General features: G+C 46.0%; 3 protein-coding genes across 4 annotated transcripts; 1 reads left to right on the forward strand and 2 right to left on the reverse strand.

Moving 5' to 3' along the window:
* Positions 1 to 22,814: 22,814 nt before the first annotated feature.
* LOC112888833 (enhancer of mRNA-decapping protein 4-like) lies at positions 22,815 to 31,591 on the forward strand. 2 transcript variants are annotated; one of them, XM_025955176.1, is made up of 14 exons: positions 22,816 to 23,666; positions 24,208 to 24,257; positions 24,518 to 24,674; positions 24,761 to 24,979; positions 25,486 to 25,614; positions 26,468 to 27,038; positions 27,128 to 27,271; positions 27,356 to 27,888; positions 28,903 to 29,262; positions 29,342 to 29,461; positions 30,020 to 30,190; positions 30,343 to 30,501; positions 30,644 to 30,769; positions 31,019 to 31,591. In XM_025955176.1, exons 1-14 carry the CDS (start codon positions 22,938 to 22,940, stop codon positions 31,325 to 31,327), a joined length of 3,777 nt encoding a protein of 1,258 aa, XP_025810961.1. In that variant the 5' UTR covers positions 22,816 to 22,937; the 3' UTR covers positions 31,328 to 31,591. The 2 variants fall into 2 exon arrangements, with proteins under 2 accessions (XP_025810960.1, XP_025810961.1); XM_025955175.1 differs by having other exon boundaries at positions 22,815 to 23,666; positions 27,128 to 27,888.
* A 932-nt stretch (positions 31,592 to 32,523) lies between these two features.
* On the reverse strand, positions 32,524 to 32,847 carry LOC112890481 (chaperone protein dnaJ 11, chloroplastic). The gene has a single exon (XM_025957364.1). It carries the CDS (start codon positions 32,845 to 32,847, stop codon positions 32,524 to 32,526), a length of 324 nt encoding a protein of 107 aa, XP_025813149.1.
* Positions 32,848 to 64,772: 31,925 nt separating this feature from the next.
* On the reverse strand, positions 64,773 to 65,309 carry LOC112890482. Its single transcript, XM_025957366.1, has one exon. The coding sequence runs from the start codon at positions 65,307 to 65,309 to the stop codon at positions 64,773 to 64,775; it is 537 nt and encodes a 178-aa protein (XP_025813151.1).
* Positions 65,310 to 72,089: the final 6,780 nt, after the last annotated feature.

Consider the following 72,089-nt stretch of genomic DNA (forward strand, 5'->3'; position numbering starts at 1 on the left):
CCTCCACGTTGCCGGGCACTGAGCAGCAGTCGAAGATATCCGAAATAGAACAGAAGAGTAGAGAGGCAAGTGTGAGTACAAACTCGTACTCAACAAGTATAACACGAGCATGAGGCTCTAAGGTTAGCTGACTCAACTGCATTAGCTTTTAGTCTTGGAAAATTTTATTAAAGCTAATTACTACAGGTGGATGAATTACCATAACCCAAATTGCATAAGAATTAACCAATATTAATTAAGAACTACTGAGATCCACCCAAACCAACCACCCGAGGAATCGCCCTCGTCAAAGGTTGATAACCCCACTAATCAAAAGGAGGATCTGGGCCGCTCATGACTGTGAGCACAGCTGATATATCAGTTTTACACTCTCGAGAGGTTGCACAACTTTACCCACAAGTCGTGAGCTACGCTAGTTGTTCATCACACTTCCTTAGGTGAGATGGCTAGCAAGCACACTACGAGACCGTTACAAAGAATCACGTTGGTAAGGTGTAACCGCTAAGGATTCTGGATCAGCGACGATGGGGCCCACCTCCGGGGGTACAAGACACACAGCACAGACCAAGCCGGAGGAGCAGGGACCATTGAAGCTTACCACCCCTCTTGCCCACGCAGGTAAGTTACTCCCGAACCAAAATGACCTAATTAGTAAGTCAAGACCGTCCCATTCCAGTCTTGTGGTTGCGCGGTTGTCCCAGGTTGTCGCTCTATGAACCGGTCCTTATGGAGAGTGGCCAACCAAGCACTAAGCACCGTGCTGGCCCCCTAAACCATGTTTCTAACAAAACATCTTTTAAGGACGCACAAACCACTCAAGCACACAGCACAGAGGGTCGGCTCCAGAATTAAGTTGCATATAACCATTAACAAATTAATTAAAAAGGACCAAGTGTGTTATAGCGCAGAAACCTAGCACAACTAACCACAATGCAACCCAAAGGATATATATATATAGGATATAAAGTGGCTAGGAAATCCTTATAGGCATACAGAATTTAAATGCAGTATGAAATTGTATTTAAAAGTGATAGGAGGTTCATGCTATACTTGCCTTCCTCGTACTCTCCCGGCTGCTGCTCGAACTGCTCGGAAGACGGCTGCTCCTGGTACTGGTCCAAAGGCTCCGCGTCTACTCACGATCATCAAGCATAGTCCACACATACACACATGCACAAACAATAGCAACTATAAGAAAACAGTACACCAATACAATAGAACAGCACATGAAACTAGCCTAGAACTACTCTACGCGTTACAACGATCGCGTGGATATAAAGAACACCTAAAACGGAGCTAAAACGTGAAAACTACGCTTAAAACAAGTTCTAGGGACCTATTTGCGAGAAAAACAGGAAAACCAGGGCTTCTGGACAAAAACTGGGGACTTAAACGTAAATAAACCCTAGACTCGGGGGCTAGCGCGAGAGAACACTGGATATGGACTGCGGGTTCAAAAAAATACAGGAAGCTCAGGGGTCTAAACGAGAAGAAAAGGACCTAACCGTAATTATTTTTGAACCACGGGTGGACTGCGGGTTGATTCCCAGGAAACTCAGGGGCTCTTTAACAAAACTGCCACGGCTGAAGGGGTACGCGACTTCTAATAAGGGCGGTTGGATCTAAATCGAACGGTTCGGACGCCTTCCGGTTCGGACGGTCCGATCTGAACAGCGGAGTTCGGACGGTCCGATCTGGATCGGACTGGTCCGATCCGATGGGCTCGCGGGGACGGCGGGTTGATTTCAGACAAACACAAGGACTCTTTAGCAAACAATGCCACGGCCGAAGGGGTAAGATCTGTTCTGGCTCTTAGATCCAGATCGGGCGGCTCAGATCGCGGCTCGGTCCACGGCTCGGTTCACGGCTCGGTTCAACGGCTCTGGAACGGCGGGGGGGTCGCCGGAGACGCGCTCCCCGCAGCGGCGCTTCGCCGGAGATGACCAATCTCGGTCATCTGGGCCTCATTTGGGACGAGGCCAAGCCCTGGAGGACGGTGACGGCACGGTTAATCCACCTGAGCTATCAGCGTGGCGGATCGGGGCTCGGGTCGACGCTCCCCACGGAGAGAGCGGCTCGGGATCGCCGGCGTGCCGTGGATGGGTGGCTGGGGTGGTTTACAGGCTACCAAATCTAGCGCAAACGACTACCCGAGATGACGTATTGCTCACCGAGGCGGGGATTGGCCGGAGGCGGCGTGCGGAGGCGTCGCTGGTGACGGCCGGCGGCGGAGGGGGTCGGGTTCCCGTGGAGGACGATGCCGGGGTGGCCGGGCCCTCTGGATGGCGGAAATTGCTCCGGGAGGTTCCTGCGAAGGTGATGGGGGTGTCAGCACGGCACAAGGGGTACAGGTGGCCGGCAATTTCACAGACGAAGCTCACCGGCGTCGACGGCTCGGGTTCCAGCAGAGGCAAGGCGGCGGCCGCGGTTAGGGTTCTGGGTCCAAATGGTTGGGGGCTGCTCTTTGTAGGGCGGCGGCGGTCCCACTGACGTGCGGGCCCGAGGCGAGGGAGCTCGCCGGAGATCTCGGGGGAAGTTGAGCGCCGGGGAAGAAGAAGGAGAGGGGGAAGGGCCGACAGGTGGGGTCAGGCTGAGGGAATGACTGAGAAAGGCCAGGAACGACTGAGAAAGGAAAGGAATGACTGGGAAAGGAAAGGAATTACTGAGAAAATAAGGAATGACTGAGAATAGAAAAGGAATTACTGAGAAAGGAAGGAATGACAGAGAAAAGAAAGACTGCGGGAGTGACTGAGAAAAGAGAGAACGACTGACTCACTTTCCTGTTTCCACTCAAATCTATTGGAATTCAATTCGAATTTGAATTCAACTTGTATGCACTCAACCAAACAAGACTTATGCACCAGCATGAATGCACAAACATGTTGACCTTATAATAAATTTTATTTTCCCGTGTTATAAATTTCTTTTAAATGCAGGATAAATTAGAAAAACCTTGAAAATTTTATTTGAGCCAAAATAAATTCCTTAAAATTTGGGAAAATTACATTAGGGTGTTACAAACCTACCCCCCTTACAGGAATCTCGTCCCGAGATTCGGATAGGCTAGCTAGCAAAGAGATCGGGATATGTCTTCCTCAGCTCATCTTCTTGCTCCCAAGTAGCCTCGTCCTCCGTGTGATGACTCCACTGCACACGGCACATCTTGATCTTCTTGTTTCTAGTAACTCTCTCGGATGTCTCCAGAATCTTTACTGGATGCTCGATATAGGTCAGATGTTCCTGCACATCCAACCCTTCTATCGGTGCTTGCTCTTCTGGCACCCTCAAGCACTTCTTCAGCTGGGACACGTGGAACACATCGTGCACTCCCGAGAGATTGAGTGGCAACTCCAAACGATAGGCCACCTCACCTTTCCGTTCCAACACCTTGAACGGACCAATGTATCGAGGAGCTAGCTTCCCTCGTACATTAAACCTGCGGATTCCCCTCATCGGCGAGACCTTCAGGTATACATGATCACCCACTGCAAAGGTCAGATCTCGACGACGCACATCCGCATAGCTCTTCTGACGAGTCTGAGCGACCCTCAGATTTTCTCGCACCTGCTGTACCAGCTGTTCGGCCTCCTCAACAATATCCGGACCAAACACCTGCCTCTCACCAATCTGACCCCAATACAGCGGAGTCCTGCACTTTCGACCATACAGGGCCTCAAACGGGGACTTCTTCAGACTGGCCTGATAACTGTTGTTATAAGAAAACTCTGCATACGGCAGGCATTTATCCCAGCTGGTACCATACTGAATAGCACAGGCTCGAAGCATATCCTCCAACACTTGGTTGGTTCTCTCTGTCTGCCCATCTGTCTGAGGATGATAAGCAGTACTGAAGCGCAGCTTCGTATCCAACGAATCATGCAACTGCTCCCAGAACCGTGAAGTGAACTGAGATCCTCGATCAGATATAATCTTCTTAGGAACACCATGCAGACAGACAATCCTGGAGATGTACAACTCTGCGAGTCTAGCGCCGGAGTAAGTAGTGTTCACCGGAATGAAGTGAGCAACCTTCGTCAAGCGATCCACTACTACCCATATGGAGTTGTACCCTTTCTGAGTACGAGGCAAGCCAACAATGAAATCCATAGTGATTTCCTCCCATTTCCACTCTGGAATCTTCAACGGCTGCAATAACCCTGCTGGCCTCTGATGCTCTGCCTTGACACGCTGACAAGTGTCACAGATAGCCACGTACTCCGCAACGGAACGCTTCATCCCATACCACCAGAATCGTTCCTTCAGGTCGTAATACATCTTCGTGCTGCCCGGATGGATAGAATATGCTGTATCATGAGCCTCACTCAGAATCAACTTCCTGAGGTCACTCACATCCGGCACACATATACGACCCTTGTACCACAAGGTACCCTGATCATCCTCCCTGAAATGAGGTGCCTTGCCAATCTTGATCATGTCACGGATCTCCTGCAGCTTCTTATCGTCTTTCTGATGCTGCCTGATCTCTGCCTCAAGAGTGGGTTCTGCCTCGAATGTTGCACTCGAGGTATGATGCAAGAAACCCAGACTCAGCTGTTCAAACTCCTCACATAACTCCTGAGGCATCTGAAAAGCCATGGCCATGTTAACATAGCTCTTCCTGCTCAGAGCATCTGCTACAACATTGGCCTTGCCCGGATGATAGTGAATCTCCAGGTCATAATCCTTGACCAACTCTAGCCATCTTCTCTGCCGCATGTTCAGCTCACTCTGGGTGAAAATATACTTGAGGCTCTTGTGATCGATGTAAATATCACACCTCTGCCCAAACAAGTAATGCCTCCATATCTTCAGAGCATGCACAACTGCGGCTAACTCCAGATCATGAGTGGGATAATTTAGCTCGTGCCGGCGCAACTGCCGCGAAGCATAAGCTATCACTCTGCCTTCCTGCATCAAAACGCAACCAAGACCATCCCTCGAAGCATCACAATACACTGTGAACCTCTTGCTCTGGTCTGGCAGAGTAAGGACTGGTGCCGTAGTCAACCTCTTCTTCAGTTCCTCGAAGGCACTCTGACGCTCATCAGTCCAAGAGAAATCCACACCCTTCTCTAGCAAGGAAGTCAAAGGCTTCGCAATCTTGGAGAAATTCTCAATGAACCTCCGATAATAACCTGCTAAGCCCAGAAAAGAGCGGACTTCCTTCACCATCTGCGGTACAACCCAGTCAAGCACATCCTTCACCTTCCCGGGGTCCACAGCAATACCTCCCTTGGAGATAACATGACCGAGCAACGGAACCTCATCAATCCAGAACTCGCACTTGCTAAGCTTGGCATACAGCTTGTGCTCTCTGAGCCTCTGCAACACAAGCCTCAGATGTTTCTCATGCTCTGCTTCTGACTTGGAATATATCAGGATATCGTCAATGAATATCACCACAAAGGTGTCCAGATAATCCATGAATACCTTGTTCATCAGATGCATGAAGAAAGCTGGAGCATTAGTCAAGCCAAAGGACATGACCGTATACTCGTATAGCCCATACTTGCAAGTGAATGCCGTCTTCGGAATATCCTCAGAACGAATCCTCAGCTGATGATAACCCGAACGCAAATCAATCTTCGAGAATACACAAGCACCCTGAAACTGATCAAAGAGATCCTCAATACGGGGCAATGGATGCTTGTTCTTGATGGTGACTGCATTCAGATCCCGATAATCGACGCACATTCTCTTCGCGCCATCCTTCTTCTCTACGAGCAAAACAGGAAAAGCCCAAGGAGAGAAACTGCGACGGATATAACCCTTAGCTAGCAACTCATCGACAGTCTTCTTAACCTCCTCATGCTCGACGGGAGCCATACGATAGGGCCGCTTAGCAATAGGAGCTGTGCCAGGCAAGAGATCAATAGAAAACTCAATGTCGCGATCAGGCGGCATACCTGGCAAATCATCCGGAAAGACATCCGGAAATTCAGACACCACGCGAATACCATCCGTGGGTCTAACCTCCATCTGATGAAGAAATCCAGAAGGCTCTGTGGCACTAACAGTGACCTCCTGACCATCCGGTGCTGACAGAAGAACAGTCCTCTGAGCACAATCTATCCGGACTCCCCACTTAGCAAGAGTCTCCATCCCGAGGATCACATCAATGCCTTTGGTGTCTAGCACCATCAGATTCGCACTGAAATCTACCCCCCTTATGGCCACACTGACTCTGGGACAGAAGACATGAGACCTCAACTGCCCTCCCGGTGAAGATACTAACATGCACCTCTTTAACGTGCTAGTAGGAATGCCATGATGCTCAACAAAAGACCGGGTGATGAAAGAATGTGTAGCACCAGTATCAAAAAGCACTGTAGCAGGATGGGTGTTGACCATGAACGTACCAATAACCACGTTAGGAGCTTCGGCCGCTGACTCGGCCGTCACGTGGTTCACCCTGCCCTGAGCTGGGGCCTTGGGCTGAGCTGCACGGCCCTGCTGTCCTGCCTGTGCCTTCCGAGGGCAGACGTTGGCGTAGTGCCCCGGCTCGCCGCAGTGGAAGCACACTCGAGGAAATGCAGCGGCCTGCTGCCCGGCAGGAGGAGTGGGCGCTCCCTGCCTCTGAGCTGGTGGAGCCGGAGGCGCTGGAAGCCTCTGACCCTGTCCCGCCTGCTGTTGCTGCTGAGGACGAGGCGGAAGCTGCTGCCGCTGCTGGTACTGCTGGGGCGGCCTCTGCTGCTGCTGCTGTGGAGGGTACTGGTAGCGGGGACGGGTGTTGCTGCCCGAAGAGGATGGAGCCATCTTCCTCTTCTTCTCCTCAATCTCCCGGCGCTTGCGCTCGGTGTTGAGGGCCGCGTCAACCAGCTGGTTGAAGTTGTCGAAGCGGTGGTTCAGCAGCGCATACTGGATGTGATCATCCAGTCCCTCCTTGAAGTACTCCTGCTTATCGCTATCACGAGCGACGTCGGCAGGGGCATAGCGGGCAAGCTGAAGGAAACGGTCACGATACTCCGTCACCGTCATCGATCCCTGAAATGACAACCACAGATAACAAGGATAGAAGTCGCTCGATATGGTCAGGTTTACGAAAGAGATCAAGGATAGATCAAGTTCAAAGAGATTGCGGAGAATTCCATTCAAATTTACCTGCTTAAGGGCACGGAACTCCTTCTGCTTCATCTTCATTATGCCCTCAGGAATGTGATGGTTCCTGAAACGCTCACGGAACTGGTCCCACGTGAGAGCCTCACGATCCCGAGCTGGGTAGGACTCCCACCAGTCAAGAGCGGAGCCTCGCAGCTGCCCGGCTGCGTAAAGGACTCGCTCACGGTCGTCGCACTGCGCAACAACCAACTGGCGCTCCACCGAGCGAAGCCAGTCGTCTGCCTGGAGTGGGTCCGTGGCGTGAGAGAAGGTCGGAGGGTGACCTCTCAGAAAATCCGCACGCCTGTCACGGGGCTGAGGCGGCGGAGGAGGCGGTGGCTGAGCATGGATCTGCTGCAGAGCCTGAACGGTGTTGTTCAGGGTAGCCATCATCTGCATCTGGAGCTGGAAGAACTGCTCCGGGGTCAGTGGTGGCGGCATCGGCAGTGGCTGACCGGTACTCTGGTTGTTCTGCTCCTGCTGGTCAGAACCGGAACCGGTGCGCCTTGTGTTCACCATCTGATTGCAACCAACAAAATTTATGAGAATAAGATATCGCGCAGCTGCGGAAATGAAACTTCGGAAAGATATATCAGAGAGAAAGGAATATAGGTTTTACCCCCAACGATCTAACTCAAATTTTTATTATTTAGTTCAAGTTGGGTTAGGGTCGATTTGCATGAATAAATTTAACTACTAAACTATGCAATCAACCAAAGATCCAAATCAAACATTTGCACAATAACAAACATTCAATATTCACAACTTAGTCGAGTTTATCACACTACTCGACTAACACACTCGTTCTAGCGTATTTTTATCGGGACAACCTAGGCTTATAACTTATAAGATGAGGCGACCCAGGCCAACGTCTACGGAGAGCTCAAGCTACTTCTCAGAAAAGGCGGGGAAAACAGCAAATCGAGCGATTAAGACTCAAGGAATAGAAGCAGAAACATGATGGTTGAGGATTTGCGGAGGCAAGCAAGAGAAAAGAAGTCCTAAACTCGACCAATTCTATCTAGGCTTCGTCCTACAGTCGACACGGCTCTGATACCAATCTGTCACACCCGATTTATAAGAACATAAATCGAGCAATCATATATGCGCCAGGATCAAGTCACGCATATATACAACAGATTATCAAGATATCACAACACATGTCACGAATAACATTAATATAAATCGTAAATAAATCATGAATAAATTATTTATTTATAACCGAATCAAGAATCGGTTCAAGAGTTGCGGAAGCGTAAAAGAAATACATGAAGAGCGGGGCGCCACAGGGACGTCGACTGGGAGACAAACGCCTAGAAGTCGTCGAAGCCGCTGACGTAGTCCTCCACGTTGCCGGGCACTGAGCAGCAGTCGAAGATATCCGAAATAGAACAGAAGAGTAGAGAGGCAAGTGTGAGTACAAACTCGTACTCAACAAGTATAACACGAGCATGAGGCTCTAAGGTTAGCTGACTCAACTGCATTAGCTTTTAGTCTTGGCAAATTTTATTAAAGCTAATTACTACAAGTGGATGAATTACCATAACCCAAATTGCATAAGAATTAACCAATATTAATTAAGAACTACTGAGATCCACCCAAACCAACCACCCGGGGAATCGCCCTCGTCAAAGGTTGATAACCCCACTAATCAAAAGGAGGATCTGGGCCGCTCATGACTGTGAGCACAGCTGATATATCAGTTTTACACTCTCGAAAGGTTGCACAACTTTACCCACAAGTCGTGAGCTACGCTAGTTGTTCATCACACTTCCTTAGGTGAGATGGCTAGCAAGCACACTACGAGACCGTTACAAAGGATCACGTTGGTAAGGTGTAACCGCTAAGAATTCTGGATCAGCGACGATGGGGCCCACCTCCGGGGGTACAAGACACACAGCACAGACCAAGCCGGAGGAGCAGGGACCATTGAAGCCTACCACCCCTCTTGCCCACGCAGGTAAGTTACTCCCGAACCAAAATGACCTAATTAGTAAGTCAAGACCGTCCCATTCCAGTCTTGTGGTTGCGCGGTTGTCCCAGGTTGTCGCTCTATGAACCGGTCCTTATGGAGAGTGGCCAACCAAGCACTAAGCACCGTGCTGGCCCCCTAAACCATGTTTCTAACAAAACATCTTTTAAGGACGCACAAACCACTCAAGCACACAGCACAGAGGGTCGGCTCCAGAATTAAGTTGCATATAACCATTAACAAATTAATTAAAAAGGACCAAGTGTGTTATAGCGCAGCAACCTAGCACAACTAACCACAATGCAACCCAAAGGATATATATATATAGGATATAAAGTGGCTAGGAAATCCTTATAGGCATACAGAATTTAAATGCAGTATGAAATTGTATTTAAAAGTGATAGGAGGTTCATGCTATACTTGCCTTCCTCGTACTCTCCCGGCTGCTGCTCGAACTGCTCGGAAGACGGCTGCTCCTGGTACTGGTCCAAAGGCTCCGCGTCTACTCACGATCATCAAGCATAGTCCACACATACACACATGCACAAACAATAGCAACTATAAAAAAACAGTACACCAATACAATAGAACAGCACATAAAACTAGCCTAGAACTACTCTACGTGTTACAACGATCGCGTGGATATAAAGAACACCTAAAACGGAGCTAAAACGTGAAAACTACGCTTAAAACAAGTTCTAGGGACCTATTTGCGAGAAAAACAGGAAAACCAGGGCTTCTGGACAAAAACTGGGGACTTAAACGTAAATAAACCCTAGACTCGGGGCTAGCGCGAGAGAACACTGGATATGGACTGCGGGTTCAAAAAAAATACAGGAAGCTCAGGGGTCTAAACGAGAAGAAAAGGACCTAACCGTAATTATTTTTGAACCACGGGTGGACTGCGGGTTGATTCCCAGGAAACTCAGGGGCTCTTTAACAAAACTGCCACGGCTGAAGGGGTACGCGACTTCTAATAAGGGCGGTTGGATCTAAATCGAACGGTTCGGACGCCTTCCGGTTCGGACGGTCCGATCTGAACAGCGGAGTTCGGACGGTCCGATCCGATGGGCTCGCGGGGACGGCGGGTTGATTTCAGACAAACACAAGGACTCTTTAGCAAACAATGCCACGGCCGAAGGGGTAAGATCTGTTCTGGCTCTTAGATCCAGATCGGGCGGCTCAGATCGCGGCTCGGTCCACGGCTCGGTTCACGGCTCGGTTCAACAGCTCTGGAACGGCGGGGGGTCGCCGGAGACGCGCTCCCCGCGGCGGCGCTTCGCCGGAGATGACCAATCTCGGTCATCTGGGCCTCATTTGGGACGAGGCCAAGCCCTGGAGGACGGTGACGGCACGGTTAATCCACCTGAGCTATCAGCGTGGCGGATCGGGGCTCGGGTCGACGCTCCCCACGGAGAGAGCGGCTCGGGATCGCCGGCGTGCCGTGGATGGGTGGCTGGGGTGGTTTACAGGCTACCAAATCTAGCGCAAACGACTACCCGAGATGACGTATTGCTCACCGAGGCGGGGATTGGCCGGAGGCGGCGTGCGGAGGCGTCGCTGGTGACGGCCGGCGGCGGAGGGGGTCGGGTTCCCGTGGAGGACGATGCCGGGGTGGCCGGGCCCTCTGGATGGCGGAAATTGCTCCGGGAGGTTCCTGCGAAGGTGATGGGGGTGTCAGCACGGCACAAGGGGTACAGGTGGCCGGCAATTTCACAGACGAAGCTCACCGGCGTCGACGGCTCGGGTTCCAGCAGAGGCAAGGCGGCGGCCGCGGTTAGGGTTCTGGGTCCAAATGGTTGGGGGCTGCTCTTTGTAGGGCGGCGGCGGTCCCACTGACGTGCGGGCCCGAGGCGAGGGAGCTCGCCGGAGATCTCGGGGGAAGTTGAGCGCCGGGGAAGAAGAAGGAGAGGGGGAAGGGCCGACAGGTGGGGTCAGGCTGAGGGAATGACTGAGAAAGGCCAGGAACGACTGAGAAAGGAAAGGAATGACTGGGAAAGGAAAGGAATTACTGAGAAAATAAGGAATGACTGAGAATAGAAAAGGAATTACTGAGAAAGGAAGGAATGACAGAGAAAAGAAAGACTGCGGGAGTGACTAAGAAAAGAGAGAACGACTGACTCACTTTCCTGTTTCCACTCAAATCTATTGGAATTCAATTCGAATTTGAATTCAACTTGTATGCACTCAACCAAACAAGACTTATGCACCAGCATGAATGCACAAACATGTTGACCTTATAATAAATTTTATTTTCCCGTGTTATAAATTTCTTTTAAATGCAGGATAAATTAGAAAAACCTTGAAAATTTTATTTGAGCCAAAATAAATTCCTTAAAATTTGGGAAAATTACATTAGGGTGTTACAGTGCACATTGGCATAGCCGATTTGTGTTTTTAGCAAATTAGTCAATCTGTGAACATCAGCAGGTTAGCCGATCAGGGTATGTAACTATTTGATTGTGCATTGGTAAACTAGTTGAGAGTGTGAACATCGGCCGAGCTAATAGGTGCGCATGCGTTAGATTTGTGAATCGGCACAAGTAGCCGATTCCCTATGCTGTACTGGTTGTGCTTAGCCGATAAATACGTTCTCTATTGGATGTGCCTATCTGACTCTTGACGAGAGTGTTAACCGAAGTAATCAGTGTTTAAGTGGTTCGATGATATTAACAAATAACTGATTAACGCATAGCTGGTATGGTGGTCTAGATCGGACCAGGTCGGTCAGGGCACTAACATCGAATCGGACCGATAGGGTGGTTAACATCGGGCCGATGGGCTTTTGCCGATAGGGAAGAAGTCAAAAGGCTCATGGTTGATAGGGTTACGCCTATCGAAAATCGGCTGAACTAGTAGCCGATTGCTAAGCCTAGTTACAAAAGTGTATCAACTAAGTAGTCGACACACGAGGTAGACTAGAACCTTTACATAGGAAGGGCTCTGACAAAATTGTAATCAAGTCCAAAGCAAAGGTATGAGCATCCATATGAATAAGGGTTAATTAATCATCACAAAAAGTCTGCCATAGGGCAGCAAGTACATCAGGCATGGTGCACAATTTATCTTTAGTCAATCTATGGCAAGGACTTTGGTTACCAATAGCTAATTAAGTTTAGCGTCACACAAATAGTAGGCTAAATATAAATCAAACATTTCACGTTTGAATTAGACCCCTCTTATGCTTTAAAGTTGCACAACAAGTCTATTTAAGATTCAAATAAGCGGCACAAGAAACATATTGCAATAACAAGCACACATGACTAAATATAACTTTAAATGGATATGCTTAGCTATTTCTTCTATAAAACAAATTGAATTGATTAATTTAAAAGAATTTAAGTTACAAAGCAAAATTAGGTTTGAAAATTCCACATCAATTCACACTTAATCTATAAAAATTGTATACCAAAAATCATGATCTACAAAGTTAACATGTAGGAGCTATGAATATTACACTCTCTTATCTTAGATTTAACATAGATTCTAAACTATTTGGTTTCATATCAAACTCACTTAATAGAAGTTGTAGAGCTCAAAATCTAGTTTCTAACAAAACTGGTTTTGCAATTTTTAGAATTTCCTACTATTTTCTATTGATTTTACAAGTCAGCAGCATCACTTCACATGAAATAATAAGTACCCTTACATAGAGGTCCTCAAACTCTACTGTTCCTATGGGTCTAGACTTTGCAGAAAACACCCTGACCTTATCTCAATTGTTGCACAGGGTCCTTCTCATGAACAGGAAGCAGAGGAGGTGCTCGGTGAGGCTCGGTTCCGGTGGGAGGAGGTCATGCCAGGGGTCGGGAAGGTCGAGCAGCACACCGGGAACTCCTTTTGGTGATCAGGAAGCGAGGAGAAGGGCCACAAGGGAGACATCGGCGTGTGGGGGAAAACTCAGAGGAGCAGGCCGCTCCGGCCGTGCGCTCCGCCGCCTGCACCTGGCCGAACCGCTCGCGCCTGAGCCGCTCTTTGCCTGCGCTGGCTGCCAGCTGTACTCGCGCTGCTTGCCTGCTCGTCTGCTCGCGCCGCGCGGCGCCCACGCCAGCGCGCTGAGCCGCCCCGCGCCAGCCGCACGCTCAGCTCTTGCGGCCGCCACTCGGGCCCCCGATGGCGTCTCCAGCCGCGCGCCTCCGGCTCCTGTGCGCGCTCCCGCCTAGACCGTGCCTCCGCCCCGACCCGGCCTGCCTGCGCGGTGCCCGCTCGCGCACGCCCGGCCCTCGCGCCAGCCGCCGCCGGCACCTGCTGCCGCGCGCGCGCCAGCTCACGCACCGGCCGAGCCGCGGCCGCCTGCCGCTGCTGGGCCCGCTCGCCCGCGCGCTCAACCCGAGCCGCCGCGGCTCGCTCCGCCTGGGCCCGCCCGCACCGCCTGTACGCCTGCGCGCTAGCGCCCGCTAGTGTCGCGCGCGCTCGACCTGCTGCTCGGTCCCTGGGCTGCTGGATCCCACGCCAGTGAGTGGAGGAGGGGTTCAACGGAAGGAAGAACAGAGGGAGGAGATAAGGTTGGAGGAGGGGAAAAGAGGATTTCCTAGTGCTGCTGCCGTGAGCTGCTATTGCCTGCTGAGGGGACGCGCGGATTTCTTTGCAGCAGGAGGTGGCGGGGGCGGTGGAACAGCGGTGGCTGCAGAGCAGAGAACAGAGCGGCGCCAGAGGAGGAAGAGAAAGGAAATTTCCCGAGGACTTGTTTGTAATTTTAGAAAATTACAGGGACCTCTTGGTAAAAAGTAACCACTGTTCTAGGGCTCAAACATAAATGTGACCAAAATGAAAGTTGTACAACTTTTCAAGCTCTACAACTTTGTTTTAGGGTTTGATCTCCAAAACTCAAAATATGAAGTTTTATTTTAAGACTTGGACTAAATTTGAATTTTATAACATCTTTGTCATTGTTAGTATAAATTATATATAACCTTGGGCCTATTCGCAAATTGCTAAGTAAGTCATGATTACTTACATTATTACCTTTTGGCCTTTAGTAATTTTGGAAAGTTACTTTTGTAAATCACCTATTTCGCAATAAAAGACTTGTACTTTTAATAAATTACACAAATACCCCTGTTTCCACAACTTTACTCAAATTTTTACACAATTTAACTCCTACATTTCCAATGCAACTGTTGGGTAAATATATATTTTTACAAGACATAGAGTAAAAAAATATATTTGCAAAACTACCCTTTACTTAATTTGAAGTTACCTCTTATCAAATTACATTTTGCAAAAACAACCCTAATTTTTCCATAATTACAAAAATACCCTTTTTACTTACACTTAAGATTTTCAAGAACTTCACACAAACACACAAAAGTTTTACACTAACAAACATACACTTTACACTATCAAAATATAGGTCTAGCATTACAAATACACGAACTGTCACACCTGCGGAGGTGTACAAGGGGTCAGCACGGCCAAAGGCCCGACAACGGCGAGAAATCAACGCGGCGGAGCAGCTCACCGGCGGCAACACCTCGGTGAAATCTCGGCAATGCAGAGGCGTAGGGCCCAATTGCTGGGCTCGGGAAGCTTCTGGGTGGCGAGGGGAGGCGGATGCGGGGGTTGTCGGGGTCGGGGGCACGGCGGAGCGTCCGGACCACGGTGAGGCCAAGGAGGTTGGCGCGGCGGAGGAAAGGGGTGGCGGCGCTAGGGGTCTCCGGTTGCGGCTAGGGTTAGGGCACGGGTAGGCGAGGGTGCCGGGCTTCGGTTTAAAGGGATAGCCGGTGATCTCGGCATGCGGGCCCGAGGCGAGGGAGTCGCCGGAGATCACGCGGACGGGTGGATCTCGGGAAGGAAAGAAATAGAGGGAGGAGGAGAAACTGATGGGTGGGCCTCGGTTGCTAGAGAGAGAAGGAGAAAGGAGAGCGCGCGGGCGGGGAGAAGAGAAAGGCGCTGACAGGTGGGACCCGCGCATCGGACTGAGAGAGAGGAGGAGGCTGGCGCTCGGGCTGAGGGGAAACTAGGCCGGGGCGCGGCCCACGCGGGGAGGAAAGGGAGCTGGGCTCCGAGGCGGTTTGGGCCGGGGAAAAAGGGAGGGAGAGAGAGAGCCCGCGGGGGGGGGGGGGGGAAGAGAAGGGAGAGAGCCTGTTGGGCTGGTCTGGCTGATGGGCTGCTTCTTCTTTTCCTTTTTCCTCTTCTTTTTCTTTTCCCAACTTAAACTAAATCAAACAAATCTATTTGAATTCAAATAAATTTGAATTCAAACCCTATACACTCAACACATTTAAAACAATGCTCCAGCATGAATGCACAAACAAGTTGATCTTATATTAAATTTTATTTTCTTGTGTTATAAAATTACTTTAAATGCCACAAAAATTAGAGAAAACCCTGGAAATTTTATTTGAGCCAAAATAAATTCATTAAAATTAGGGAAAATTACATTGGGGTGTTACAGGAGAGTACCTCGCTGACAAAGTATACGGGCCTCTGCACTCCAAATGCATGGCCCTCCTTGCTGCGCTCGACTATGATGGCACTGCTGATGACATAAGTTGTCGCCGCAATATAGAGTGGTAGATTTTCTCCCGGCAGTGGTGCTGTGAGGATCGGGGGTGACTGTAGGTATTGTTTCAGATCCTGCAGGGCCCGCTCAGCCTCTTCCATCCACTGGAACTTGTCTTGGCGCTTCAGGAGTTTGAAGAAGGGTAGTCCTCTCTCCCCGAGTCGGGAGATGAACCTGTTCAGGGCTGCCATACATCCTGTTAGTTTCTGCATATCCTTGATTATGGCCGGAGCCTCCATGTCAGTGATGGCTATGATTTTTTCAGGATTGGTTTCAATTCCCCGGTTGCTGACGATAAACCCGAGCAATTTCCCTAATGGTACTCCGAATACGCACTTTGTTGGGTTGAGCTTCCATTGAAACTTTCGTAAGCTGTTGAACGTTTCTTCCAAGTCTGTGATAAAGTCCTCGGGATTTCTGGTCTTGATGACCATGTCATCCACGTAGGCCTCAACATTCCGATGTAGCTGATCGGCGAAGCATATTTGAATTGCGCGTTGATAGGTTGCACCTGCGTTTTTCAACCCGAAAGATATGGTTTTGTAGGCATATGTCCCGAATGGGGTGATAAACGCGGTCTTTATTTGATCTTCTTCCTTGAGCGCGATCTGGTGGTACCCCGAATAGCAGTCAAGGAAACAGAGGAGTACACAACCCGCCATCGAGTCGACGACTTGATCGATGTGCGGTAGCCCGAAGTGGTCCTTTGGGCAATGCTTATTGAGGTCGGTGTAGTCAACGCACATTCTTCATTCATTGTTCATTCATTATTCTTTTTCTTTACAAGGATAGGATTAGCTACCCACTCTGGATGCATTACTTCTTTAATGAAGTCAACCGCGAGGAGTTTAGCTATTTCCCTTTTGATTGCCTCTCATTTGTCTTGAGCAAACCTGCGAAGGCATTGCTTTTTGGGCACAGCTTGTGCGTATACATTTAGTCTATGCTCGATCAGTTCCTTGGGCACCCCTAGAAGATCCGCTGGTTTCCACACGAATATATCTCAGTTAGCCCGAAGGAAACTGACGAGCGCGATTTTCTATTTCTCACCTAAGCCTGCACTGATGATAGCGGTCTTAGATGAGTCGCCCTCCTAGAGCTGGATCATCTTGAGGGCCACGTCACCGGTCGACTGGATGCTCGACTGGCTTGCCTTTCTTGTTGGGATTTCCAGCCCAGCTTGGGAGAGTTGTTGCGCGGCCGCGAGTACTTCTCCTGAAGCATCTGGCACACGCATAGTCGAAGCGTACTGGATGGCCTCCTGGTTGCAGTCATACGACTTCTTCAAGTCGCCTCGGAGAGTGAGTACCCCACTTTGTCCTGGCATCTTGAGAAGTAGATAAATATAGTGCGGCACTGTCATGAATTTGGCCAGTGCCGGCCTGCCCAGTATGGCATGATATGAAGATTCGAAGTTGGCAACTTCGAATTTGATGAACTCGGTACGGTAGTTCTCCCTCGTGCCGAAGGTGACTGGAAAGACCACCGTGCCAAGTGCGTATGCTGCATTGCCTGGGACAATGTCGTAGAAGGGACACTTGCTTGGAATGAGCATGTCCGTTAAGTCTAAGCCCATCTTTCTCAACGTGTTGGCGAAGATGAGGTTGAGACCGCTTCCGCTGTCGATGAGTACTCTGGTGAGCTTAACCTCTGCCACCACCGGATCCAGGACCAGGGGAAATTTGCTAGGCTCCGAGAAGCTGGTCCATTGATCGTCTCGTGAGAACGAGATGGGGACCTCCAACCATCGGAGTGGTCGTGGTACCACCGGCTCGACGGATATGATTTCTCAGAGTAATAGTTTCTGTTCCCTCCTGGAACTAAACTCTTTGTCACCTCCGAAGATGATGTTGATGGTTTTCGAGGCATCTTGGAACTTCGCGTTGTGCGATTTGTCCCCTTGGTCGTCCTCTTCGGGCTCTTTATCCGTCGACTTGTTCTTCTTGTCATTGCTGGGATTGCTGAATGCCCTCCGGAGGTTGTAGAAATCAACTGCTGCATGAGTCGGTCTTCACCTTCGAGTAGATCAGAGAGTTTCATGCTCTTCCAATGCACGAAACGGCCTTCTGGGGTGGAGGTGATCATCAGACCATCGTCACCAAGGCGACCCGCAGCCCCTCGACGTGCCGTGGCTTCAGGTTTCCCGAGTTAGAGTAAAAACTCCAAGTCCTTTTCCAATGCGGAGAGGGACTCGAAATTGTTGGCCTCCTGAGGTTCAGTGGCCGAATTGCGTAGACCGAGTTGTGATCGGCTACGCAAGTCCTCAGATTGGAGCGAGTCCGATCCGAGCGTGGTCGTTGCAGCACGGGGTGGAGTCGCGTTGAAAATGGACTCCTCCTCGATCTTCCTAGCGGAGTCATGGGTCAACAAGTCGTCGAGATTGTCGACAAACTCGTCGAGCTCGCAAAACTTGCTGCAAGAGTTTTCAGCTTCATGACGTCGATGGTGAGTCGATGGAAATCGCTCTCACCGTCTGCGACGCATACCCATGAGCCGAAAATGAGCGTTGTGCCCTCGGGGAGCATGGCACTAGTGAACTTGAATGATGCCATCGAGTTCGCCGGTGGATCTTCGACGCGGTCCCCTACCTGGCGCGCCAGCTGTCGGTGCTTTACTGCCTGCCCACCGAGAGGTATACCCGAGGTGGTGAGTTTTAGGTAGGGTGTCACCGAGATCAGGAACTTGAAGGTGTAAGCAACACAAGGTTTAGACAGGTTCGGACCGCGATGTGTGTAATACATACGTCCTGTTTGGTGGTTTGTATTGCCTTGGGTGTTGATGTGTTTTGAGGGGGTCCCTGCCCGCCCTTATATATCCGGGAGGATAGAGTTATATGAATCCTAGTTCGGCACTAGCTTAGGAATCTTACTCGAGTACAACTCGAGTAGCTTCCTTCTGTATCGACTAGTTCTAATTCGCATGCGAGTAGAGTACAACACAGATAAGCTATAGGACATGTCCTATCCCCTGTTCCTGTATGAACTACGTTATGTACACAGTCCTGTAGTCCCAGATCTGACACTACTGATTTGGAGTTCAAAGATGCTTTTAAAAATTGTAGAGAGGGAAGAACGTGGAAAAAATTTCTACTGCGTGAAGGCCTTCTCTACATTGCTAACAAGCTGTGTGTTCCAGCTAGCTCCGTTCGTCTTTTGCTGTTGCAGGAAGCGCATGGCGGTGGTTTGATGGGACATTTTGGTGTTAAAAAGACGGAGGACGTGCTGGCCGCTCACTTCTTTTGGCCACAGATGCGGCATGATGTGGAGCTCTACGTCTCGCGTTGCACCACATGCAACAAAGCTAAATCTCGACTTAATCCACATGGTCTTTATATGCCTCTTCCTGTTCCTCATGCACCACCTTGGGAGGATATTTCTATAGACTTTATTTTAGGATTTCCTAGAACAAAAAGGGGGAGGGATAATATCTTTGTGGTTGTTGATCGTTTCTCTAAAATGGCATATTTTATACCTTGTCACAAGACCGACAATGCTTCACATGTTGCTGATTTGTTCTTTAACGAGGTTGTGCGTTTGCATGGTGTACCAAATACTATTGTTTCTGATAGGGATGCTAAGTTTTTGAGCCATTTTTGGAGAATTTTATGGTATAAATTGGGAACAAAGTTGTTGTTTTCTACTACTTGTCATCCACAAACTGATGGGCAAATGGAGGTAGTTAATTGTACCTTGTCTACTATGTTGCGGGCTGTTTTGAAAGATAATTTGAGGTTGTGAGAGGAGTGTTTGCCACATATTGAGTTTGCTTATAACAGATCTGTTCACTCCACAACTAAATTAAGTCCGTTTATGGTAGTATATGGTTTCAATTCTCGTGCTTCAATTGATTAGCTACCTTTGCCATCTTCTGAAATTGTGAACTTAGATCTTACACAACGTTCTGAATTTATTCTTAAGTTGCATGAAACTACTAAGTTGCAAATTGAAAAAATGAATGAAAGGTATCGAATTGCTGCTAGTAAAGGTAGGAAGGAGGTAAAATTGGAACCCGGTGATTTGGTGTGGGTTCATTTGAGAAAAGATAGATTTCCGGATTTGAGAAAGTTTAAGCTTGGACCTTTTAAAGTTCTTGAGAAGATGAATGACAATGTATATAAACTTGAGTTGCCTCCCGAGTTTGGGGTTAGTCCCACATTTAACATTTCAAATTTGAAGTTATACTTGGGTGAGGAAGATGAGCTTGAGTCGAGAACGACTCCAATTCAAGAGGGGGAGGATGATGAGGACATCTCTCCTTTGCATACAATGCAAGGACCGATCACTAGAGCACGTGCGTGACAGTTGGATCTCCAAGTACGTTCTAACCTTGTCAATTATTTTTCAGAACTTACGCTTGGTTCCATGCATGTTTTATTGATTAGGAATAATGGAGAGAACCAGCAAGGACTTGGAGAAGGCCAAGGAGTCAAGAAGGAGGAGCTAGGACGTCCACACCAAGGATGAGTCTAAGTCCAACTCGACTTCGACTCCACCTCGGATTTCAGAACCTGACTTCACCAAAATTGACATCCTGGCCACATACGGAGTCGGATTTGGATGTTCTATATATATGGTTGGAACCAGAATTTCATAGAGCTTCCAATGGCACCAGTTTCACCTCAAAATTCCTTCTGAGTCGATGGGAATCGTCGAAACAAGTGGGCATCCAGAATCTATCAGGTTGCTGTGTCACCGTCTGTTGGGCCTTTAGGCTGTGTACCGTGTTGAAACCCATTAGGGTTGTGTCCAAGGGACTTGCACGCCCCTAACTCCTTTTTATTCAGTAGCCGTCGCCATATTAGGGTTTGGATTTTGCTTAGATTCAATCTGTCATCGAACAGTGTCGCCGTTCATCGGTTTGTGAGACTCCATCTTGTAACCAAGTTTGTTTGATTGCATCTCCTGTTCTTACTTGTGTTCTTGATTGCGCTTGTAGGGATAAGCCTTTGTGGCGAGATCATCCGTGTGACACGGGTGATAACCAATGGAACAGTGGTGTAGTGATTGCGAGGTTCTGTTCGTTCGGAGTCTTGGTTCATCAACATCGAGTTCTCCACCAATCAAGTTTACCCTACCTCTCGAAAGATCGGGACTCATCCTTCTATTACCCAGCAAATACTCCAATATCTATCTTACTTTTTTTTTTCCTATGTGGAGTTTAGTTGCCAAAGAGCCAAAATTCCACGAGTCATGTGAGTGTGTAAATGTAACGACTAAAAAATAAACCATGTGAGGTTGGAAGAAAATTCTTTCAAACTACATATGTGACTAGATGCGGACCTAGGTTGTGCTGGTTAGGGCTAGGTTACCACTTAAATTTGGAAAATAGTGGTGTTTTGCCTTTTCCCACCATATGTGCTCCTGCTTAAACATTTTAAAAACCTCTCCTGAACAGCAAATACATGCCAGTTTCTTTTCACTCTTGACATATATGTTTGGGGTACCACCTATCAAATTTTATTTTAGGTCCGCAGTGAAAGTAGGTTATGCACACTTGAATTTCCATACGGTGTCAGAGACCAATTCATTACAGTGTAAAATATTGTTATCGAAATCATGGATTGTTATTGGTCCACCTATATAATGAAAAGTGTAAATTCGTATTGTGAGATGTGATTTCTTTACAAGAGAACATAATTGTCATCCAATTTAACGGCCACTATTTAGCTTTTACAAAATAGTATGTGTTCTTTGAAGAGGTTGAAATGATGCAGGATGCGGCATGCAACACTACCTAATCAATCTATTGAGAACTAATAGAAGTTCAAAATAGGTAAGAAGGGAAATTGGAGATAAATACCATTATTTACCCACACTTTTAAACCGTATATCATTAGTGTACTCGCTTCTGCCTTTTTTTAGTGGATGTGGCTGCAACTGCATCTGCATCGTAGCTAATCGGCTATAGGTCCAAGCACACGTGAATTCTCGTTCCCATCTAAGCCTGACTGCAGGTTCTATTGTCTCATCCAAGCCTGACTACAGGTTCTATTGTCTGGCTTCGACTATCTGTGTTTTTGCTACAGCTGGGTGGCTGGTATAGCTGCAATACAGCCGCAACCATCTCTACCGAACAAGATAGGAATGCAAAAGTTTGCCGGACGAGACGAGTTCTCATGTATTTGGTTCCGAGATCAAGTGGGTTGGGTTAGATCCATCTCTATTTTCTGGATTAGGTCCAACCCATTTCGTGTTTGGTTGTGGAGGTTGAGTGATGTGAGATGGAGCCCACTATCATTCTTGGGTCCCACCTATCAGCCTCTGAATATTTATTTTTTCTCCTTATATTATATTCTTCCTCCTCCCTCCGGCCCGCTTTGCGCCGGCTACGCTGTCACCGCCGGACCGCCCTGCCTACACGCCCACGCTCGCCAACTGACGGAGGAGACGACGGGCGGACTGGAACGAAGTGGGTTCGTTTGGTCCGCTCGATTTCGAGGGACCAAACCAACCCACAGATCGCATCTGAAGGGTATATTCTTCTTTGGGATGAATCCAATCTAGATGACCTTCAAACCACCCATTCGATCCCGTTGGACCCGTCAACCAAACACATACTAAGAGTTCTTAAGTTTTCATAGGTGTTATATGAGATGATGCGTAATTGCCATCTCCTTCAACCTTTTATATTTTTTGGACCTATGGCTCTTATCCACTGAAAATATACCAATTTATCTCTTTCTTACTACTAAAACGTGCCATAAATTTGGATGAGAACGCAAAAGTTTGCCGGACGATTCAACGTTCCTCCAACTTTCCTTTTGCAAATAAATAAATAAAAATAAATTAATACCTTCGTGCTTTGCAAAAACGGCTGCAATCTGCTCCCAGGATCCTCATCAATTGAGGTCCTGTTTAGTTTCCAGGCCGTAAACGCAAAAAAGCCGTAAACACAAAATTTTTGAAAGAATCTTACTAATTTGAAGTACTAAATGAAGTCTATTTACAAAACTTTTTGCATGGATAGGCTGTAAATCGCGAGACGAATCTAATAAACCTACTTAATCCATATTTTGCAACAGTGATGCTACAGTAACCATCCGCTAATTATTGCTTAATCATGGATTAATTAGCATCATTAGATTCGTCTCGCGATTTACAACCCATCTGTGTAAAAAGTTTTATAAATAGATTTCATTTAGTACTTCAAATTGGCAAGATTCTTTTACAAAAAGTTTTTCTGCGTTTACACCCAACCAACTAAACAGGCCCTGAAACCACAAAAGTACGGGAGTTAAATTGCAAAATCACACTCTCCTCGTCTTCCTCCTCTCCCCCTCTGGCACACTTCTCTTCCGGTGCTCCTCCGCCATTTCCCTTCATCCCCACCGCAGATCCACACCACCACCCCTCACCGCCTCAGATGGCTTCTCCGTCGGGGAATCCTAACCCCGCTCCCAGCGCCCCCTTCGAGCTCAGCAAGCTCTTCCGGCCGCCGGCAAACCCTAACCACCCCACCACCGCCCCGACCCCCACCGGCGTCTTCCCGGGCTCGCCTGTCCCCGCTACCGGGCCATCGCCCACAGGGCCCTACTACCACCCGCCGGCCACCCCGCCCTTCCACCGTGGCAGTTACCTCCACTATCCCAACGACCCCCACAGCTTCCACCACCCCGCCGCGGCCGCCTTCGCCAACGCTAACTCCACCGCAAACCCTATCCCGAACCCAGGCCCGGGCCCGAACCCGGGGGCGCGGCTCATGCAGCTTCTCGGTAACACCGCGCCCACCCACCTGGAGTCGGCGTCGTCCATGCCGCCCTCGTCAGAGTTCTCCGCGGTCCCTGCGGGGGCGCTCCCGGCATCGTCGTCCGCGCCACCGGCGAGGATGCCCAGCAGCAAGATGCCGCGCGGGAGGCTGCTGGGTCTCGGGGACCGAGCAGTGCACGACGTGGACTCGCGGCTGCCAGGGGAGGCAGAGCCGCCACAGCTGGAGGTGACGCCCATAACCAAGTACACCTCGGACCCCGGGCTGGTCCTCGGCAGGCAGATCGCCGTGAACAGGACGTACATCGTGTATGGGCTTAAGCTAGGCAACATCCGTGTGCTCAACATTAACACCGCGCTCCGCTCCCTCCTTCGGGGGCACACACAGGTATCATTGAATGTTTGAGGGTGTGACTGCTGTAGTTGTGCTGTACTGCCTCCTGAGTAGCATCGGTAGTAATTTAGTTTATGGTGCATGCATGAACCAGTGTTGATACTTGATAGTGGCTCTGAAGTGAACTATCGCTTTTGTCTTAGCGCATGGCCATCTCAGGCATTGTGCAGTAAATGCACAATGTGTTTGGTATAATCGCCTTTGTGCTGTCTTATTCCATGCTGTGAAATTAGGTTTTGACTATGTTGAAATATGTGTTATAAATTAATTGCTATGGCTGCTAGCATGCTGCATGTGCATGTAGCAGAAATCAAATAGCTACTTATTTTATGGTCCTTGAAACTAGCTTTCCTTTTTCATTTATGCCAGTCAAGTGCACAGTAACTGACAATTTAGCTATTGTAAATATTTTTAATTTTTAAGGTAGTATTTATTCGGTAATTTGGCGCTTCCCTATTCCTTGTGATATTTTTTATCAGCATGAAGTAGCTTTTCTTATTTGTGTTTTGCATGGTCTTATTTGTGTTTGGCGCAGAGGGTGACGGACATGGCCTTTTTTGCAGAAGATGTCCATCGTCTAGCAAGGTACTTTGTACTCATGTATATGACGTTTCAGACTTGTTTTTCTTCTTCGTGTAGTGCATTAGGACACATGTATCTGTTTTCTTCTCCTTGCCTTTGTGGAGCGGACAACTGGGTGGGTCTAACTCTTGTCTCCAGTCATTGGTGCAATATAAACTGACTCTTTTCGCTACTCCAAAACTATCCATAATATTTAAGATTGCCACTGTATAAAACCTTTTCTCTGTCTCATAAACTTACCAGCTTATTTTGTTCTTCTGTAGTGCAAGTGTAGATGGGCGGGTATACGTTTGGAAGATTGATGAGGGACCTGATGAGGAAAATAAATCTCAAATCTCAGGAAAGATTGAAATCGCCATCCAGATTATAGGAGACGCTGAAACCTATCATCCGAGAATATGTTGGCACTCTCATAAGCAAGTAAATCCTCATCTACATGACCTCTACCACCTTAAATGTCATGATTCTATCCCTGCAAACTGATCCATGTAGTTTCTATATTTTAGGAGATTCTGTATGTTGGAATTGGAAATTTCATCCTAAGAATAGACATAACAAAAGTGGGAAGAGGAAGAGACTTCAATACGGAAGAGCCTTTAAGATGCCCACTTGACAAGCTCATTGATGGTGTGAGCGTAGTTGGTAAACATGGTGGAGACATTACTGATATCTCCATATCTCAATGGATGACTACACGTCTGGCTTCAGCATCAAAAGATGGCACGGTTTGTACTCTTTACAGGATATCCTCTTTTTGGTTAGGAAAACTATGTCATGATATACTAGAGCACAATATTTGAAGCTTCCTGGAAAACTACACATCTAAAACTTTCTTCATGAACTTCTGTTTCTTTGTGCACATTTGTGTTCAAATTTATCTTGATTTCTTGCTAAGAGCGCCAAGAACATTCTGGAATGCAAAATGCTATTGCTTATGCCAGCTGTTACTCAATAGTTGATATTCTCCTTGCTTTCTAGTTCCAGTGCAAATTAGCATGCAACCAACAGACAGAATGGATGCTATGATTGTTGAACTTAATTTCATCAATCATATCGTTAATGCTGCTGCACTTGGACAAAATCTGCTGTTCTGTTAAGAGAATCGTTATTCCTTCTCTGCTCGATGGGGCATACATTACCGCTTATTAGTTTTGGTACCATATTAGATGTACAGAACATGATTCAGTATTGTTGAATGCAGTTTGTAATGTTTTCCATTTGTTTGTGACAGGTAAAGGTCTGGGATGATCGAAGGGTAGCCCCTCTGTCTGTGCTGAAACCACATGATGGTCAAGCTGTTTACTCGGTTTCTTTCCTTACAGCACCTGAACGACCAAATCATATAAATCTTGTTACAGCAGTATGTGTTCTTGTGTCCTTCCACTTTGTTGTTTTGTTATTTTAGCCTAATTCTTGATTTGATATATTCTTATTGGAGCCTGGTATTCTTATTATCGTTTTTAGAGGAAGATCTTCAGTAATTTACAAGTTTTACTTGCTCACCAACCAATGAAAAGCTTATTTTGTCCTGCATATTAGACAGCTATTATCTCAATGGTTATTCAATGCATGCATGCAAGCAGTATGAGGTAGAAACTGGATATCAATTAGGGATATGTGGGGATCAACACATTGCATTGGTATATGAAGTCAGATACGGTTTACATTTATGGACAATTCTATTCTAGAGATACATGTTGCGCCATTCTAAAAAGCATTTTTATGCTGGAATGAATAGCCACAGCATTGAAATAATTATAATTCTGAATTTCTTTTTGATGACCACATATGTACTTCATAACGCAGCAGCCATGTTCCCGGAACAATGGGATCGGGAATGTGGAACGAGGAATGTGGTACGGCACTTATACACTACGGGAACGTAATTGTTCCGGAACGAGGAATGTAATCCCAGAACGACGTTCCCGAGATGAGGAACTTGGCCACGTTCAGAGTTGAATAATCTGAAAAGAATCATTGTTTCATAATCATAAGTTGGTTATTTCACTGTAAATCTTTGGAATGATGTCATGCCTCTTGTGTTAGTATTTGCTTTTTGCTCCTTGGGAGGGGGTATATATTTCTGAGGATAATATTCCCCACTATTCACCCTTGTTTAGCACGGAAGCTTAACAAAGAAAGTTCATATGGTACTTCTTGTTTAGCATCATTCTTGAATAGGGTTAGTAAATATTAGCCTTTTTATGTTGCAGGGCCCGCTCAACCGAGAAGTAAAAATTTGGGCCTCCACTAATGAAGAAGGCTGGTTGTTGCCAAGTGACTTGGAGACATGGAAATGCACTCAAACGTTGGAACTTGTTAGTTCTCTGGAACATAGGTCTGAGGAGGCATTTTTCAACCAAGTTGCAGTGTTGCCACAGGCTAGCCTTATATTGCTTGCAAATGCCAAAAAGAATGCTATTTATGCTGTGCATGTTGAGTATGGTCAAGATCCTGCCTCAACTCGGTTGGACTACATAGCAGATTTTACTGTTACAATGCCCATTTTGAGTCTCACGGGAACACATGAAACCCATCCTGATGGTGAACAAATTGTTCAAGTTTATTGTGTCCAGACAATGGCTATCCAGCAGTATGGGTTGGAGTTATCACTCTGTCTTCCTCCTACAGCTGATAACACTGGATCTGGAAGAGACCCTGCTCTTCCTCATTTAAACGAGAGGCTTCCAGAAATGGCAGCACTGGAGCCTTCCACAGGAACTACTCCCGTTGAATCTTCTATTGCTGTTTCAACTAAGCCATCAAATGACAGTCAGGGCACAGGTAATGTATAGTAGCTTCATTTATATAAGTATAAACTTCACCTTTTCGTTATGCAGAAGCTGATTCTTCTCCTCATGTTCCATCTGTAGCTTTTACATCAAAGATGAATCAGGCTGGATCTCCAGTTGTCTTAAGTAGACATCCTTCAGTGGGTGATCGTGATGCGGACCAATCATCTTTTGGTAGAAAGGATAGCTTCGGAAAGGAAGAGCCAAGAGGCGTCCAGAGTGATGGTATAACAATTTCTGATCCTCGTCCTGTGTTTCAGGGGGGAGGCCATGCTACGCACTTGATAACTCCATCTGAAATTATTTCAGGTGTGGTCACTTCTGCAGAAACGGTTGCAAGTGGCACCTCGCAGAATGTGGAAGCAGAGGCAAAACATGTAGATGTGAGAAAATCAAATCAAACTGTTGAACTTGAGGCTGGTAAGGAGACCCAAATTCTTCCTGAAAAAAAAGAGAGATCTGTCATGCCTTCAGAGCAAACTGTAGATGCGGTCAGTGAACGCACAATAACTGACAAGTACAGTGTAGATGATTCACAGTCTCTGCCTGATAGATCAGTACCGACTCTTTTGAAACAGTCTTCTGGGGCTGGAGATGAAAGTGTTGTGAAGAGAGCAACTGAAGCTTCTGAGGAAACTGAACACCCTTGCGCCTCAAGGGATTTACCATTACCCTCAGCTATCAAAGAGGGGAAAATCATACATCCTCAAGTGTCTGGGCAGTTATCTCCTTCTACAAGCACATTCAACTCTGCTGATTCCTCGCAAGAACCTCGAATCAATGAGAACCCTCCTATTGATCCCTCCCTGCAAGCTGCAGCTATTCAAGGATCGCTGCAACAGGTGATTGTGCATTAAATATTTTTGCCCTTCTGTGCCAACCTTGTGTGATGTAATAGATGCTCTCAGTGACTTTAAAAATATGCCAGGGAATGTGAATTGAGCTCTGCTACGTCTCTTTTTGACCTGCAATGACTGCGCCTCCATATTTTTTATGGCAAAAATCATCTTTAGATAATTGAGTCATGGTTCAACACTTCATAGTTTATACAGGATAGTGTGCATTAGTGTTCTTATGCAGTATTGCATAGATGCATGAAAGTAATCAGTTAGTATGTTCAAACTAACTGCTTTAATTTTTTGAAGCACCACGATATTTTCTGATTCAGAAGACATCAGTGTCTTTGTCAGATAAGTTTCATGTTCCTGTTCCAAAATAAGAAATGGCAGATTATTTATATATGTGTATATGGTTCATAATTTTCATAATGTTGAAGTTGAAAGGTTAGTTTGTGTATTCATTGCATAATTTTCGCAAGCTGCATCATAAGCATTATCTGATCTAGTTTCAAGGAATGAACCTCTTTAATTGCTCCCAGAAATCAGACAGTTTTGACATGGACATCATGCTCACACCTATTCAGTTAATTGTGTAGTAAAAATCCTAGTCCATCTACTCTTTTAACATCATGAGTCTGGTATTACTTTGACCAGGATTTTTTTAACTATTTTCATTATGTCAAAATAGGAATATATCCTTTTTCAGGATACTAGTCACTGCACCATCTCAAGTTCTAGCCTGTAATTGTATGTTTTATAGTTTGTGATATTTTCTTTCCAAAAAAAAAAGGTCAAAGGCCTGTATTGACAATTGTGAGCTCGAACATGGCAGTTAACTGTCAGGTGTCACCAACATTCAGCTTTCCTGTCAAGTTACCGTATTTGTCTGTTGTTTTTTGTTGATGCTGTGTAAAGAAAACATATTGAATTGATTATCCTCATATGAAGATGATGACCTTCAGCTTGTATGCTGGGCATTACGATTTTCATTCACATACTACGCATGTCATTTTGCAGCTTATGGCCACATATAGTAACCTGCAAAAACAGTTGAGTATGCTTGTGTCTGCTCCAATTGCAAAGGAAGGCAAAAGAATTGAGGCATCACTTGGTCGAAACATGGAAAAGTCCATCAAGGCTAACATTGATGCCATGTGGGCCCGTTTCCAGGAGGAAAATGCAAGGCATGAAAAATCTGAAAGAGAGCGAATGCAGCAGATGGCTACTCTAATCGCGAGTTCTGTAAACAAGGATATTCCTGTTATGCTGGAGAAGTCATTAAAGAAAGAAATATCTTCACTGGGGCCTGCTGTTGCTCGAACAACCGCACCTATCATTGAGAAGCTCTTGTCTTCTGCTGTGTCTGATTCACTTCAGGTTGTGGCTATTTTTTCGCTTGAAATTCTTTTTTTTTTCTAGTCATCTCTCTCATTCAACATTTCAACTCCCTCTTCAGAAAGTGCTGGGTGACAAGGTTGTTAATCAGCTAGATAAGTCTATAAGCACAAAACTTGAAGCTAGTGTTGCTAGGCAGATCCAAACACAGTTCCAGACATCCGCCAAGCAGACACTTCAGGTAATACCTTTGGTACTTGTGTTCCTTCCAGATGATCATTGTTAGTGGAACCATGTCCTGAGTATCATTTTCTGCCTGATCTAACACATCAGCGCACAGGACGGAGTTGATTTCAGGAATTTGATTGAGAACATATGGATGGATCCTTTTATAAGAATACATTAATTTTGTGTAAACATATTATGCTGCATCATCTTGTGTAGCAATATTGGTCATTAATTGATGAAGCATGGTTCTCTTATGGACATACATCTATCACTCCAAATACTATGCTTTTGAATTTAGTCACCTAAAAAACTGCTTGCTGGTATACTAATCCAAAGTTTGAAACACCACATCCGTTACTAGTTTTGTCAAGTCAAGTAAATAGTATTAACATCTTCTCGCAAATACCAAAACCTATACACCATAAAGAATGCCAGATTATAGCACCAAGCACCTTCCATTTACATATCCGGGATCTGTCTATATCATGTTAAACTGAACAACCATGATGTCTTGTGTCTTTTAGTATGTATTGTACTAAGCAGCTGAATCCTTTTGATTTTATCCCTGCAGGATGCGTTCCGCTCTAGCTTTGAGTCGTCAGTTATTCCAGCGTTTGAACAATCATGCAAGAAAATATTTGAGCAAGTAGATGGTTCATTTCAGAAAGGCATGTCTGAGCACAGTGCTGCTATCCAGCAGCAGGTCCTGACAGCACATACTCCATTAGCACAAACTCTAAGGGTAAGTTTGCAAGATCTTTTGTTATAAACAATACATAGGCAACAGAAAGATGAAACACTAAAACAAATATGTTCTTTTTTATCTATGTACATTTTCTGTTTTCACCCCTTACGATTAGTGACATGTCTTCTGTCTCATTTTGATTCTATCAGGAAGCAATCAATTCAGCGTCATCCATGAACCAGGGTGCTACATCAGAGTTACTTGATGGCCAGCGCAAGCTTTTGTCACTATTTGCATCAGCAAGCCCAACATCACAGAGCACAGGTGCTTTGCAGCCCAGTAACGGACCTGTGATGAATCTCCCTGAGGTGGGATATACTTTGAATTTTCCGCCTTCTGTTGTTTGATATGATGATGATGAGACAACGTCATCTTTGATTATCTGCATAAATGAATATAGTGTTCCCCAGAACATACTGAATGGTTTATTCGGTGTATTTGCGCTTTCAGGTTGATGCTCCATTGGATCCTATGAAAGAACTAGGCCGACTGATTGCTGAGCGGAAATTCGATGAGGCATTTACAATGGCTCTTCAAAGAAGCGATGTCTCTATAGTTTCTTGGTTGTGTTCTCAGGTAAACCTAATGCCAAATTTGCCATTTTAAAATCATTTTTACGAACATATGACTTACCACACATGCATGGCCCTGGATCTTTTGCTAAATGAATAAAAAAGATGTGTATCATCATGCAAACCTCCAATAATGGTTAATGGAACATGCTTCGCACATTACATAAAGCAGTCATTTTTTCAGGTTGTTTATGCATTTTATTGTTCTATAAATACTACCGTGTGTATATTTTGTCTTAAACATTTATTTCAGGTTGATTTGCAAGCATTGTGTGGGACAGTTCCCATCCCTCTGAACCAAGGGGTTCTCCTAGCCCTTTTCCAGCAGCTAGCGTGTGACATTGCCAACGACACGTCCCGGAAGCTTCAATGGATGACAAATGTTGCTGTGGCAATACAACCAACAGATCCGATAATCGCAATGCATGTAAGGCCAATATTCGAACAAGTCTATGGTGTCCTGGCACACCAGCGGTCGCTGCCAACAACCAATGCATCAGATGCAACAAAAATCAGCTTAATCATGCATGTGATCACCTCAGTGCTGATGAGCCACAAGTGATGATGTAAGGCGCATTCTGACACTGCATCTTTGTACATAGAAAATTTTGCATAGCAAATGAAACTGAAAGAAAGGGTGTGACACATTGTGCCCGACAAGACTAAGGCTAGTTAGTAGTGTGGAAGGTATCTTCCGGTGTAAATTGGTCATGTGTGACATGGTACTGAGTTGCATTTCGATGTCGGGTTCATTACCTTGGGTGTTGGGTTACATGGATCTGTTCTGTCCAGCTCAAATGCTATATTTCCTGTACCTTCATAACTACGTTCCGAGTTCTGGGTTTGTGGATAGAGACCCGTGTGGGCTCGTCATTATCTGCGGCGCTTGGTCGTGTGTGTGTGCAGCACACACTCGGAGATGCTTAATATGTTTGCTGTCCAGGCTCTGAAACCTGGAGCCCTGGATCATGAGAAAGCGTGGTGCATCCTTCCGTGCGGCTGTGCGGGTGCGAGCTTTCTGTGCTCTGTTTATCTGCCTGCCGGGCTCTCCTCTCGAATGGGATTACCCAATGCCTCTCTGAATACCTGGAACTTGTCGCTTTCGATGCTAAAGTGTTTCAGCGCACTGTATTAAACTTTGAGCACCATTTCTATGATGTTTTCATTCATCGATCGATGTGGAAATATGGAACCGCAGTCTACGCGCATGAAAGCGGATGAGCGATAGCTTTAGCCGTGTTCGTTTCCTACCTTTAAACTTTAAACTTTCCCGTTACATCGAACGAGAATTTTACTATTTAGAAGTATTAAATAAAATCTGTTTATAAAACTTTTTGCACAGATGGGTGCTAATTTGCGAGACAAATTTAATGAGTCTAATTAATCCATAATTTGCCACAGTAATGCTACAGTAATCATCCGCTAATCATGGACTAATATACCTTATTAGATTCGTCTCGTGAATTAGCCCTGAGGTTCTACAATTAGTTTTATAATTAGACTTTATTTAATACTTCTAAATAACAAGATTCTTTTTGATATGACACGTCTAAACTTTACATATCAACACCCTTGGCCTGGTATTACTGTATTGCCGTATATTTACAAAAGCTGTGTCGCCAACAGGTGGGCCCGGCTGATGAGCTACTGACAACTGGACCCTGCACTCTCCCCCTGCAGAGCGCCAGCCGAGAGGCTCCGAGGGTTGAGGCCATGTGCATCCCTAATGGGAACTGGCGACATGCCATGGCACGGTTGCTACCAGCACTGGTCCGTCTCCCACCGCCGCACCCGCACGCCGCCGACGCCCTGGCCCGGCCGGTGGTGGGACGGCCCGAGCGAGCGGTCGTAGCGCGCCCGGGCGTCCGGGTCCGACAGCGTCTCGTAGGCGCGGCGGATCTCCAGGAACGCCGCCGCCGCCCCGGACGCGCGGGAGGCGTCCGGGTGGAGGCGCTTGGCCATGGTGCGGTACGCGGCCTTGATCTCCACCTGCGTGGCGGCGCGCCCCACCCGCAGCGCCTCGTACGGGCTCCCCGGCGCCGCGAACGCCGGCGGCGCGGCCAGGGGCACGGCTGCCGCCATGGGTTGAGGCCTCTGATCTCCCGGCCCGCCGCTGCTATGCTCTGCTTCCCTCCTGCCGCCGCTTTCTTCCTCCTGCGGATGCCTGATGGTGTGGTGCTGGTGACTCTCGGGAAGATGGGAGGGAGCTCTGCCTCGCCGCCCGAGCTGGTGAATAGCGGGGAGTGTGAGCGATGGTGTTTGGTCGAGGCGGATTGGGTTTATATGCGTGGAGGCCTGGGCCCCACCTGCAGCCTCTCCACTCCCCGGTGGGGTGGGACGTTGCTGGAGGAGACGAGACGAGGAGTGCGCGCCGCACTAGCAAAGGCGCTGCCGGCTTTGCCGGGATGCTGCGTCGCTTTCTTCTAGAAGGATTGATGGGCTCAGTGACTGCCTGATTGGTGAGATCCTGTGTTGCCGGGCCCCGCATCGGAGGAGGCGCAGTTCGGGCGGGTCCGCACCGCACGGATGTTCAGCTGGTTTCGGTTCAGGTGGCCCCCACACCAGGGATTCTAGAAGATGATGATGTCCTTGCGCACCTGACTTAGCTGACTACCTGACCTGGTAGCCTTATCCGCTTTGCTCAAGGCTTCATTTGTCATTTCGAAAGATTTCTGGTAGTTGCCAGTGATTTCTGCAACAGACGTCAAGGAGCATAATAACCGCCACCGCAAACGTTTCCTGACAAAGATTTGGCGAGAACTGTGTCAAAAGATTTGATAGAAGTATATATTTCCACGTTGATTATAGTGTATGTTTTCCATGTACACGGGTAAAAACCCAATTCCACGTCTTCCTGCCATGGTCCCCTGTGCAGATCAGGCAAAGACAGCGGGTGGCCGAATGGAATGCGCTGTAATAAACTGTCACGATCACGAGGTTTGCTTGGTTACCTCACCTACCGTACGATGTTGGGGGGGCCATGAAGTGGGGCCGAGCAGCTGCTTTTGCTTGGTTTGGGGGCGATCTGGACTGGATGTGGGTGGGGAGACCGGCTTCTAGAAGGTAGGCTGGGCTACCGCTTTTTCTGTTGCTGTCTGGTGGGCTGCTCGGCCCACGGCGCGATCGTGATCGCACTTGCTGTCACACTCCCCGCCTGCTGCCCTGGCGGCCGTACTTACGAAAGCTCGCGACTCTTGGATGAAGCCACTGTTTGACGACAGTGCCGGATCCTAATTTCATTCTCCTCAGCTACATATTTTAGAATAAAAAATATGACATGATCTACACTCTACATCATCGGTTGTAACTACTCTATATCAGTTGTAACTACTCGTACCATAGTAGCACTAGTCGGAATAGAAGGAAACTACCGAAAAGTACTTAGGCAGGACTTCAAAGCTCGTATCTGGTTAGAATTTCCATATAACCCTATCCTCCAGACTATATAAGTGCGGGTAGGGACCCTCTTGAAACACATCAACACCTAAGACAATACAAACCACCACACATGATGTAGGTAGGGTATTACGCTCTCGGCGGCCCGAACCTATCTAAATCTTGTGTTCTTTGCACCTTCGAGTTACTGACAGCGACACCCTACCTACAATCTACCACCTCGGGGATATCCCTTAGTGGTCTTGGAGGTTAAACACCGATAGCTGCCGTATCAGGTAGGGGTGTTCATTGAGCATCCACTGAAAAACTCGATGGTATTTTTCAACTTCACCAGCATCGTATCCGACGAGGGCACCACGTTCACCTTCGGCTCCTAGGTCTGCATCACCAATGACTTAGGTGGTTTTAACAACCACCTGGCCAACCCCAAGAAGCCGGAGGCATCTGCTCCGACATCCAGCCGCGTCATTGATAATCTTGTCGATAATCTCGGCGGGATCAAACTTTTCGATCTAATTGGAAGCTACGAAAGTCATATCAAGGTAAACCCTCGCCTATCGATCAGTCCTCACGATCTAATTGCTGGGATAGATCAGGTGGACGACGGCATTGCCGAATGCATCAAGCTCGCGGAAGCCGCTCTCCATTAGCCCGACCCGGCATCCTCGACACGGAACCGCCCTGAGACTCCTCACCATCCTCCTGTCGCCACTGACAACATCTTCTCCAGCATTGACCGAGTCGACCAAGGTATCATAGAGTGCATCAATCTCGCAGAAACCACCCTTCAGCGCATCAACCCTAGGGAGCCGAAGGCATTCGATCGCGACTTCGACGACTTCATCGACAAACTCAAAACCCCCAGACCAAGTCCAATTCGGTCTGCGGCGGTCCTACCCAAGACCCTCTTCGTATGGGAAGAAGACTTCGATCACCTACTGCAATTTGGAGAAGAAGAAGCCACAGAACGTCGGGGGGCTACCGTTTACGACAACCATTCGGATTCAGCTACTCATGCAACACCTATAATAGGCAGCCGCCAAAGTCTGCCAAGAGGATCAACTTGGTCGGGTAAGCTCGAGCATTGGAAGGGTAGAAAGCTCTCCAAATTTCTCAAATCAAGCCCACCATGATCCATTATCGACTCTGGTGAACTCCCGTTCCAAGAAGGCAGACCTCTCGCTTCTTCCGACGACGAAGAAGGTTGGGCTACGAGTACCAAACACTTCGCACCAGATCATGAGGTATTCATGATTCATGTCGATAAAGACAGTGAAGGATCGGACTACGTTCAATTGGATGACTACTACATCAACGACAATGACTATATCCCCGACACACCCGGTCCAGACCCAGACGCAGCGGGGGCATTCACCCATCACGAGCTACCTATACATGCTCTCGACACTGTGGAAACCGCGAAAATCGAAGATGAAGACAACATCCAAAAAGAGCGGCATAAGCTCAGGAACCTCCAAGCTTGCTGCGTGCAGACATCGCGTACCAGAACAACACCAATATCATCCTGGAAACCTCTACGATTGCTCCACAAGCGACCTCCGCACTATCATTAACGCCGGCTGGGACGCCCGCAATGTCATCATCGCCAGACAATAGGGGCGCGATAAGGTGGAGGCCTACAGCCCCACCAACTATCATATCCCCCTCGACTACCTGGGTACAACTTGGAAATGCAAGCCAGAAGTCAGGGAACAACCAACCCGAAGAAAGAAAACCCTCAGCTTGAAGGAATGATTCGAGAAGGCTCTCCGCAAGCAATGCTCATGGCACCCGAAGAGCAAGCATTCCACCTTCGTTGTCAAACCCTTCAGAGGGCCCTGGGAGCTCCGCCACTCAACAAAGACTACATAGAAAGGTGACAGGACTACTCGAATAATGATTTATTCATAAATTAAGTACCCGATTCAAGAAGGTTTTATGAGGGTCTTTTATGTGTTTCGTTTGTTCAATCATTATTTTGGGACTATATCTCAAAACAAGGGGTTCTGTAAACCTAAAAGCACCCCTTTTTACCGCTTAGTTAGGATCACCATTTATATTTATTATTCAGGTTAATCATGACTTCCTTGCTATACTCAGACGTGCCCAATGAATGTCCAGTCTAATTAGTGCAACCTTTTTTCAGCCAATCTCTTGTCACCTATTCCTCATGTCACGAGCCTTTTTTTACCAACGCTCGAGGGCTAAGGATATTGCCAGCAGGAATGGGCTCGAAAAAGAAGAAAATGATTCAATTTCTTCAAGGCTAAGCTGAGAGGAACTCTGTCACAGCCGAGCCATGCGACTGCCAAAAGTGGTCGCCTCGTTTGGCAATGACTAGTGGAACCTGTTAATTAGCTAAATAAAGCATCTATGTGATTATCTATCAAATACTTTACTAGTTCCTGACTAGTACTCTATGTTAGTAAAGGGGCCTCACTCTCATACTTTCGGTAACACTCAGTTTATCATTTCCCGACTAGTACTCTTTGTTACTGAAGGGGCCTCACTCCCATACTTCCAGTAACGCTCAGTTTACTAGTTCCTAACTAGTACTCTATGTTATTGAAGGGGCCTCACTCCCATACTCCCTAACCTAGACAAAAAGATCGAGGAGGAGTTTGCTCTCGACGCAACTTCAACTCGTGCTGCACCAGGACTTTTCAGATCGGATGGAATCTGATCTGGGGAAGAGCGTACCCAACTCGTATTCGGGTTACGAAATGCAGCTCCTGTAAACCACTCAGCGACTTGGCTGACTTCCAGACTCGGGGGCTGGCGCCGCCGACCATGTGGCGCATCTCCTCTGATTCAGCCGGTACCTACGCTACTCGGTATACCTTTCGTGGCTTGTCTAGCTCCTATGCTTGGGGGCTGGGTGCGATACGGCACTCGGCGTACCTTCAGTGACTCGTCTAGCTCCTATACTTGGGGGCTGGACGCGACAAGGCATTTGGCATACCTTCAACAGCTCGTCTAGCTCCTGTACTCGGGGGGCTAGGCGCAATAAGGCACTCAGCGTGTTTTCGGGGGTTCGTCTGGCTCTCATTGTCGGTATTTTACCGGCTGCCCACCGAGGGGTATACCCAAGGTGGTAAGTTTAGGTGAGGAGACACCGAGATCAGGAACTCGAAGGTGCAAGGAACACAAGACTTAGACAGGTTCGGGCCGCGAGGTGCGTAATACCCTACGTCCTGTATGGTGGTTTGTATTGCCTTGGGTGTAGAATGTTATGCTTTGAGGGGGTCTCTGCCCCCCTTATATATCTGGGAGGACAGGGTTACATGAATCCTAGTCCAATACTAGCCAAGGAATCGTACCCGAGTACAACTCGAGTAGTTTCCTTCTGTACCGACTAGCTTTATCTCCTACCCATATGAGTAGAGAACAACATAAATAAGAGATAAGACAGGCTTTATCTCCTAAGCCTATTTAAACTACGTTATGTACACAGTCCCATAGCCCCGGGTCTGACAAGCCCCCGAGCTCTTCGTAGCTGAGTACTGCAGGCTTCTCGAGTACTTTCAAAGTAGTCTTCGGCTTCTTTTGAAGCTCTGTCCTGAAGTTCTTTTTCGAGTACTTTCTTGACTGCATCGAAGCTATGAGGTGCTCATGCTCCGAATTACTTCTTTGGTATGATGTGCGATTGAAAAATCGCATTCCATATGGAGTAGCCCCCGAGACTTAGGTTGAATCGAAGAATCAGGCTAAGGGTCACATTAGTATTGAATCTTCCTTACTTTTTAAATAAATTTGAAAAAATAAGTAGCTGATGCCACGTATCCCGCAGACCCCGAGCCTTGAATCCAAATCTCTCAGGTTTGGAAATAAGGATCCAAAGGTCGTGGCATGCAGTGAATAAAATGTTCCCGTGATAAATAATTAGTGTGATGGTACGAATGATGGAAGTTAGACCTTGAATTTGAAAACCCCTTATTTCGGGATAATTAACCCTGAAAAAATAATTAATCAAATATTTTATCTAAACAATCCACCAAACGACCCCTCATCTTCCGAATATTTCCTGAAACGACTCTTCAACTTCGAAACAGTAAAACTGTATCCAGCCGCAGGTTATTTAACCCGCGGTAATGCCAAGTAAAATCTGTGCTTCCAATCTGCAATCCGCCAAGAACTTTTCAAATCCCCCAAACAGAGCCGCACTCCGCCTTCACTCCTTGGAGAGCCCCAATCCAACCAAATCTCTCCGCCCCTTTCTCCGCAGCCCCCGAGCAACTCGTGGCGAGCGGATCAAGAAATGGCGTCCAAGAGATCTAACGAGAAGGATGGGAAGAAGAAGGAGTCGCAGCCGCCGTCTGGGGAGTGGACTCACAGTAAGTGCTCCAACAACGACCTTAAAAAATTTGTTTTTGAGGGTTTGCTCCAAGACAAGAGTCTTGTCAACTGGCGCTCCTCTTTTCGCGAACCTTTTCCCATGGAAAATGTAGACGAAATCATCACATTTTATCATTTTGCCTAACGGGGTCTGGCCCTTGCTGGAGCGGCTTCTCGGAGCACTGCAGAAGGTCGTCAATTTCCTCACTGAAGCCCCGATCGCGTGTGTCAGCCACGCTCTTTCCTTTGTAAAATCCTTTTGGCCGGAGGCTTTACTAGAGGCGTTTGCGCAGGGTGTGGCTGCGGAGTGCTCTGAAGAACAATTCAACGAGTACCTCCAAGAAGCCCAACCTGCAGCAGAACAGATAGTAAAAAGTGTACTGCAGGATTGAGATGTAAAAACAAGTACTCATTTCCTTGTATATATAGTTTTATTTGATGTCTCCACTTGTATGTGTCTTAACTGAATTGTCATCCAAGTTTAAAGGCTAAGTAGTAGACACTGCCCCGGGTGCAGCGACCCTGGAAGTAGTCGTAGTAGCTCTGAGTAGGAACCCATCCAACAAGTTAGACATAACCCGATCGAGCAGGTCTAACCAGTTAGGAAAGAACGCGAGCATCGTCGCGAGACTGCCGTGCTTATGGCAAGAAAATCGAAACTACCCCGAATTTAACGACTCTGGGCGTAGTCAAAATTGCTCCTCATGTGAGCCCGTCCAACAAGTTAGGTATAAACCAATCGAACGGATCGAACTTGTTGGCAAAAATGCGATCATCATCGCAAACGACCATCAAAGGTCATGGCGAAAGTCTATTCATATAAAGCATGAATATGGCCGTAGCCTCCGTCAAAACTTATAACAAGAAGTTGATAAAATATGAATGTGGCCGTAACCTCCATCAAAACCCATGACAAGAAGTCAATTTATATAAAACATGAACGTGGCCATAGCCTCCGTCTGTTAATAGAAAAATTTACATTCCAAATTTTATGACATGTAGCCTCCAAATTGATTCGGAAGAAAAAAGCTGCCTAGGTGTCCGGAGAACAGCTATCCTCGCACGCCTTCTCACGGGTAGAACTTGCGCAGGTTCTGAACGTTCCAACAATTTGGGATGTCTTGGCCCTCGGGGTATTGTAGTCGATATGACCCCGGTCGTGTAACCTGCTCGACGACGAACGGCCCTTCCCACCTCGAGTTGAGCTTGTGTAAGCTGGACTCGTCTTGGATGCGGCGTAGGAGCAAATCGCCTATACTGAACGACTGTTCCTTCACGTTGCGATCATGATATCGCCAGATCCCTGCAGGTATCGTGCTGACTGAACAAGAGCGGTGCAGCGAGCCTCTTCAACAGAGTCGAGCTCTAACTACCTTGCTTCATCCACCTCGCCTTCATTGTACATTTCAACCCTTGGGGATTTCCATATGATGTCGGCCGGTAAGATAGCTTCAGAGCCGTAGACAAGGAAGAATGGTGTTTATCCTGTGGCTTTGGACGGCTGAGTCCGGAGCCCCCAGATGACATGTGGCAATTCATGTATCCACTTTCCTCCTTTCTTGCTGTTTTCATCTTAGAGTCTTTTCTTAAGGCCATCAATTATCATGCCATTCGCCCTCTCGACTTGACCATTGGCCCTTGGGTGTGCAACAGAAATATATTTGACCTCAATGCACGCATTTTCACAAAACTCCCAAAACTAGTTGGCCGTGAAATTCGAACCTAGGTCTGTGATGATGGTATTCGGGAAGCCGAAGCAATGCAAGATATCAGAGATGAAATCAAGAACTCGATCTGGTGTGAGTTTGGCTATCGGCTTCTACTCGATCCACTTGGTAAACTTGTCGATAGCCACTAATACATGGGTGAAACCGCCTGGCGCCGTTGTGAAGGGCTCGAGCATATCAAGGCTCCAGCAAGCGAATGACCAGGATGGCGGTATGGTGATGAGACTGTGAGCTGGGACGTAAGATTGCTTGCCAAAGAATTGGCAGTTTTGGCATCTCCGCACGAGGTCCTCAACATCGGACACTGCGGTGGGCCACCAGAAACCAGCTCTATATGCTTTCCCCACCAGCGTTCTTGAAGCTGCATGGTTGCCGCAAACGCCCTCATGTATCTCCTGCAGTATGTCGTAGCCGTCTTCTTTCGTGACGTACTTTATGAGCACACCTGATCGTGCGCCACGCCAATAGAGCTTACTGTCGACTAGGACGAAACCCTTACTTCTGCGCATGACACGAGCTGCCTCTGCGCTTCTTGCGTCCATCCCTGCTGGTAGTCTTTGATCCCGGATGAAATTGATATAAGCCTCTCTCCAGTCCTCTCCAAGCATAATAACCTCCCGATCAAGCTGTTGAAGGCCAGCATCAGTGGTTACCTGAGGTGAGGGCTTGGTGGATAGCTGCTTTAACTCCTGGACGAAAACTCCCGCTGGAACCTGAGCACGGGTGGACCCCAACTTGGACAGTATATCTGCGCTGACATTATGCTCCCGTACCACATGATGAACCTCCAGACCAGAAAACTTGTTTTCCAGCTTGCGCACTTCTTGTACATAAGCGTCCATCGTCTCCTTGTTGTAGTCCCACTCTTTGTTGACTTGCTGAACGACTAGAAGTGAATCACCATATACAAGAAGTCGCTTGATGCCTAGTGATATCGCCAAACGTAGCCCGTGAAGCAGTGCTTCATATTCGGCTTCATTATTGGATACCTCCCAAAGGATGTGGAGGACATACTTCAGTTGTTCGCCTTTTGGAGAAATAAATAGGACTCCAGCACCGCCGTCATCAAGCTTAAGAGACCCATCGAAGTACATGGTCCAGTGCTCTGGCTTGTCAACTGGAGTTGGAATTTGATTCTCTCTCCACTCAGCCATAAAATCGACTAGAGCTTGAGACTTGATTGCAGTGCGTGGCTTGAAGTCGATAGACAAAGCCCCCAGTTCCACTACCCACTTTGATATACGCCCCGTGGCATCTTGATTATGGAGAATATCCGCCAACAGAAAATCCGTAATCACAGTGATCTTGTACTCGTCGAAGTAATGGCGCAACTTTCTCGATGTAATTAGAATTGCATATAAGATTTTCTGAACTGCCGGGTATCGTACCTTGGATTCGGAGAGTACCTCACTGACGAAGTACACAGGCCTCTGCACTCCAAACGCATGGCCTTCCTCACTGCGCTCGACTACAATAGCACTGCTGACCATATGAGTTGTTGCCGCAATATGGAGTAGTAGATCTTCTTCCAGCAATGGTGCTGTAAGGACCGGAGGAGACTGAAGATGATGTTTCAGATCTTGTAAGGCTCGCTTGGCCTCCTTCGTCCACTGGAACTTGTCTTGGCGTTTCAGGAGCTTGAAGAAGGGTAGTCCTCTCTCCCCGAGCCGGGAGATGAACCTGTTCAGAGCTGCCATACATCCTGTTAGCTTCTGCACATCTTTGATTGTGGCCGGAGCCCCCATATCAGTGATGGCCGAAATCTTCACAGGGTTGGCTTCAATTCCCCGATTGCTGACGATGAACCCGAGCAATTTCCCTGATAGTACTCCGAAAATGCATTTAGTTGGGTTGAGCTTCCACCGAAACCTACGTAGGCTGCTGAACGTCTCTTTCAAATCTGCAATCAGGCCATCGGGATTCCTGGTCTTGATGACCACGTCATCCATGTAGGCTTCAACGTTCCGATGCAGCTGATCAGCAAAGCACATCTGAATCGCGCGCTGATAGGTTTCTCCTGCATTTTTCAACCCGAAAGATATAGTTTTGTAAGCGTACGTCCCAAACGGGGTGATGAACATGGTTTTGATTTGATCTTTCTCCTTGAGTGCAATCTGGTGATATCCTGAATAACAATCAAGGAAGCAGAGGAGTACACAACCCGCCGTCGAGTCGACGACTTGATCAATGCGCGGTAGCCTGAAGTGATCCTTTGGGCAATGCTTGTTGAGATCGGTGTAATCAACGCACATTCTCCATTCATTATTCTTTTTCCTTACAAGGACGGGATTAGCTACCCACTCTGGATGAATCACTTCTTTAATGAAGCCAGCCGCGAGGAGTTTAGCTATTTCCCGTTTAATTGCTTCACGCTTGTCGTGAGCAAATCATCGAAGGCGTTGCTTTTTGGGCACAGCCTGTGGGTGTACATTCAGACTATGCTCGATCAGTTCCCTGCGCACCCCTGGCATATCCGCTGGTTTCCACGCGAATATATCTCGGTTGGCCAGGAGGAAACTGACGAGAGCGAGTTCCTATTTCTCATCTAAGCCCGCGCCGATGACGGCGGTCTTGGACGAGTCACCCTCCTGGAGTGGTCATGGTGCTGCTGGCTCAACGGACATGATCTCCCGAAGAAGCAGTTTTTTTCCCACCTGGAACCGAAGTCTCCATCTCCCCCAAAGATGACGTTGACGGTTTTTGAAGCATCCTGGAACTTCGCGTTGTGCGCTTGGTCCCCTTGGTCGTCGTCTTCAGGTTTTTTGTCCACTGGCTTCTTGTTCTTCTTGCCGCCATTGGGATTGCTGAATGTCCTCTGGAGGTGGTAGCAATCAATTGCCGCATGATTGGCACCTGGATGCCATGGGCATTTCTTCTGCAGGAGCTTCTCGAACTCTTCCTGCATTGTTAACTTCTTGCCTCGCGAGGGACAATCCACAGCCGCGGAGATCATCTGGCTTGCGCTTTCAGGATGAACCCGAATAGTTCCGCTGGCTCTTGTCATTGCGGTTGTCATTTGGACGCCTCAGGTTGCTATCATTGCGCCTTGGGAACTGCTTCCGCATCTTCTCTTCCTGTTTGGACTAGTCGTGCATCATATCACGAAGCCCCACAACAGTTTTTGGTCTGTTTCGCCTGAAGTCTCTGTAGATGCCTGGATCGGTGATACCGTTGTAGAAGCAGTCGATGATATCTTCCTCTGAGATATTCGCAATGGTAGTACGGACATAAAAAAAATGGCATGTATAGGACCGTAGGAGCTCGTTACGTTCCTGTTTACATTGAGTAAGATCGTGGCGAGTACCTGCGCGAGCGATCGCCACTGGAAGTTGTCAATGAAGACCTTCTTGAGCCGCTCCCAGGAGTTGATCGAGTTGTTACTGAGGCTCTCCAACCACGTGAGCGGCGCAGGGTCCAAAGCCATCGGGAAGTAGACGACCTTGGTGATGTTGGAGCCCCCTGCGACTTCAATGGCGGTGGAGTAGCAATGTAGCCATTGCTGAGGAGCTTGCTTGCCATCATACTTGGTGATGCCGATCGGCTTGAAGCCCTCAGGGTACTTGTAACTGCTAAACCGTGCGGAGAAAGCTGAAAAACGGTCGCTGTAGTCAGTTCCCTCTATCTCGACTACTTCGCGCTCTTTGTGCCTGGAATCGATCACGGACCGCGCATCGCGTCCTTCATTGATTCACTGGCGCAGGTCTTCTGGAGGAGGCCGGTGATTGGCCTGTCGCGGGTTACCCCCTGGAGGTGGCTGCTGCCTCCCGCGAGCGTTGTCGTTGTTGCTGCGCTGAGGTCGAGGATGGCCGCCTGCCGTTCGACTATGAGCTTGGCTTCGGCTTTCGCCCACGCACTCCTCCCTGAGGGTAGACGCCGGGTTTTGCTGATCAAGCTGAATCCAAGCCCTCTGTGCATAACGAAGTGCTTGACGTACGTTTGGATCGTTACTGCGCTCGAGTATAGCCGTAACCCTAGCGATGTTGGCCACCGGAGTCTTGAAGCCCCGCTCGCTTACGGTAGCGAATTCGGCGTCAAGCTCGCGATGCATAGATCGCATGCGCTCATTGACCCTCCTTTGGTGAGCTGTGCGAGCTCTGTTCCTGGTCCTCCGTGCCTCACAAACGGCGTCGCTTTCGTCGCCAGCGTTGGCTATGGCCTCATCTTCAGATACCACATCAAATTCGATGATGGCAAAGTCGCCATCGTCCTCACCTTCTTCCGCCATTAGCCCCTGGCGTGAGATGAGCTCATCAGAGCTCGTGTCGACTAGCTCGGTCGACTCCTCTGCCACGGTGGCTAATGGCCTACCCTCCTGAAAAGGCAAAGGCTCGAGGTGTGCCACAAGTCGGTCTTCGGCCTCAAGTAGATCAAAAAGTTTCATGCCCTTCCAATGCACGAAACGCCCCTCCGGAGTGGAGGTGATCATCAGACCGTTGGCACCAAAACAACCCGAAGCCCCCCGACGTGCGGTGGCTTCGGGCCTTCCGAGTTGGAGTAGAGAGTCCAAGTCCTTCTCCAATGTGGAGAGGGACTCGGATAAGTCGGCCTCCTGAAAATCAGTGGCCAAATTGCATAGACCGAGTCGTGTTCGGCTACGCGAGTTCTCAGATTGAAATGAGTCCAACCCAAGAAAGGTTGTTGCAGCGTTGGATGAAGTCGCACTGGAAGCAGACTCCTCCTTGGTCCTTGTTGCGGATCTATGGATTGACAAGTCGTCGAGATCATCAACAAACTTGTCAAGGTCGCTATGAAGACCCGCCGTGGGAGTTTTCGGCTTCATGTCGACGAGGAATCGACGGAAACTGCCCGCACCATCTGCAACGTAGACCCACGAGCCAAAAACAAACGTCATGCCCTGAGAGGGTACTGACCTAGTGAACTACAAAGATGCCATCGAGTTTGCCGGTGGATCTTCGATACGCTCCCCTACCTGGCGCGCCAGCTGTCGGTATTTGACTGGCTGCCCACCTAGGGGTATACCCAAGGTGGTAAGTTTAGGTGAGGAGACGCCGAGATCAGGAACTCGAAGGTGCAAGGAACACAAGACTTAGATAGGTTCGGGCCACGAGGTGCGTAATACCCTACGTCCTGTATGGTAGTTTGTATTGCCTTGGGTGTAGAATGTTGTGCTTTGAGGGGATCCCTGCTCCCCTTATATATCCGGGAGGACAATGTTACATGAATCCTAGTCCAATAGTAGCCAAGGAATCGTACCCGAGTACAACTCGAGTAGTTTTCTTCTGTACTGACTAGCTTTATCTCCTACCCATACGAGTTGAGAACAACATAAATAAGAGATAAGACAGGCTTTATCTCCTAAGCCTGTTTAAACTACGTTATATTCACAGTCCCGTAGCCCCGGGTCTGACACTCATGCTTGGGGCTGAGTGCAGGAAACAACTTGGCATATCACTATGCAGAAGCTGAAGAGTTCATATCGGGATAGGATTTATTTTGAGCGGTAATTTTTGGTTATTTGGGAAAGTTGTTTCCTTATCCATTTTTCGAGGGACGTTATCCTGAAAAAAGGAGTTTTCAAATTTCTCAACCAATTTACTCATTTTAACCATGAAATGAAATTCTTAGTTTCTCCATAACCCATGCCATGATTTTTTGGATCTTTTTTCAAACCTTAGGATTTGGACTCAAGTCTCGGGAGCTTTAGTACACGTGTCACCAGTGGCTTATTTTTTAAATTTTTGGAAGTTAAGAGTAGAAAATTTAAGACTAATTTGGCACTCAGCTTGATTCTTCGATTCAACCTAAGGCTCGGGGAGCTACTCCATATGAAGTGCAAGTTTCATCGCAACCTATATAAAGAAGACTTGACAACTACTTGGGGTATGAGCACCTCACAGCCTCAATGCAGCCAAGGAAGTACTTAGAAGACATCTTCAAGATGAAGTTCGGGAGAACTCGAACACGTCTTTTGAAGTACCTGGAAGGCTGCAGTACTTGACTATGAAGAGCTTGGAGGCTTGTCAGGTCTAGGGTCACGAGACTGCGCACATGGTGTACATATTCTAGGATAAGGGATGAGATATTGCACACGCCCTACATCAGTTATTTATAACTACTCGTACTATAGTAGAATTAGTCGGAACAGAACGAAACTACCCGAGTAGGATTTCCATGTAATCCTGTCTTCCCAGACTATATAAAGACGGGCAGGGACTCCCTCGAAACACATCAATACCTAAGGCAATACAAACCACCACGTAGGATGTAGAGTATTATGCTCTCGGCGATCCGAACTTATCTAAATCTTATATTCCTTGCACCTTCAAGTTTCTGACTCGGTGACACCCCACCTACAATCTACCACCTCGGGGATATTTCTCGGTAGGATTAGAGGTTAAACACCAGCGCACTCGGCTAGTTTTTCATGGAATGACCGTTAAATGCTCTATTTAAAGATGAATATGCACCTGTTGACTCCTGCTATGCTGCGGTTCATATATTTAGTGGGAATCCATATTTGAGAGTGAAAAATCAAGACATCTGCCTCTCATTTAGCAGATTTTATAAGTTGAGCAGCAGCATATTGATAAAAAAATAACGTACTAAGGACGTATATCTGACCACAGCATGCATCTAATTGACACATGCATGGTTTCGATACATATTTACAAATCAGACGGACACATATTCGTGAACATGAGTAGCTAGCTTTTCTTTTCAATAAAGAAATCAGCGGCAAGCAACCAGCAGCTCCTCTCTAGCACACAAACCTGCGGCGGCAACACACGCCCCTAATGCAAGCAGCCACACGCCATGTCCCTCGTATAAATATGTCGAGGAGGCACCGCGCCGGCGGGGGGCCACCTCTCCTCTAGTTGCTCCTCTCTCAAACCGAGCACGAGGGGTTTCCAGTGCTCGGCTGGCCGGGTCTGCCGGGAAGCGCGGCAACGAGGCGCACGGACAAGCAGCCGCAACGCACAGGCGTGTCAAGCAGGACGTTAGTATCCCGCCCGTACCGTCTCCGGCCGGTATGACCCACTTCTACAAATGGTTTTAAAAAAAATTATATCTTTTTCATATGATCTCGGATGAAATAAAACTTTATACCAAAATTGTAGAGGTTGATGTGATCTAGTTGATAAATTTTTAATTTAAGGTAAATTAATGGTCTAAAAATTATAAGTTCTCTAATTTTAAAATCTAGAAGTTTTGATTTTTTTTAAACAACCTTGGATATAGATAGAGTAGCTCTTTATCAAAGTTGCAGCGGTTTGATATAAAATTTTATAGTTTACATCTTTTAGAATCACAGGATCATTTAATAGTTGTACTCTACATATGGCTATAACTATAGTATCTCATACAAGTCATAACTATGACTATATAGCAACTCATACAAGACCTTAACTTGTGGTAGTGTTAAAGTTTTATTTTTTAAATTTATTTTGCTATATGTAAAGATTTAAATAAATTTTCAGAATAAAATAGAAAAATATTTTTAGTCAATTCCAGAGTTAATATAAAAGAATAGCATACCTCGTAGAATTACAAGTGAATGTGTAATGTGGTGGAGAGGAAGGTACGCATGAGGTTCAAGGTAAATGTTCGAACCCCAGATGATGCAAATGTGCATATTTAGTCAAAAAATTGTACCTGTACCTCTGTACCTCTATAGTACACGCGCTTTCTTATTTTGCTGTTTTTAATTTTTTATTTTCTAGAAATTGATTTGCAGTGTGGGTTAACCCTAGAAATCAATTTTCAAAGACGAGCGCGTTATCCATCCCTACAAATAACTATTTTTAGATGCGAGAAATAGATACAAATACCGTACCCATCTCTAAAAATATATTTTTATCCACCCCTATAACTTTTTCCCTGGAAGTGTCGGTTTCCACGTTGCAGGGCGTCGTCTTCACGCGCACCTCTTTCCTCGGGCACCATCTTCCCTTCTGTTCCTCCCCTTGCTGCTCCACCGTCGTCTCCCCTGTTCCTTCCCCTGCAAATCATGGATCAGAAAACTTCTTTGTCCAAATCTTCGCCCGCCAATCCAAACATAAAGAAACAATACAAATAGCTCAAACAGGTCCAAGATATGCATAGAAGAAGCTTACGCACCTACAATATGCAGATTGTAGCATTAGGATGATCGATAATTAATTTTGAAAGAATGAACTCAGATTGGGTAGCTGCAGCTGAACTCAGATTGGGTAGCTGCAGCAATAAAAGTACACGAAAGAGGCAATAAGCAAAGAGCAAACAAAAGAACGGAGTATTTTGATCAAGCAAAATATAAGTAACTGATCTAAATAGAACTCACGGTGAAATTAGTCGGTGCCAAATATAAAGTATATATCTAAAAAGCTAGGCTGGGTACTGGTACTTTTAACAGCTACATATAAAAATACATAACTGTACGGATACCGAAGTAATTTTCATCCGAGAGTATTTCAAGATATCAAATTCATAAAAAATGTGAGTGCACTATTAGGAAACGGGTTCGTCCAAGGATAGCAAGAATTAGGTAGGTAAGGGTATTCGTCCAAGGATAACAAGAATTATGTAGGTAAAGGTAGAGAGAATTTCTTATGGATAAGAATTTTGGAGTAAGATAGGTTTAGCCTCTGATTGCTTACTTTGGATACCGGCTTACACCTAGTCTGCTTGATTACTTTAGCCTCTAGCTCTACGACGTACCCGAACATGGAGGGTTACTAAGGATGGATAGCGTTGTTACCACATGTGACTACCTCTGCAACCGTGGGGCATACAGTAAATACAGTAAACAAAGGTAACCTTTAGACTAGACACCATGTCTACACTATCGATTACTACCTTAGTCCTGACCAAGAACTTATTTGTTTATTTAGTCTTAGACTAAAGCAATCACTAAATTAATGAACAATGATCCCATAAGCAGTTAAGAATAGAACTTGCTTAACGAAGAAACTTAAATACTATAAGAAAATCACGGATACTTACTTAAAGGAATGCAAGCATTCGTCAAGGCACAAGCTTGAGGAGGAGCGTTGATAGACTTAGGCTCCCTTTGGTTCAGCTGTGAACGGCAGATTCACGGTCAAAAAATCCGATTCCCAACCAAAGGCTTCCGTGGGAAGAATAGATTCGTGTGAATCGACCGATTCCGGGCCGTGTAAACCGAAATCGGGGCGCACCACAGATTTCAGCGATTCTCGGCGATATTTACCCGCCTGCCATCGGTTATGCGATCGAATCGTTCTTTCTATCTCGCCCGTGACCTTCTCTTTCCTTATCCGCTCCACCTGCCGCTGCAGCTTCTCCCGCCGCCGCCCCCCCCAACGCGCCGCCCGGCCGCCGCTGCAGGTCCTCCCGCCGCCCCCCTAACGCGGCCCCCGCCGCGCCCCCGCCACGGCCCGCAACGCGCCGCCCGCCGCCCCCAACGCGCCCGCCGCCCCCCCCCCCGACGCCCTCCCGCCGCCCCTCCCCTACGATGCCGTTGCGCACCTCCTCTCCCTCGCCGCCCCGAGACCCCCCACACGCTTCCCTCTCCGCCCCAGACCCTGGCTCGGCGGCGGCGGCTGTGGGGGGAGACGCGTGGTGGGGGAGACGCTCAGCGGAGCCGCCGCCTTCATCTCCAATGTGCTCGATGCCGCGTCGCCCCGGGATGAGGAGCAGGAGGCGGCCGAGGAGCGTGTGCGGGCGGACGAGTGCCGCGCCGAGGTTAGCATCGGCCGCGGCAACCAGCACGAGGTAGCCACCTTCCCCAATGCGGTGATGGCCTGGTGCGGGTACCTCATCATAGCCGTAGCGGCGACGGGCAGCTGCTACGGCCTCGCCGGCACCCCGGGTGCGGCCCTCGTCGCCTACGCGCTCCTGCTGCTCGGCGTCACCTCCATCTGGCGCGCGATGCTTCCGCCCCGTCCGCGGGAGGACGGCAACCGCGGCGTGGGCAAGGGCAACCGCCAATGGCACGAGGTCGCCGTCTTGGGCGCGTGGACCATGGCCTGGTGCGGGTGCCTCCTCATGGCCGTGCCGGTGTTGGCCAGCTCGGCCGGCTTCATCGACGGGCTGGGGACAACCTTCTTCGCCTACACGCTTCAGCTGCTTGGCGTCGCCATCATCATCGCTGCCATGCTTCTGCTGGCCCTGGCCAAGCTCAAGATTGCCTGATTGAAACCGGAGCAGGTCCACAGCCAGCAACTACCTAGCTTAATTTAGCATGTTTGAAGCTCTGTCTCGAGTCTTAGGTTGAGTTCATGACAGTAATGAGTGAACCTTTTGTTTTGGAAAATGCATCAGTTCTATTGCGCGATTCAGAAGATGTGTCTGCTATTGAACTACTGTTACAGAAGGATGCATAGCTCCAATTCTGTTCGTGGGAAGAATTGGGTCGAATTTGCGTGGTTGCATAAAATGGGGATAGGATCATTGGAAAATGAGGTTAATTTTGAGTCTTACTCTGATGGAGATCTCAATCCTGATGGGTTATCTTTAATGATCTACCATCATTTCTAGGACAATGTACATGGATATCTGCTTTCTCTGTTTGATGCTTTTCATAAGGGGATCAGGACATTTATAGAATTAATTTTGCTCTCATAATTTTATTCCCTAATGAGAAGGGTCAAGGGTTCTTGTACCATGAGCAATTTTAGACCAATTAGCTCAAACCTAATGCTTTGGTTAGTTGAAGATAATATTTTAGTTAGGTCGAGGTGGATCTATATATCTTTTGTATTAATTATATATGCCAAACAGTTCTAATTATGATAATTTCCTTTTCAAAACGGTCATCTACATATCCTTACAATTAATCAGCATATAAACAGTCATATACAGTCTCAGGGGCAAAACTGATATTTTTCACAGAATCCCACAGTTGACAGCTGTTTCAGCCAAACAGCTTTCAGCTTTCCCACAGCTGTCAGCTCACAGTAGCTTTCCCACAGCTGATTCCAGAAATCAGATTTTGAGGAATCCACAACTGAACCAAACACACCTTTAGTATACTTCCCCGGACTACCTTTCACTGTCTCTTATTCTAAACACGATTTAGGTAGGATTTCATCTCGAAATGGAGCTTCAATTCTTGTTGTGTGTGTTGGAGTGGACGCCTTACCCCTCCTTATATCGGGACTTTGAGGTAGTTCCGGGCGTTATTTTCATGGATATCTCTCATAACCAACGTAGGGAAGGCACCAAGGAGTGACACTTAACAGTCGGAGACGAGGGGAGGCAGAGGTGGTTTGGCCTAACCCCTAGTTCAGCCGACCTCTGGCCACCGGCTTTCTCTCCGCCTCTTGGACGTTGACTAGTGGATCCTGAGATGGGTACGTGGTGATCCACGTGGAGTTATGTTGGTTTGCCCCTGTTTGTGGACCCTTTAATCTGTGAGTTGCATATGTGGTGATCCTCTATTGGTTGGTGTCGTGTTTCTTTGCCCGTTGGGTATTTTTCCCTTTTCTTTATACATATTCACCTGCATACATATATTCACCAACACCTGTTGAAATTGTTAGTAATATATCTTACCATTATATTTGAGTTTTATCTTTTATATTTTTATACAGAATTTGACAGTCGAATGTGACATTTAAGGATGGTTAATATTAGGCCACGAGGTATGTCATCGCGCACCCGGAGTACCCTATGGGTCCGGCCGACATGCGCTAGCTGCATGTGGTCCCAATTACCCCACGCATGGAACTCACCCAACTCTTATCAATCTTGGTCCCACACATTAGACAAAAACATTTATAAACAAAAGTATATAAAAAATTACAAATCATTTTTTGTTAAAAAACAAAATTTGAAGAACAAACTTTACCAACAAAAAATGGAATAAAAAGTTTGGGAACATTATTTAGAGAGCAAAATTTGAAGAAAATGAAAACTGAAACATATATACAAAAGGTTTACAGTACAAAACTCGATAAAAATTTGAAAGCATAAAACTGAAAAGTAAAATAATAAAAGAAAATGTTTGGAACAAAATTCAAAAAAGTTTGGAGGATAAAACAATTCGAAGAAAAATTGGAGAAGAAAAGTTATAAAAACTTTTGAAGAAATGGAAAAAAACCTTGGGAACAACATTTTGGATGAAAACATTATGAACACAAATCCAAAAACAAACAAGTTGTAGCAAAAATTTTGGAAGCAAAAAAATGAAGAGCAAAAATTATATAGAGAAAAGAGAACGAATTTATAGATAGAATTAATGAAATAGAAAATATGGAAAGAGAAAAAGGACAAAAAGGTGGCATGGCCCGCCGTTGCGCCTATCAGACCGAGCTCGTTAGTATCATTCTACGCGAGAGGTTCCAAGACCATGCATACAAGATACACGTTTAATTTCTATGATAGACTAGATATTCAATTCTAGTCACCATGTAAGGCAGGTAGACCCTGTTATATCCTTGCCGAGTGGGGTCCGACTCTTCAGGAGATAATCCTACACCATGACCGGAGTACAGGCACCCAACTGGATGACGGAAGGGTCCTTTTGGATCAGGATCTTGTACAGGCACCCAACTGGATGACGGAAGGGTCCTTTCGGATCAGGATCTTTGTTGTACTGTGTAACCTCGATGTTGTGTATCTAAATTCTAAACTGACTCATTTCCTTGTAAAACAAACCGGTTTGGATCTTGAAGGGTCCAGGGACCCGGGGTCCCCAGCGGGCTCACATCTCGTTGACCAGTCCAAGGCCGCACTTGGAACAAGCACCCGTCTGTATAGGGCAACAACTTCATCGGGGATGTCTCGGCCCACAATCGTGACTGACAACTCGGTCAAGTCTCATATCCTCGACTATGGGAATGGTCGAAGGCTGGTCCATATCAAGGCGCAGACCAGGGACTCCAATTGGGCTCCGCCTTACACGTTCCCACCTCCCCGACTGGCAAGCTGGTCGGGAGGCTAGGCTCGGCTTACCAGCGGGCCCCAGGAGTAGGTACTAAGGATAAGGATGAGCTTTGGGGTCTGAAAGGATCTTGGTGATGCCTAGGGGGATGAATAGGCGTACCTAAAAAATCTAAAAAATTCTTCGCAGCAATTAAATATGTCGGAACTTCCGACATTGGATTGGAACTTCCGACAAAACTAAAGTTCTTATATGAAATTCAAAACTAAACTTGAATATGCAGAACTTGGCTGAATCAAAAGTTGCACAATAATACTAGGAGACTTCTGCAGATGATCTTTGCAAGCACAACAACTCGAGTACTTAGATCGGCACAAAATAAATCCTAGGTCAATAAGAACTAAATAAATGCAATAAGCACAAGACACAAGAGATTTGTTCCCGAAATACACTTCTACTAAGGAAGCTACATCTCCGTTGAGGAGCTCACAAAGAGCCGAGTCTTCCACTAACCCTTTACCTCACTCAATCAACCACAAAGAAGGATTGCGTCACTTACTATAAAATTCACAAAGGATAGGGTAATACAAACTTCCCAGGGCGCGCACACACGAGAGAACGCTCCATGGGCGACACCAAACCGTCTAGAAGCAAGCTTCAAGAGTAATAAACATGAATAAAAGGATGAAGATGCTTAAAGTGCTCTTGAGATGAACTTGGCTGCCCTTTCACTTAAAAGGTTGAGTCTCATACCTCAATCTTACTCTCACCCAAGTTCTAGCTCAAATCAACTAAAGGATTAGCTCAAGGAAGGATTGGGGAAGAGTACCAAATGCTCTTGGAGGTGTTTGTCTCGGGTTAGGTCAGCAGCAAATGAAGGAGAGGCTGAGGGGTTATAAATATCCAAGCTCCAAAAACTAGCTGTTAGTGCACTGGTTAAGTGATTGTTGGAACTTCCGATATAGGGTCGGAACTTCCGACCATGTAAAAACCGCTGGCCATGAACCCCTTGTCGGAAGAATCTAGCTTCTTCCGACAAGTGTCAGAACTTCCGACATAGGGTCGGAACTTCCGACACACACACATAGGGTCGGAACTTCCGAGACACACTGGAACGGTCAGAAAACTAGGTGCACAAGTGTGTGATTTTATATCTCTTCTTGATGGTTAGCATCTCAAATAAGCACTTTGACACCTTCATGCTATCCATTCACATCCTTCTTAATAGTACATTGTTTCCTAACTCAAATTCAAAATATAAAATAATTAAAGATCTTCTTTTAAGTCCAACACCATCCTTTAAGCAAATTTGATGTCTTTTGTTGCTCTTTTTCATTTCATTGAATTTTAACCTGTCCATAACTCGATAAACTCATTAGCTCTTTAATTTTATATGTCATCAACACCAAAACCTACATAGGAGGCCAAATGTACTTTCAATCTCCCCCTTTTTGGTGATTGATGACAACACAATTAAGGCTCACAATAAATTTAATAAAACATTTTGAATTCAATCATATGGTTGAACTCCCCCTTAATATGTGCAGTCATCAAGATAAATTCAAAAATATTCTCAAATGCTATTTGCATGTATTAATAAAGATTTTTTCTATATAATTGCATTCGTGGGGTGCAACGTGTGATAAATATCAACATGATGCACATGACAAGATATATCACAACAACAAAGTGGAAATAAACAAACACCAGGTCATGAGCATCACAAAAGCAATAAGGTTCTAAGATCACACTAGCATAGAGAAACTCAATTAAATCTTACAATATTAAAAATCTCACTTGGCACACCACATCCAAATACAAGTCTCACTTGTCCACGAGCACAAGAGTTTAAAGTTTAACGTTTCAACGATGAAGCTAAGATAGATAAAGCAGCCGAGCCAAGCAAAGCTAGATAAAGCAGAGCCTATGGTGAGCTCACTCCCCCTTTGGCAACAAGCACCAAAAAGGAGAGGCCCTTCCATAGCCATTACTTGTCATCGTTGTTGTCATCTTCTGCATCATCTTCTTCCTTATTGGTGGGTGTGTTGGTAGCGGGAATGTCCACTTCTTCATCCTCATTCGACTCCTCAAGCCCACCCAAGTCTTCTTCAATTTCATCCTCATCAACTTAAGGAGCACTAAACATCATGGAAGGTCCACCCATTTCTTCCCAAGGGTTGTAGAAGGCCGGTGGAGGAGGAAAATCCATGGGAGCACGAAGAGGTGAGTGGGGCATGTCATACTTGGCCATGATTTCCTTTTGTCTTTCCTCAACATTGAGAAGCTGCTCATCCACATGCTTCTTGTGGTTATGGATTTCTTGCACATTGTGTTGACCCACATTGAAGCATGCAAACAGTCCTTGAGAAATAAAATTTAGAATCCCTTTCTTCTTTGGGGCACGAGGAGGAGGACCACGGGAGCTCAAAGGACCTTGAGAGCTAGATGGATTATGAGAACTTGAAGGACGATGAGAGCTTGTAGGACCATGAGAGCTTAAAGGACCATGGGAGGGTCCTTGAGTGGAATGGCGAGGTGCATGTGCTCCAAGCTTGAGAAGGCGCTCAAGTTGACCTTTCTTTGGCTTGTACACTTCATGCCCCTTATCGGTCAAGATATTGATGCTGGTCACTTCTTTAATCGTGGCAAAGATGTATGGTGCATAATGACAACCTTTCTTTGGTGAGATAGAGCAGATGATGATTTCCTCCAGATGAAGTCAAAGACACTGAACTTATTCTTGTTAGGAGTCATCCTTGCAAGCAGGTTCTTGGACATGTTTGAGATGTTGTTCGAATCACCACTTTTGGGACACAGAGTGTAGCGGAAGAGTTGGTTGAGCAGCTTGTAGTAAGGTTTCAAACCATGTATTGTCCCAAATTTAATGTCACCAAATGCACTATCATACATGAAGTGGAGTTCTCCATCATCAAGCACATTCTCCTCCTCATTTATCCTCTGTCTTGTAAGATCAGCATTGGAAAACCCAATAATACTAGCAAAGTAAGCATATTCAACATAAAAGGGCTTTCCTTGAATAGTCCAATGGAAGGTCTTGGTTGAGCTGTTGACATAGAGAGTGGAATAGAACTGAGCAATGACCTTCTCATTCCAATCACAGTTGAAGGACATGATTGATGTGAGATTCATCCTTCTACAAGCATCTTGGAGTTCCCTCACCACCGGCAAGTCAATTTCAAACAAATAATCCCAGTTGATGGATTTTATCTTGGTGGTGGGATGAGACTTGCAAAGAATCACTGATGCATACCAATCTGCATGAAAGTTCATCCAAAGTCAAACATCTCTTTGCTGCTTTTTGCCATATTCGGATGGATCATCATATCTCAATGCATAGATATCATGCTGGCCATTTTTTTAATCCACTGGACGAGTCCCATGGAACTATGAAGTAGTTAGCCTAATTGGGGGCTACATCCGGAGGATGATCCTCTTAAGATACTCTATAGACTCTCCAGCATCTAACATGTGAGTTCCTAGATCAGAAGTGTGTTTCATGCATGGATGAGCACCCTAAGCTGAAGTACCCTGTGGATTAGGTCTTCCGCGACCACGCGAGTGCAAAGGAGCCTTGGCTACCGCCTTTCTCTTGCCAGTACGATGAGCCACAAGTGAAGCTTCTTGAGTTGCTTCAAAATCAGAAGGAGAAGAGTCAATCTCTGGTGAAGAAGCCCTCTGCTTCGCTCTCCTTTCATGAGCCATCTGAGCATGTAAGATGAAAATTAGGATAGACTCGATAGATGTTATCAGACTCAATCAAATGGGACAGTTAAGGCACCTGTCGAAACTTCCGACGTGGGGGCGAAACATCCAACGAGGTTGGAACTTCCGATCCGTTGTCAGAACTTCCGACAGGGCCCGAGCAGACCCAAAAAATCATGAATCAAGAGATTTTGCCCACCAAATTTGATAAGATTCTAGGCATATGATCAATGATGTATGAGGAAGCTATCCCTAAGAAAGAAACATCTAAATCCTACATTGAGAGATCGGGCGATGGGGATTTTGAATGAAATACCTTGATGATTTCCCACGCGAATCGATGGAGAGATGACGGGGATCGGATGTTCGAAGAGTGGAGAATCCAAAGAACTCCAAAGCAATGGAATCCCAGGTTGAAACTTGATTTCCCTGCAAGAGTTTTAGTGGGGAGAGATGGTGGCGTCGGTGGTGTTTGAAGGAGGAATTAGGGTTTGAGGGGGCTGTCCAACGGGTATATATAGGTTCAAGTGAAAATTCTTAAGTTCCGATGGGGGGTTGGAAGTTCCGACGAAAAAGAATTTTCGAACCCGAGGACTCTTGGTTGGAAGAATGAAGAAAGTTCCGATGGTGATTGTCGGAAGTTCCGATGAATATGAAAATGGTCTCTCGAGGACTCTTTGTTGGAACAAACATGATACATCCGAGAAACATCAGAAGTTCCGACCTATCATCAGAAGTTTCCACCTATACTTTTCAGCTCCAAAAATATAGATTTTGAGAAGAATAAACTTGGAGATATTAAAAGATATGGCTTGTAGACGTATGAGACAACTTGAAGCTTAGTGATCAGCCACAAACAACATTACATAACAATGATTACAAGAGTCCAGCTTTGATCCAAAGATCAAAATCCAAATATTTCAAAATAACTCAATACAAGTAAATTCGTTTTTCGTATCTAAGCAACAATCAAGTATGTGCAACAAGTTAAGCCAAGTTATGAGAATCCAAGATATGTAGTTCACTCCTCAAAGTACAAAACCTTTGCTCAGATAGAGGCTTAGTGAAGATATCGGCAAGTTGCCGTTCGGTGCTTACGTGACGTAAAGCAATGTCTCCTTTAGCCTCATGATCCCTTAAGAAATGATGTCTTATATCTATATGCTTTGTTCAGGAATGTTGCACCGGATTTTTTGCTAGCTTGATAGTGCTCTCATTGTCACTTAAGAGTGGAATCTTGCTAAACTCACAACCGAAGTCACTCAATGTTTGCTTTATCCACAAGAGTTGGGCACAACAAGCATCCGCTGCAACATATTCAGCTTTGGCGGTGGATAAAGCAACCAAATTTTGTTTCTTAGTGCTCCATGACACTAGGGACCTTCCAAGAAATTGGCAAGTCCCCGTAGTACTCTTTCTATCTACCTTGCAACCGGCATAATCCAAATCAGAATATCTAAGTAGATCGAAAGTGGAGCCTTTGGGATACCATAAGCCAAGGTTAGGAGTGTGTACCAAATAGCTCAAAATTCTCTTAACAACTATTAAATAACATTCCTTAGGATTGGCTTGAAATCTTGCACACATGCACACATTGAGCATAATATCGGGTCTAGATGCACAAAGGTAAAGAAGAGACCCAATCATGGAGCCATATACCTTTTGATCAACCGACTTCTCTTCTTCATTGAGATCAAGATGACCATTTAATGCCATGAGTGTCTTGATGGGCTTTGCATCGGCCATGTCAAACTTCTTAAGCATATCCTTCACATACTTGGTTTGACATATGAAAGTCTCTTCCTTCATTTGCTTGACTTGAAATCCAAGGAAGAACTTCAATTCACCCATCATGGACATCTCAAACCTCTTGGTCATGATCCTACTAAATTCCTCACAAAATTTCTTATCAGTAGAACCAAATATGATATCATCAACATATATTTGGCAAACAAAAATATCTTTATCAACTTTGTAAGTAAAGAGAGTAGAATCTGCTTTGCCCATTACAAAGTTGTTCTTGAGAAGAAAATCCTTAAAGCATTCATAACATTATCTAGGAGCTTGCTTAAGCCCATAGAGCGCCTTATGGAGCTTGTACACATGATTGGAAATCTTGGATCTTCAAACCCCGATGGTTGTTCTACATACACCAACTCAGATAGGGGGCCATTCAAGAATGCACTTTTCATGTTCATTTGATAAAGCTTGAAATCATGGTGAGTGGCATAGGCTAATTGTATACAAATTGATTCAAGCCTAGCTACGGGTGCATAGGTTTCACCAAAATCCAAACCTTCAATTTGTGTGAAACCTTGTGCAACTAACCTTGCCTTATTTCTTGTAACAACACCATGTTCATCTTGTTTGTTTCGGAAAAACCATTTGGTGCCAATCACATTTTGCTTCGGTCTTTCAACCAACTCCCATACTTCATTTCTTGTGAAGTTATTCAACTCTTCTTGCATGGAAATTGTCCAATCTGGATCATCAAGTGCTTCATCTACCTTGAGAGGTTCTAAAGAAGAGATAAACGAGTAATGTTCACAAAAAGTTGCTAAACGTGAACGAGTAGTTACCCCTCTTTGAATACTTCTAAGAATATTGTCAACGGGATGATCTCGTTGAACACTTTGATGAACTCTTGGATGTGACACTTGTGATTGAGGTTGAATGGGTCCATCATCGTCATTTTCAACTTGTGGAGCATCTTCTTGAGCTTCTCCACCTTGTTCTCCCCCTTGATCAATGCCATGAATTTGATCAACACCATGAACATGACTTGGATCTTGATGTTGTTGAGAGCTTGGAGGTTCAACTCTTGTGGATGATGATGGATCATTGTTTCTTTCTTCAACCAGAGTTTGAGCTTGAACTTCACGAGGCCTCACCTCTCCTAATTCCATCCTCATGATTGATAGACTCGGGGGTTCCTCTTCATCTATAATATTTTTATCAACTTGCTCTACTTGAGAGCCGTTGGATTCATCAAAAGTTACATCCACCGTGGCCTCAACACAACTGGTGGTTTGTTAAAGACATGATAGGTGTGTTCTTTAGTACCATAACCAAGTAGAAAACCTTCATCAACCTATGATGCAAAATTTGAGTTTTTAGTTTTCTTGTTAAGTATGAAACACGTACCCCAAATACTCTAAAATAGTGCACCTTGGGTTTGTTACTGGTGATTATCTCGTAGGGTGTCTTGCCCAAGTATTTGTGGAGGTAGAGGCGGTTGATGGCATGACACGCCGTATTGATAGCTTCGGTCCAAAAGATATCCGGAGTCTTATACTCATCTAGCATTGTTCTTGCGACTTCAATCAACATCCTATTAAAATTTCCTCTCAACAATATTATTCTGTTGAGGTGTGTATGGTGCAGAGAATTCATGTTTGATTCCTTCTTCATCAAGGAATTCTTCAATATTGGTGTTCCGAAATTTCGAACCATTGTGACTTCTTACATTCTTGATCTTCAACTCATATTCATTTCGAGCTCTTCTAATGAATTTCTTGACAATTCCCTGAGCTTCACTTTTATCTTGCAAAAAGAATACCCAATTGAAACGAGAAAAATTGTCGACAATGAGAAGACCATATTTGTTACAGTTAATGCTAATGTAGGCAATGGGTCCAAACAAATCCATGTGTAGAAGCTTCAATGGTCTTGATGTAGTCATGATGTTCTTGGCGGGATGTGGAGCACTAACTTGCTTTCCGGCTTGGCATGCGCTACACAACCTATCTTTCTCAAAGATAACATTTGTTAGTCCTAGGATGTTCTTGCCTTTTTAAAGTTTGGTCAAGTTCCTCATCCCGGCATGGGCTAGTCGGCGATGCCAAAGCCAACCCAAATCAGATTTTGCCACTAAACAAATCTTGGGCTCAACTATCTCCTTGGAGAAATCAATAAGATAGACTTTGCCCTTCAAGCGACCCGTAAAAGATATAGAGGAATCCTCCCTTCTAGAGACGGTCACACACTCATTAGTAAAGAGACAATTGTAGCCCATCTCACAAAGTTGCGAGACTGACAACAAGCTATACCGTAAAGTTTCAACCAAATAAACATTTGAATAGAGTTGCCATTTGAGAGTTCAATTTTACCCAAACCAATCACATCTCCTTTGCTATTGTCTCTAAAGATAATAGTTTCTTTAGGTATATCATGAAGCTCTAGGGATGTGAACAAATCCTTCTCCCCGGTCATATGATTTGAGCATCCACTATCAAGCAACCATGCGGTGCCACCCGAGGAGTAGGCCTACAAAACAAGTTAAGCTTTGAATTTAGGTACCTAAAAAGATTTGGGTCCTTGAGGGTTAGATGGATACACTTTTGAAACCCACAAACTTCTAAGAATTGCCCTCTTAGTGTAAGCCCCAACATACTTGACCACTATTTTACCATTGTGGTCCATTGTCACCATATAATCCGTAGTGTAGCTTGGTGATGGCTCATGCTTAGTGATCTTTGCCTTGATGGGATCTTCAATTTTCTTCTTGGCTCGGGAGGGAATGGTGGCCACACCATGTGCAATGTTCATTAAATCCTCAAGATTTGATACCTTGGTGAACATGACACATTCCTTACCTTTGACTATCTTCCGGTCGTTTACCTTGCCTCCCTTGTAGTGACCAAGTCCATCCTTCTTGTAGGAACGTCTCCCTTCATTGTACGCAACCTTAGGCTCGGGCTATGTATCACCTTCATATCCATTTCTTACTAACTTGTTTAACCTCTCAAGTTGAGCATCCTTTGCTTTGATCAACTTTTCTAGCTTTGCCAAGTTAGTAATACAAGCTTGCACATCAATTTTATGACACTTTGAGCACCCTTCACTTGTGGAGACATTGGAGTCAAGAGTTGCTTTAGAATTAGTTTTGGTGCTTTCCCAACGGGCATTGTAGCTAACTTCAAGATCTTTGTACTTGGTCATTAAGCATGAGAAGCTTTATTGAAGTTCACTATGAGTGGCCTTTAGGGAAGGTAGAGATTCATTTACAAAGTGGACTCCTTTGACATCCTCTCTTTTGAATCATTAGCTAGAGATAAATTAACAGCTAATTTTTTAACTTTCACCTTTTCTTCGGCAAGAGCCTTCTCTAAAGTAAGGTTTCTCTCCTTCTCAAGGATGAGCAAGTCCTCTTGTCTATCGAGACACTTGTCGGTGTTTTACCGGCTGCCCACCGAAGGGTATACCCAAGGTGGTAAGTTTAGATGAGGAGACGTCGAGATTAGGAACTCGAAGGTGCAAGGAACACAAGATTTAGACAAGTTCGGGCCGTGAGGTGCGTAATACCCTACGTCCTGTATGGTGGTTTGTATTCCCTTGGGTGTAGAATCATCTGTTTTGAGGGGGTCCCTGCCCCCCCTTATATATCCGGGAGGTCAGGGTTATATGAATCCTAACCGACACTAGCCAAGGAATTGTACTAGAATATATCTCGAGTAGATTCCTTCTATATCGACTAGCTTTATCTCCTACTCAAACGAGTAGAAAATAACTTAAATAAGAGATAAGATAGGCTTTATCTCTTAACCCTGTTTAAACTACGTTATGTGCACAGCCCCGTGGCCCCGGGTCTGACAAGCCCCCGAGCTCTTTCGAGTACTGCAGGCTTCTCGAGTACTTTCGAAGTAGTCTTCAGCTTCTTGCAAAGCTCCGTCTTGAAGTTCTTCTTCGAGTACTTATTTGGCTGCATTGAAGCTATGAGGTGCTCATGCCCCGAATTATTTCTTTGGTATGGTGTGCGATTGAAAAATTGCACTCCATATGGAGTAGCCCCCGAGCCTTAGGTTGAATCGGAGATTCAGGCTGAGGGTCGCATTAGTCATGAATCTTCCTTACTTACTCTTCGAATAAATTCAAAAAAATAAGTAGTCGATGCCACGTATCCCGCAGCCCCCCGAGCCTTGAATCCAAATCTCTCATGTTTGGAAATAAGGATCCAAGAATCGTGGCATTGGTGTTATTCTGAAATCCCGAGAAAAACTCTTCGCCTTCTGCACAGTGAAATTGAGCCTCCCGCTGGTTTATTTAACCGCGTGGTGACTTAAAATTTCTTCTTCACTCTTAGTCTTCATAAGAGTCGTCTTCGAGTAGGTTTGCAGCATCCAGCCCCCGAGCTTACGAGTCAGGAGAGCCGAAAGAGCCATGTCGAGTAGTGTGCATCGCCCAGCCCCCGAGCCTGGGAACTAACGGAACTGTGATGACACGGCGTGCTTCCTGAAGGGTTGTTGCCGAAACTTGATCTGAAAAAAGACAATGCATACATTATGTAGCATAATGCGAAGATACCGAGTAGTACTCAGTAATAATGTGAAGACACAAAAATGAATTCGGTGTAAAAATTGCTGTGTCGAGCTCTTTCTTAGGCCATTTAAATCTCCCGAGTAGTATGCCTATTACGTTTAAGAACCTGGTCCCGTTTTAGCCATTGCTCATAGCGTGTATGAGATCTTTGTCTCGTGTATGTGTAAAGGCATTAGGCATGACAGAAGAGCCGAGGTTTCACGGATTAAGGCATGTGCTACCCGAGTAGATTAGCGACCGTTAATAGGAGACAACGAGCAAAAAGTAGTCATCATGCGACAAAGAGGATGCACAGTGCTCAAAAGTAGTCGATGAAGTGTAGCTTTGGAGGGTTTCAATGCCCATCGAGAGTCGTACACGGATAAGTAGTCGGTGAAGTGTAGCTCTGGAGGGTTTCAATGCCCGTCAAGAGACGTACACGGATAGGTAGCCGATCATGGAGTAGCCCCCGAGGGTTTCATGCCCGTCGAGAGGCGTACCGAAAAAGGTAGCCGATCATGGTGTAGCCCCCGAGGGTTTCATTCCCGTCGAGAGGCGTACCCAAAAAGGTAGCCGATCTTGTGAAGAACAAGTCGGAAAAGGTATAAGTCACTTAGCTTGATTCGTGGACGAATATCGACGAAACCATGGAGCTCGTTGATGGAGCTGCGACGACTTGTTGATGAAGCTCGACTAGTTGGAGTCGATTCCGACTAGTTTTCAAGTCGAGACGAGTAGTTGATGTAGTCGTTGGCGGGCCGCCGATAGTCCTCGCGAAGTCGAAGTAGTCGAACTCGTTGCTGCTGCGAGCGGATATTGCGGCACAAGCCAAAGTTGAACCGGGTCGTCGAGGTCGGCGGTCGCGGTGCATCGACGTTGCAGCGTGAGGTGAAGTCGAGCCGAGTAGTCGAGGTCAACGACAGTGCGTTGATGATGCAAACCAACATGCGGCACCTCCAGTTGCGGTGGAATCTCATCGCAGAGTCACGACACGGCGCTGGGTTGGCTTGCTATGACCCTTCTTCGCTGCCACCAACAGCCTCGTGCCATCCTTGTCTATGAGAGCTCCGCCGGCAAGCTCCGCATGGATGAGAATACCATGCATAGATCACGTTAGCAAAGATAGATTACTATAACAATCCCTGCTAGTAACAGCCACTGATTGTATCCAATATAGGAAAAATAGAAAAGGAATCTTTCCTGTTCAATACGTGTAGTATGTGCTCGGTGATCCATCTGCCATCTGCTGTTGCTGAGTCACCAGTTGTGCCTCCTCCTGGCGCGCCAACTGTCGGTGTTTTACCGGCTGCCCACCGAAGGGTATATCTAAGGTGGTAAGTTTAGGTGAGGAGACGGCGAGATCAGGAACTTGAAGGTGCAAGGAACACAAGATTTAGACAGGTTCGGGCCGTGAGGTGCGTAATAATCTACGTCCTGTATGGTGGTTTGTATTCCGTTGGGTGTAGAATCATCTGTTTTGAGGGGGTCCCTGCCCCCCCTTATATATCCGGGAGGTCAGGGTTACATGATCCTAACCGACACTAGCCAAGGAATCGTACCAGAATATATCTCGAGTAGATTCCTTCTGTATCGACTAGCTTTATCTCCTACTCAAATGAGTAGAAAACAACTTAAATAAGAGATAAGATAGGCTTTATCTCTTAACCCTGTTTAAACTACGTTATGTGCACAGTCCCGTGGCCCCGGGTCTGACAACACTCCTTCTATTTCTCCAATTTCTCCATAAGTTTTTTAATTTCTTTAAAACCTTTCTTTCCAAATTCTTTTATCATGAATGCTTTATGTTGCTCTTCTTCATCATCAAAATCATTTTGTATACTACTAGATATGGTGGAAGGATGAGAGGAGGAGGTGGATGATTCTTGTACCTTAGTCCCTCTTGCCATGAGACAAAAAGGTGCATCATCTTCATCATCGGAGATGTTGTTGAAGAGTTTCCTTGAAGACTTTGGTATGGCTAGAGTTGCCATACCCCCATGATCAAAGTCTTCATAACTAGACTCCCACTCTTGACCAACAAGAGCATGACCTTGATATTTCTTCTTGTAGTTCTTGCTCTTCTCCTTGTATCTCTTCTTGTCCTTTTCTTTGTTCTTCAATTGTGGGCAATCGGCAATGTAGTGACCCACTTCTTTGCACTTATAATATTTTCTTTGTGATGGCTTCTTCTTGTCATCACCACCTTTCTTGTAGTACTTCTTCTTCATGAACTTCTTGAAGTTTCTCAATACCAAGGCCATCTCTTCATCGGCGGATCCTTCATCACTTGAATCTTTCTTTCTTGATTTTAGAGCCTTAGGACTTGATTCAACCTTGTCACTTGAGCTAGCATTGAGTGCTACATTCTTGTTCACTTTGTGACTAAGTGACTTGGCCACATCCCTCTCAACCAACTCTTGATGAAGGATTTCACCAAGAAGTTGATTAGGTGTCTTAAACTTGAATTTTGGGAACTCTTCTAATCATTGTTGCAAGAGTAGGGTTCCTTAGCGCGAAGGCCCTAAGCAACTTCTTTACCACCTTGTGAACTTCCCATTTTGTGCTTCCAAGAGATCTAATGTCCGATACAAGGACCATTAGTCTATCATACATTTGCCTCACGGTTTCTTCATCATGCATGACAAAGTTCTCTAGCTCTCCTTGCAACAAATTCATCTTGCCTTCTCTAACTTTATCGGTACCCTCATGAGCTTCTCTTATTGTGTCCTAAATTTTCTTGCCTATTTCAACATTGCGGACTTTGTTGAATTCTTGGGCACAAAGGGAACTTGTGATGACCCTCACGGCTTGCGCATTGTGAAAATAGTCTTGAGCTTGTTCGGCCGTGGGTACACCGTTTGTAGGAGGAGTCATACCTACAACCACAACTTCCCAAATAGAGGGATGAAGCCCGTAGAGATGCATTTTCATATCATAAGACCACTTGGGATAATCCATCCCATAAAAGAAAGGAGATTTTACCAAGTGAACTGATTGAAATTGAGAAGTAGGATATTGAGATAAAGTATAGTTATGAGGAATTTGATTTAACCCGAAGAAAGGGTGCTTCTCGCTTTCTTCCTTGATTCGCTTCATCATCAACTTCTCGGTCTTCTTCTCAATTTTGGCCTTCATCTTCTCTTTTCTCCTTCTTCTTGCTTCCGTTGTCTCACCCTCGCTTTCATCACTTGAACTTGAGTTAGCATGATAAATGGAGGGTGGATGGCTAGCTTGCCTGAAAGGATTTCCGGCACAATCTAATCCGGTACCAGCATCGACTTGAGCAGCGACGGTTGCGGCTGCGTAGGCACCATCCCCAACTATAGACATCTTCGTATCCCTTAGCGGTTAAGACTAAATCAAAGATACGGTTAAGACTAAATCAAGAGATTAAGCTCTCATACCAATTGAAAGGATCTTGGTGATGCCTAGAGGGAGGGGGGTGATAGGCGTACCTAAAAAACCTAAAAAATTCTTCGCACCAATTAAATGTGTCGGAACTTCCGATAAAACCAAAGTTCTTATAGGAAATTCAAAATTAAACTTGAATCTGCAGAACCTAGCTGAATCAAAAGTTGCACAATGATACTAGGAGACTTCTGCAGATGATCTTCGTAAGCACAACAACTCAAGTAATTAGATCGGCACAAAACAAACTCTAATTCAATAAGAACTAAATAAATACAATAAGTACAAGACACAAGAGATTTATTCCCGAATTACACTTCTACTAAGGAAGCTACATCTCCGGTGAGGAGCTCACAAAGAGCCGGGTCTTCCACTAACCCTTTACCTCACTCAATCAACCACAAAAGAGGATTGAATCACTTACTATGAAATCCACAAAGGATAGGGTAATACAAACTTCTCAGGGCGTATACACACGAGAGGACGCTCCATGGGCGACACCAAACCGTCTAGAAGCAAGCTTCAAGAGTAATAAACGCGAATAAAAGGATGAAGATGCTTAAAGTGCTCTTGAGATGAACTTGGCTGCCCTTTCACTTAAAAGGTTGAGTTTCACACCTCAATCTTGCTCTCACCCAATTCCTAGCTCAAATCAACTAAAATATTAGCTCAAGGAAGGATTGGGAAGGAGTAGCAAATGCTCTTGGAGGTGTTTGTCTCGGGTTAGGTCAGCAGCAAATGAAGGAGGGGTTGAGGGGTATAAATACCCAAGCCCTAAAAACTAGCCGTTAGTGCACTGGTTAAGTGATTGTCAGAACTTCTGACATAGTGTCGGAACTTCCGACCATTTAAAAACAGCTGAGGACCCCTTGTCGGAATAATTCAGCTTCTTCCGACAAGTGTTAGAACTTCTAACATAGGGTCGGAACTTCCAACACACACTAAAACAATCAGAAAACTAGGTGCACAAGTGTGTGATTTTGTGTCTCTCCTTAATGGTTAGCATTTTAAATAAGCACTTTGACAGCTTCATGCTATCCATTCGCATCCCTCTTAATAGTACGACGTTTCCTAACTCAAATTCAAAATATAAAATAAGATCTTCTTTTAATTCCAACACCATCCTTTAAGCAAATTTGGCGTGTTTTCTTGCTCTTTTTTATTTCATTGAATTTTAACCTGTCCATAACTCGATAAACTCATTAGCTCCTTAATTTTGTATGTCATCAACACCAAAACCCACTTAGGAGGCTAAATGCACTTTCAAGGTCAACCTGTCCTCCCTCCGCGGGGTTACAGTCCCCTTTGCTATGGCAGCAGGGTGCCACTATTCTACCTGCCCTTCCTCGTGAAAAGACAGGGCGAAATGTCATCATGATATGGCCGGAACGCCCCCCGTCATGACAGAGTGGCCGGATAAGGTGCTAGGAATAGGGCGTGATAGCCCTACCGTACCTATTGAAACCCCCACGACCGCTGAACGACGGAGCATAACGCGCAGGGACAAGACAAGACGCTTGCCCCACGATGCAGGACTTGGACGGTGGTCACCGGAAGACTTCGACTGACGGGATGTGAAGGCCCGACTGACGAAGCTGACGACCCCGACCGATGGGGTCTGGAATCCTTTCTTTCTATCCTCACACCCTTAGCTCCCCTATAATAGAGCCTCCCTTGGACTATAAAAGGGAGGGTCTTCCACCTAGGAAATAAGGCAGACAAATCAACAAATTTGATCTCTTGATAGATCTAAACCATAGCATTCGCTAAAAAGCTTGTAACTTCCCAACTCTCACGAGCTCCTAGGCTCAAGTAATACATCCGACTAAACCCTGACTAGACGTAGGGTATGATTGCCTGGACCAGTATAGATCTTAAGTCATTGTTTGCTAGGCCATATCCGATTATGACGCGCGATACACATTTCGAGTAGGTTTTGCTGCCGCTATTTTCGGAACCAACAGATCTTGACCTAATTTATAACCCACGACAATCAGGATGTATAAGGGAGTCGTGGGGGTACCCATAGAAGACGAACCACCTCATCCAAAAACCCTAGCCATTCAATATAATTAAGAACACATGACATAGGGTACAGCCGTCCGAACCTGGCTAAAACCTTGCGTCTTGTGTTACCAGGCCCGTCGTATGGGCGTACAGCCGAACCAGATGTGCAGCCGGTTCGGCTGAACAGGGCCCCCAAATTCAAGATTAGCAGCTTCTATCAATATTTGGTCCATGTTATTTCCTCCTGGTTGCCTGTTGCATTACGCGAGCTGGGTCCGTCGTTCTTTTTCCACAGCCACAACAACACGTCGTCTTCTCCTCGCACGATCGCGCGACTAGGGCAGCGGCACGCCATCCGGGAGTAGCCGATTGACTGCCATGGCTGCATGGGCGAGGCCCCCTCCACAGCTCTGTCCGCTGCTCCAAGTGCAATGATGCCTGCGGCTTGCTAATCAAGCAATCGTGACCCTTTCCTATTGGCTGGACGTGCACGTGCTCAAGCTAATCTTCAAGCCGTACATACTACAAGTCGAGGTATTTCTTTTTATTCATTTGATGGATGATGAATTGATCAATTGATATTTGTTCATTTTATTCAATTGTGTTCCACAATGACACAAGAAAGGCTTAATGACTTGGCTATGATAGCACTTGAGAGTGACATGTTGTCAAAAATTGATTATGAGTCTATCATTGAAAAATTCATTTCAAGAAACATGAAAAGAATAATGCTGGTCAAGTAAAGATTATGCAACCAAGATTAAATAGGTATGACTCTTGATGATTGTCATTGCTATGTAATATACTATATTATATTTGTTATTTTCTTGTTCTATTTTACTACTCCCTCCATCCTAAATTACCAGTCATTTTGAGTTTTCTAGATTCATAGACTTTCCTATGCATCTAGATATAAATATATATGTAGATACATAGAAAAACTACATATCTAAAAAATCCAAAATAACTAATAATTTGGGATTAAGGAAGTAATATAGTAGGCCTCAGCGGGACGGCCCTGTGTGTTACCATCAAGTTCTTGTCCTTACGATCTCCCTCACCTCAAACTACAACTTGAGGATATCTCGGATTGACTTGCAGGAGTACAAATCCGACACCATGACTACAGAAATTCTAATCAATCTATAACATTCATAGATTGAAATAAGAATATTAGAATAGTATATATCATAAACTAATAGAAGAAGGCACACGGGTCACTAATGATTCGGAACTCATGAACTGCATTACAAAGAACGATTTCATATCACCTATATCATTGCCTTCTACATAGAACGATATTGGCACTCATTAATGACATCTTTTCAATACTGTTTAAGTGGCATTATTGAACTCATTATTATACCAACCTGCCATTTGGCATCTGAAATAACCCCATATTCATATGTGTATGTATTGTATTTTGAACGATGTTGTAAAATAACGGAAAATACAACATAAATATGCAACATTTGTACAAGCTTAATTTGGACAATGCAAGGATTCCACTATTGATGGTTGTTAAGTAAAAATTATGACCATCAAAATAGGCAATCAATGTCAACTAATTCTGTTTTTGATGTCTAACACTCCAATATAAAGCAATAAGTCCAAATTCCATGTCTAAATCGCAAAAACTGTCAAATAGCTTAAGTGTGCCGTCAACTTAGCCATGTTTGACTAGTTATTAAAATTAATTTTTACTAAATACTTCCCTTTTGGTCAACACTAAATTGTAGTACAATTTAGTATATACTTTAATCCAGAGGTGTTTGTTGCCTTAGCAAAATCTGGCCAAATTGTTTTTAGCCTCAAATGAAATGTCTGATCCCAAATTTTCCGCGACAACAACCCCTAAAATGCATGCGCGAGCTTGTGTTGGTTGGGTAGGATTAGGCCTCGCCACCTGTCAGATTGCCGCTGGTGAGTGACCGCTGGTCAAAGGTCAAAAACTTACGGTTTAAACCACAGACAATGCAGAATTGACTCCAGCCCACTTGCTAGTGACTCAAGACATAGAGTCGGTAGAAGGGAGCTCAGTAGCAAAGGATGATTTTTTGTGCAGCTCCCTACCAGCCTTGTATAACCCAGTGGGCAGGGTTACAATTCAACTATGGCTATCCCCTAATCGGTTATAAAATACATAGTCCGACTAGATTACAACAGAATACATTCCAACTAGAGTCTATGAAGAGATCTAGATGTTAAACTATTAGGGTCACTGGGTGTTAGATCATACGGTATTTTCCATTAACCTTGGGATAAATAACATGGTTTACATCTAGATGAGATTAACAGAGAGAGAGAAGGGGGGAGCGAGGTATAGACCGTCGGGCTTCGAGGTTGTTGGAGTCCATGGCGATGATGTCGATGTCGGGGAGGCGGCGCTGACGAGGTGTAGTGGATGCAGGGATGGTGGCGGATGTCGAGGATGCCGGCGTCGAGGGAGAAGAGGTGGCGACGCGGTGCAGAGGATGGTGAGCTTCCCGCCACTTCAGCGCTCCCCAGCAGATCGGTTAGGGTTTTTGTCGGTGGGGTTTTAGGGCACGGCGAACCTTGGCGTGCATGCCCCCACGGCCCCCATCTCCTCTATATAACGCTGCGTGATGAGGGCCCACCAATCACATCTCAGTTGGGCGCCCCCGATTAGGGTGCGATCAAGAACTCTGACTCGATCGTTGGACCGAGTCGGACGAGATCAATCCTAACACTCGACCCCTAAGTCGAGTTTTGGTAATTAATTACAACATTTCCGGACTAACAAATTCATTTGAGAAATGAATATAGGTTAGTCATGGAGATAAGTAACCTTGAAGTGATGCCATGGTGATAGCTTAGAGTAAATGCAAAGGGAAAACTCAAGGCAAAGGTATATGATAGTGTTTTTCTATTTTTGCTAGACAAAAGGTGATTAGGGAATTAGAATTATCAAGAGTGCGTGGTTAATGTCCATTTGCTTGATTCTATAGCGCTAGTTTACTCAAATAATTGCATTGCATGCATGAGAGTTATGAGAGAAAGGTCCCCTTGTTTAGGACAAATCATTTTTTTTGACTTAGCCAAATTTCTTTGAACATTCTGAGAAGGGCTGATTGTTAGAGGCTGACGTCCCAGCCTCAATATCTAAGAAGTTAGATGGAGACTCGACTACCTAGGCCTGGGCATAATTAACCGAGGACCGAAATACCCGAGACAAAAATCAAAAATTTCGGTTCTTAATTCGGTTTCAGGTTTTAAGGTAACCGAAATTTAGTTGGTTAATTCAGTTTTAGACCTCGGTTAACCGAATAAACCGAACAGACTGAGATTTATGAAAGTGGCACACTAAAGAATTCAAACCCAGCCCAATACTAAGGGTCCGTTTGGTTTGGCTTCGTCGTCCAGATTCGAGTTGAGGAATCGGTGATCGCAACCAAAGGGCGGAAACGGACAAAGCGATTCACAGGAATCAGCCGATTCGCGTAGTGCAAGGAAAAATCGGCCCGACCCCCAGATTTCAGCCGATTCCGGCTGCTATTTACCCGCCTGCCACTCGTTAACGAGCGTACCGGTTCGCTTTTCTATTTTCTCCGCTCCCTTTCTTCCCCACCGACGCGGGCGAGCGCGTGGGCGAGCACGGGCGGTGG

The sequence above is a fragment of the Panicum hallii genome, chromosome 4, assembly GCF_002211085.1.
Source record: "Panicum hallii strain FIL2 chromosome 4, PHallii_v3.1, whole genome shotgun sequence".
Taxonomy (NCBI): Eukaryota; Viridiplantae; Streptophyta; class Magnoliopsida; order Poales; family Poaceae; genus Panicum; species Panicum hallii.

Excerpts from the sequence above, each read along its gene's own strand:
- LOC112890482 (XM_025957366.1), bottom strand. The coding sequence starts at position 65,309 with ATGGCCTTGGTATTGAGAAACTTCAAGAAGTTCATGAAGAAGAAGTAC.
- LOC112888833 (XM_025955175.1), top strand. The coding sequence starts at position 22,938 with ATGGCTTCTCCGTCGGGGAATCCTAACCCCGCTCCCAGCGCCCCCTTC. Across the intron at positions 24,980-25,485 it reads CAGCATCAAAAGATGGCACG|GTAAAGGTCTGGGATGATCG; the intron begins GTTTGTACTCTT and ends TGTTTGTGACAG. Across the intron at positions 30,191-30,342 it reads CATTAGCACAAACTCTAAGG|GAAGCAATCAATTCAGCGTC; the intron begins GTAAGTTTGCAA and ends TGATTCTATCAG.
- LOC112890481 (XM_025957364.1), bottom strand. The coding sequence starts at position 32,847 with ATGGCGGCAGCCGTGCCCCTGGCCGCGCCGCCGGCGTTCGCGGCGCCG.